General features: G+C 47.0%; 1 protein-coding gene across 1 annotated transcript; it reads left to right on the forward strand.

Moving 5' to 3' along the window:
• The first annotated feature begins 32318 nt into the window (after positions 1-32318).
• On the forward strand, positions 32319-49924 carry C1H5orf15 (chromosome 1 C5orf15 homolog). The gene is made up of 3 exons (XM_069954134.1): positions 32319-32520; positions 47463-48136; positions 49694-49924. The coding sequence occupies exons 1-3, from the start codon at positions 32409-32411 to the stop codon at positions 49823-49825; spliced, it is 918 nt and encodes a 305-aa protein (XP_069810235.1). The 5' UTR covers positions 32319-32408; the 3' UTR covers positions 49826-49924.
• Positions 49925-72089: the final 22165 nt, after the last annotated feature.

Consider the following 72089-nt stretch of genomic DNA (forward strand, 5'->3'; position numbering starts at 1 on the left):
AACTTCTCTTTGTGCAGATGAAAGGATGCATGCTGAAAGATTGTAGACATCGTGAGTTTCAGCGTGAGTTTCAGCGTCTAGACTCTGTGTTTCTTGTAGTGGGGGCCCCCTTGACTGGTGTTTCCTCCCGGCCCTCCTTGTACGTTTTTTGGCGGTTGGATATTGTAGCTGTGTGATGGGTCCTCTGTTCCTTGTTAAGATCTGGTATGTGGTCGTTGTCCCTTCCAGTTAGATTTCTTTGTTTTCTTCTTATATTTGGTGTTATTACGTACTATTGGTGTTTCCTGCTCTTCTAGCTCTGAGGCCTCTGTTTGGGTATCTGTAGTGTCCCCTTCTGTAACACTGAGGGTAACTGTTCTGTGTGACATGTCACCCTCCATATTTTTGTTTTTTAATATTGGATGGGGGGAACCGTTGTGTTCTGCGCTTTTCTTTCTATGTGTATATACTGTTTGATGCATAGTGCGATGCCCTGGCCCCTGGGGGCCACTTCCGCAGTGCTGGTGTTATAAGCGGGCAATGACCGGGGCAGCTGCAGGGGTTATACTTGTCACGGTATAGGCCTGAGGGCAGCACAGCTGTAGGGCCGGTCTGTGGAATCTGCGGGTGATGATGGGCATGCGATTCTTCGCTGCACTTAGTCAGGGCACCAGTTAGTGGACACCAATGCCAGGGTTCAGTAACAGCGGTTTTATTATAGATGAGGTAACTAGTAGCAACAGTTCTGTCCGGATGCAACCGGGTATATAGCAGGCTTTGACAAATAAAGCAGGAGTGGTGCTGCATAGGCTGTGAGAATACGTGCCGGATGATGGGAGTAGGAGTATGAGAGAAATAGCGTTGCTGGGTGGATTAGCTTGAGAATAATACTTGCTGTGAATCCTTGCAGCGATGAGGAGAGATAACGGAATGACACCCAGATGAGAGAGAAGACTCCGGACACTTGAGCAGGCAGATACAGCCGAAGACTTGAATACAGCAGAGCACTCGATCCACAACTCCTCTGAGGCAGGAGAGGGACGACACACACAACCTCCTTGCTCAGCAGCAAGGGGAAGACTAACTTGTTAGGAGGAAGTGGGAGGTCACATGGTTGCTCCTGGCCAGAGCTAGTCGGCCATTGGAGGAACCATGGTTACAGGTCACATGATCAACAGCCTTGCATACCACTGTACAATGCAATAATACACAGGAATACAGGAGTATACACATGAGAATGCACATTACTAGAGAATACTAGGGAAAAACCAGCAGCAGTTGCAGTGCAAACACTTACCAGAACAGGCATTGACACAGCAAGAGAAATGGCCATAATAGGAGTAGTAGTCTGCATGTTCTGGGACACTGCATACCTCCCTAGCAAATTTGAGCCGACCTCGGCGAATCTAGAAGGCAGCAAACATGAATAGACTGGACAATCAAACAACAGGAATGAATGATGAGAGTGAGTGTGATGAGGTGTGTGTTTCCCACGCCCAAGGCACAGGTGAGAAGAGAGAGAGAATGAGAAACCCTAGTGGCAGGACTTCACCTAGGGGTGCCTAACGTACTCTGGTTACAGGTAGTTAGTGCGTGGACCATCTGACATGTAAGCCAGGACAACTTAACTGCTGGCGGGTGACCCTCCATATTCCAGCCAGTTAGACAGTAGGTTTTCTGTTAAATGTATTACCCTACTGGAAAAGAGAACTGTGAAGACCTGTGTACTACCTTGGCGTGTCTGTGAAATGTCTTGGATACCTGAAAGAGAATAGAACAAAATAATAAAAGCAAGCATACATCTGGGCGCCCATGCATACGGGTCAATCATACAACACAATTACTCAATAGGCCAAACACACGAAAGGGTATCCAAGGTGCAATATGTATGGACCAGTGTGAATGTTAAGTAAGACTATGTGTGATTACTACTGTGTTGGGACAAGACAGAGGGAAACAAATACTGGAAACAAAAGGAAAGGAAACACAAGGGACAACAAATACTGCGAGGTCTTGAGGAGAACTGGCTCACATGAATCTGAATGAAACCTGAGAAAAATCTGAATGAAAATCTGTGGAAAATCTGCATACGAACTGGCTCAACTAAATCTTTCGAGCTATAGATATGATAATAATACACAATAATGAGACTGGATGAGAAAATACACTCCTACATAAACTGGACTTTCTCTGAGGTATATGTAACCTGACTTCTCTTACTCAGAGGAGGAGCTATCTGACTTAGACACTGGAAAATATACTGTTTTACAAAAGAGGCGCTCTACTCTGAGGCAATCTATGTAACCTTGTGCTTACTCAGAGGAGGAAATACAAAGACTTTGATAACACTGGAATGCAATAGTACAATAAGTGCAATAATCAAATAAGTGCAATAATACCCTGTGTGGAACACACAATCACAGGAAAGTGCATTAGGAAGGAATGGGTTAAGTGTCTCTGTTAGGTAAAGTCTCTTTTAGGCAATTAGAACATCGTCCATGTAAAAGACTCTGGGACAGGCACTAGAGAACCTTTTGTTATGGTAAGTGTCCATCAGCTCATGGCTGGTTAGTACAGGGAACTTGGTCAGGAGGACCAGGCACGAACCTTAAACGTTGCATAGCAGGAACCTGAAACAATTAAACAGTTAGACAACAGAAACAGTTTAAGGACTCTGGTCTCTATAGCGGATACTTAGCAGAAATGTCCTGGAGGACCCTGAGTAGGCTTCTTCTTTTTCTTCTTCCATGGATAGCAATAGCGTGAAGGGCCTGGAGCAGAAGCATCACTGAATGCCGTAGTGACTACAATGCTGGGCGTCACCGTGGTGATAGGAGAGATGATGGGGGCCACATGATAGGTGACGGTCGAGGTAGAAGAGGCAGCCTTAGCCAAAGCAGTGGGGGCAGTAGAGGGGACTGCGGTAGGAGACGGGCCCGCTGTAGTGGAAGCTGCAGGAGTAGCGCTAGGCATAGCGGTGGCAGCTGTAGTGGCAGGCGACAGGGCAGCAAGGGCCTGCTGAATGTCCTCGATCAGCTGCATAATCTTAGGCCCAGGCCCGAGCATCCATTGCGGCAGGGGCGGCGAATCACGCCCTGGAGGTTGCCACAGACCCGGGGATATGAAGGCCTTAGCAGAGTTCTCCCCTTTAGGGCCAGGGACTGAGGACAACAGAGTCGGTCCACTTACAATCTGTTCGCTGTCCGGTGATAAGGACCCTCTGGTACAAGAAGCGAGGTCAGCGGTGCTGGAGTGACCGAGTCCCGGAGAAATGCTGGTCTCAGGTATGGGCCCCTCATTCTGATCAGCAGAGGCCGGGATGAAGGCCCGGCGAAGACTTCCGTCATCCAATGGGGCAGCGGCCCAGCTGGTGTCGCTGTAGGATGGGAGCGGTGCTAGCAGGCAGGCAGGGTTGCTCCCCGGCAGCTCAGGTATCACTGGAGCTGCGGCTGCAGGCAAACGTTTCTCGGGGGCCGCCATCTTATCACGCTCCAGCGTGTCTTTGAGGAGGAGGAAGGAGGAGGAGCGAGAGGGCAGAAAGCTCGACTCCCCAATCTGCCCAGCAACTGTGACATCAGCGGCCTGAGATAGCCAATCAGGGGAGGCAGCAGCACAATCTATGGCGCCGGGCGATTCCCGCACTTTGGCAGCATGGCTGTTAACCCCTTCTGGCCCAGAGTATGGCGTAGCAAGGAATAAGAGGAAGCAGCGGCCATCTTGGATACAGTTTAGGGCCTGGGGCACTTCAATTACGCCCATGATGATTCGGGCACAGTCTCTGCAGATAATAAAATGTAAATCTTGCACACCGCGTGGAGTGTGTATCCTGTTCGTGACGCCAAAAATGCGATGCCCTGACCCCTGGGGGCCACTTCCGCAGTGCTGGTGTTATGAGCGGGAAATGACCGGGGCAGCTGCAGGGGTTATACTTGTCACGGTATAGGCCTGAGGGCAGCACAGCTGTAGGGCCGGTCTGTGGAATCTGCGGGTGATGATGGGCATGCGATTCTTCGCTGCACTTAGTCAGGGCACCAGTTAGTGGACACCAATGCCAGGGTTCAGTAACAGCGGTTTTATTATAGATGAGGTAACTAGTAGCAACAGTTCTGTCCGGATGCAACCGGGTATATAGCAGGCTTTGACAAATAAAGCAGGAGTGGTGCTGCATAGGCTGTGAGAATACGTGCCGGATGATGGGAGTAGGAGTATGAGAGAAATAGCGTTGCTGGGTGGATTAGCTTGAGAATAATACTTGCTGTGAATCCTTGCAGCGATGAGGAGAGATAACGGAATGACACCCAGATGAGAGAGAAGACTCCGGACACTTGAGCAGGCAGATACAGCAGAAGACTTGAATACAGCAGAGCACTCGATCCACAACTCCTCTGAGGCAGGAGAGGGACGACACACACAACCTCCTTGCTCAGCAGCAAGGGGAAGACTAACTTGTTAGGAGGAAGTGGGAGGTCACATGGTTGCTCCTGGCCAGAGCTAGTCGGCCATTGGAGGAACCATGGTTACAGGTCACGTGATCAACAGCCTTGCATACCACTGTACAATGCAATAATACACAGGAATACAGGAGTATACACATGAGAATGCACATTACTAGAGAATACTAGGGAAAAACCAGCAGCAGTTGCAGTGCAAACACTTACCAGAACAGGCATTGACACAGCAAGAGAAATGGCCATAATAGGAGTAGTAGTCTGCATGTTCTGGGACACTGCACATAGTCCTTCAGGTCAGGTTTTTATTCATTATTTCTAGTGTCTCTGTGTACTTTTCCAGTGTTTCATATTGGGTTAGAGTAGTTTGTAGCTCTGTTATTGTTGAATTTAGTTCTGATAGCTTTTTCTCTTGTTTAGCCGTATGGACATTAATTTCAGTGAGCAATCCGATAGTGCTTGGTTCCATTCCTGCACATACTCTTCCCCTTCTGTTGCATCTGGGTTATTTTTAGTCTCAGACCTCATAATCATATCCCACCAAATGCGTAGTTGCTTACTCTTCAGTTTTTCTAGTTCCCAAATGGTTTTTTGCATGTCCATATTTTGACTTTCATTATTAGCTCCTGAAAAGACATTAGCAACTTTTCAAAATCCTCATTTTCCATAGACATCTTGCAATAATAAAAATAAATCCAAGGCAAAATTATTTAGGAGTACCACCATAAAATATTTTCAATAGTAAATTCATAAATTGGCACCAACAATCCCTGGGAGCACGAGATGCAGGCAGACAAAATCTCAAGAACAAAGAAAAAAAAAAGAAAGTCAGCTCAACATAGTTAGTTTGTTGTGTGATGGTGGACATTCAGGCAGGATCTAAATGTTTGGCATATATACCTGTGATTCTGTGAAAGTCTGTACTGCCGTGATCAAGGGGGTGTGCTTCCCCGAAACATGTAGGCCTACGTTTTTATCCTTTGTAACTTTTTATATGCCTCATAATAAAGACAACAAACCTTTTTTTGGACGCTGTTAATCTTCTCCTATTTTTTACCATTATTAGCGGGTGTGGCCCGCTACTACTCCACTTGTTCCTGCCTGAATGTCCACCACCACACAACAAACCACCTATGGTGAGTTGAGTTGTTTTTTTTTTTGTCTTTGTTCATGAGATTTTGTCTGCCTGCATCTTGTGCTCCCAGGGATTGTTGGTGCCAATTTATGAATTTACTATTGAAAATATTTTATGGTGGTACTCCTAAATAATTTTGCCTTGGATTTATTTTTATTAATGCAAGATGTCTATGGAAAATGAGGATCGCCTTTTGAAAGTTGCTAACGTCTTTTCAGGAGCCAATAATGAAAGTCAGAATATGGACATGCAAAAAACCATATGGGAACTAGAAAAACTGAAGAGTAAGCAACTACGCATTTGGTGGGATATGACTACTTTAAAGCAATATTCAGACAAGAACATGATACCACGAGGTCTGAGACTAAAAAAAACCCCAGATGCAACAGAAGGGGAAGAGTATGCGCAGGAATGGAACCAAGCACCGGATTGCTCACTGAAATTAATGTCCATACGGCTAAACAAGAGAAAAAGCTATCAGAACTAAATTCAACAATAACAGAGCTACAAACTACTCTAACCCAATATGAAACACTGGAAAAGTACACAGAGACACTAGAAGTAATGAATAAAAACCTCGTAGACCTCGAAGAAGAAATTACTAACAACAAAAAAACTAAATTTATCCGGGACCTTAAGGACTATGCATCAAACAGTATATACACATGGAAAGAAAAGCGCAGAACACAACGTTCCCCCCATCCAATATTAAAAAACAAAAATATGGAGGGTGACATGTCACACAGAACAGTTACCTTCAGTGTTACAGAAGGGGACACTACAGATACCCAAACAGAGGCCTCAGAATTAGAAGAGCAGGAAACACCAATAGTACATAAAAACAACAAATATAAGAAGAAAACAAAGAAATCTAACTGGAAGGGACAACGACCACATACCAGATATCATCAAGGAACAGAGGACCCATCAAACAGCTACAATATCCAACCGCCAAAAAACGTACAAGGAGGTCCAGGAGGAAACACCGCCCAAGGGGGCCCCCATTACAAGAAACACAGAGTCTAGACTCCGCTGAAACTCACGATGTCTACAATCTTTCAGCATGCATCCTTTCATCTGCACAAAGAGAAGTTCTAGGACACGGTCTTTCATTTGTCCCGAATTGCAATTTTGACTTTTACCAGACTTTACAGGACGTCAACAAATTTGTAAGACTATTAACTGTTAAAAGACATTTCTTTGAGACCAATGATAATACCAATGTACCCATTGACCCATTGAAAGAGGTTGAAAAACTACTGGGGGACACTGTCACATACAAACCTCTCACCACAGATCCCTCAAATATATGCAAAAAGAAACTTACAGATATCCTAGACCTAGGGGTAAACATGGGTGTAATAGATACCAAAATGAAAGAATATTTATTGGTTGATCATCCTATGACTCCTTTTTTTCATGTGTTTCCCAAGACGCACAAGGGCGTCTTTCCTCCTCCCCTGCGTCCGAGGGCGTAGGTTCACTAGTTGAACGCACTTGTGCCTGGCTGGATAGCCTGCTACAGCCATTAGTCACTAGACTACCTGGATACATACGTGACAGTAAAGGTTTACTTGCCGAGATAAATAACCTACCTTGTGATCTTTCCAGCTCCTGGCTCTCTCTGGATGTGACCGCATTGTATACCTGCATTCCATTAAGTTTACATACCATTTTGAACCGTCACAAATTTCTTTTTTGGATATCTCTTTATGTTTCCAACATGGCAGAATTCAGACTGGTCTATATAGGAAACTGTCCGCTAGTAATGGACTGCTACATGCACGTAGTCACACGTCACACGTCGTTTGGCATATATACCTGTGATTCTGTGAAAATCTGTACTGCCGTGATCAAGGGGGTGTGCTTCCCCGAAACATGTAGGCCTACGTTTTTATCCTTTGTAACTTTTTATATGCCTCATAATAAAGACAACAAACGTTTTTTTGGAAGCTGTTAATCTTCTCCTCTTTTTTACCATTATTACCGGGTGTGGCCCGCTACTACTTCACTTGCTGATGGTTGTGTAGTTTCCTAGAGCGCTGTTATGTGGCCAGGTTCAAGATGGTCCCTGTTCTATTTTATGTAGAAGATTGTACTGTATATTGTACGTGTAATTTTTTGAACAATATTTCTCTGTACCAGTGTACCTTACAAACTGTTACAAGCTGTTTTATACTGTGATCAATTACTTTTGACTTGCTTGATGACATGTCAGACATTTCTATATAATGACAGTAACTCTTTAATAAAAAAAGTTACATGAACCCAAATGATAACTGACAAAGAAAAGGTATATAAACCCCACAATTTCACCAATAAAAAAGTAAGATTTGTCCTGCAAAAAACAAGCCATCATGTATCCATGTCCATGAAAAATGGCTCTTGATGATGATGATGATGATGCTGATGATGATGAAGAAAATTCCTTGGTCACAAGGGCCTAAAATAGGCTAGGGTTGAAGAAGGCCAATTCTTTGTAACCCCAATAATGGTAATGCCTATGAAGTTAAAGGAACCTCAATAATGGTAAGACCTATGCAGTTAAAGGTTGTTGTACATAATTTATCTTATTAAAATTCCTTGTGGGCTTTTATACATTGATGAAACAATCCATCATATAAAAGATCGGATCAGTAAGGACAAATCAACAATGTGCTGTGCGACCTGGCTGTTACCCTACCAGCCCTTTGTGAGAGACAAACGGCACAATATTAGAATTAAAGTATAATATTCAAATTAAGCATTCCTTATGACAGGGATTTGTCCCCAGAACTGGCACATAGCAAATGTCTTACCAATATTCAAGAAGGGATCAGAAGGTTATGCTGGAAACTTTAGCCTATAACTTTAAATGGGAGCTAACATTAATAAATATTTGCATATTTGGACAGACATTCAAGTTCTTTTCTCTGCATAATTAGAATATATAAAAGAGGCCACTAGGTGTCACTGTTCTATGGATTTTACGCTCCTCTGCCTGTTGTTAAAGGGATATTCTGGTGTTTAAAAATTATATTTAAAGTGTCACTGTCATTAAAAACATCTTTGCATAAATAGTACAAGTGGTTTTGAGAAACTCTGGAATAGGTTTCCCTGCTCCCTTACATGAGTGACGTAACTTGCACCAGCAGGGGGCAGGCTTCCCACGATGGGGATTCCCAGATGAGATTCCCAGATGAGATGCCCCCATAACAATGTGACTGATCTGTAGGACCCAGTAATAATGCTCAAGCAATGTCAAATATTAATGCCCCCCGTAGTCAGTAATAAAGCCCCCTTCCCTAATAATAACACCCCCGGTGGCCAACAATAATGTCCCTCCTGTAGCTAGATGCAAATCTTACTGTGGCCATATATGCCGACTGCAGCCACATACAACCCATACAGCCAAGTATGCTCACTGCACCCAGACACACCGCCTGCTGCAGCTAGATATGCCCCTTCTGTCACATATGGCTCCTGTAGCCCGGTATGCCTATTCCCCAATCAGCTAGGCATGCCTCTTGCAGCCAGGTATGTCCCATGGAGCTGGATATACCCAGTAGCGGTCTTTGGCACCAAGCACCCCAAGCGATCGCTTGGGGCCCCCAACATCCGGGGGGGCCCCCACGCCCTGCTCTTGTGCTCAAGACCGCTGGACAGGGCCACTGCCCCGCTCGCTGCTGCCATCTGAACTGTAACTATGAGTACTCGTAATGAGCGCTCATAGTTACATGCAGCAGCACTGACACTCTTGTGGCCGCAGGAAGGGTTTTCCCTGCGGTCAGAAGTGGCAGCTTTGCCCTTGTGGTGCCGGCGCTCCAGTGACATCACTGGAGCATTGGCGCCAGGACAAGGGGTGTGCGGCCTCTTGTGATTGCAGGGAAAACCCTTCCTGCAGCCACAAGAGTGAAGAGAAGAGGAGACGCCCGGACCCAGGTGAGTATAAGTGTTTGTTTTATTGTGTTATATACTATATGGGAGGGGGAGCACACAGGGGTCTGTTTAACTGGGGGAGCGCACATCGGGGGTCTATATAAATGGGGGGAGCACACAGGGGGGCTATATAACAGGGGGAGCACACAGGGGGGCTATAGACTACTGAGGCTTCACAGAGGGGACTATATACTACTGGGAACAGCACACAGGGGGTCTATATACTACTTGGGGCAGCAGAATGGGGTCTATATACAACTTGGAGAGCACACAGGAGGTCTATATCCAAGTGGGGGAGCACGCAGGGGGGCTATATACTACTGGGGGAGCACACAGGGGTCTATATACTACTTGTGGGGCACACAGGGGGTCTATATACTACTGGGCGAACATACAGGGGGTCTATATACTACTTGTGAGGCACACAGGTGGTCTATATATAACTGGGGAGCACACAGGGGTCTGTATACTACTGGGGCAGCACACAAGGGGTCTATATATTACTGGTGGGGCACACAGAGGGTCTATATACTACTGGGGGAACCACACAGGGGGTTTATATACTACTGGAGGAGCACACAGGGGTCTATATCCAAGTGGGGTAGCACACAGGAGGTCTATATCCAAGTGGGGGAGCACACAGGGGGGCTAAATACCCCTGAGGGAGCACACAGGGGGCCTATATACTAGTGGGGAAGCACACAGGGGGTCTATATACAACTGGGGCAGCACACAGGAGGTCTATATACTTCTGGGGGAGCATACGGGGGGGCTATATATAACTGGGGGAACCCACAGAGGTCTATATACTACTGGGGGAAGCAAACAAGGTCTATATACTACTGGGGGCAGGACACAAGGGGTATATACTATTGGGGGCAGCACACAAGGAGTATATATTACTGGCGGTAGCGCACAAGGGATATATACTACTGGGGGCAACACACAGCGGTCTATTGTTTTGGAATGCGTGTCGAGGGGGGGCCCCAGACATAACTTCGCTTGGGGCCCCAGAAATTCCAAGACCGCCCCTGGATATACCCCTAGCAAGGTATACCCCCTGGAGCCAGACATGACATCTGCGGCCAAAAACAATCCTTGCAACAACATATGCCCCTGCAACCAGATATGTCCAATGGAGCCAGATGTGCCCCTAGCCAGGTATTCCCTTAGCCCAATATATTCCTGGAGCAAGATACGATCCTTACAGCCAGATATGCCACCTGTAGCTAGCTATGATAGCCACCTGTAGCTAGCTAGCTTTCTGCTGGGTATGCCCCCTGCAGACAGATATATTTCTTAATGCCAGGTACAGTATGTCCCCTGTAGCCGGATATGCCCCTAGTCAGGTATGCATACCTCCCAAGTGTCCCTCTTTTGGAGGGACAGTCCCTACTTTTGACCCAAGTCCCTTTGTCCCTCTTTGCCCCTTACATGTCCCTCTTTTTGACCTAGGAATTAGATTTGCATTAATAAACCTTCAATGTTGTTCTAGAAAGTGTCTTATTATTGCATATTATTCTATCATATGGTGCAAGCTGGATCCTAAAAATTGTTATATTCACATGAATCATGTGGCATTATGGCCGCTGTCACACATGCAGACTCATTGAGTTCTATGGTGTTTCTGATCCATTTGGGGACATGATCCATGCTGCAACAAAACAATGAAGCCATTGTGCGTCTGTGTCACCTATATGACAGGGGTACCTGCAAATGCGGACAGGAACTGAAACACATTTGTAATCCTGTCCGCAGTGTTGGGTCCGCAATTATAGACAGTAGCCAGATACCTCCCCCCATCCATATATCCCTACCAATGAAGCCAGATAACTCCCCTGTGTAGCCAGTTACCTCCCACATGTAGTCAAATATTTCTTCATGTAGCCAGATATATTCCCCATGTAGCCAGATACCTCCTTTGCGATCAGACGCTGCATGCTGGGAATTGTTCCAGGAAGAATTAGGCTGGTGACGCTATCCTTCCTTCCCCTAGCCGCATCCTGGTAGGAAATCTGAGCAGAGTGGCAGGCTGGAGGCACAGATGTGGGACTTCCTGGGGCTGAAATTTCTCCTGTGCTGGACAGTTCCTGTCTTGGCCAGAGATGTCAGCATGGCCACAACGTCAGACTGAAAATAAAACAACATTTCCTGCAGGACATATAGCAGTTGATAAGTATGGGAAGACTTGAGATTTTTAAATAGAAGTAACACCAGTTGGTTTTAAAGACAACCCCTTTAAATTACATAGAAAGATGCTCCCGATTAAGGAGCCATGTGTCCAGTCTGAAGGTCCTTCTCATGCAATATCTTTAATATGTAGCTTACTTAATACTCTGGAGGAGTCGCATAGGACGCCTTTTCATCGTGGTTGTAGAGAGAGCTGAACCGCACTTTCTCAGGAGAGGACTGGGAAAAGTTATTCTTTCTTTGTCATAAATCCTCCATCTCCAGCAGAGCTCAGGAGACAAACTATAACGTTATGTCTTGGTCGTATAAAGTTCCATCACTGCTTTATACACTTTACCCTGCAGTGCCTGATACCTGCTTTAGATGTGGATCAGCAAGAGGCATAATGCCTCACATCTGGTGGGGATGCAAACGGCTACAGGGGTATTGGGAAGAGGTGATATCTATAATACTGAAAGTTACAGGGTTGACGGCTGGACCCACAGCTAAAACATGGCTTCCTTGGGTAGCTTTCATGGATACACCCATGCAGTGTCCCAGAACATGCAGACTACTACTCCTATTATGGCCATTTCTATTGCTGTGTCAATGCCTGTTCTGGTAAGTGTTTGCACTGCAACTGCTGCTTGTTTTCCCCTAGTATTCTCTGGTAATGTGCATTCTCACGTGTATTCTCATGTATTCCTGTGTATTATTGCATTGTACAGTGGTATGCAAGGCTGTTGATCACGTGACCTGTAACCCTGGTTCCTCCAATGGCCGATTAGCTCTGGCCAGGAACAACCATGTGACCTCCCACGTCCTGCTGACAAGTCAGTTCAGCCCCTGCTTTCAAGCAAGGAGGTTGTGTTGCTCTGTTCTCTCTCAGAAGGGGACAAAAGCATCTCTGCAGCCTCTTCACCATAAGAAGAGTGACTGATTCTGCTGCTGTATTCAAGTCTTAGGCTGTATCTGCCGGCTCAAGTGTCCGGAGTCTTCTCTCTCATCTGGGTGTCATTCCGTTATCTCTCCTCATCGCTGCAAGGATTCACAGCAAGTATTATTCTCAAGCTAATCCACCCAGCAACGCTATTTCTCTCATACTCCTACTCCCATCATCCGGCACGTATTCTCACAGCCTATGCAGCACCACTCCTGCTTTATTTGTCAAAGCCTGCTATATACCCGGTTGCATCCGGAGAGACTGTTGCTACTAGTTACCTCATCTATAATAAAACCGCTGTTAGTGAACCCTGGCATTGGTGTCCACTAACTGGTGCCCTGACTAAGTGCAGCGAAGAATCGCATGCCCATCATCACCCGCAGATTCCACAGACCGGCCCTACAGCTGTGCTGCCCTCAGGCCTATACCGTGACAAGTATAACCCCTGCAGCTGCCCCGGTCATTGCCCGCTCATAACACCAGCACTGCGGAAGTGGCCCCCAGGGGCCAGGGCATCGCATTTTTGGCGTCACGAACAGGATACAGACTGTGTTGTGCCAACTGTCAGTGTCCCCAGAACTGTACTGCTACCCCCCAGAGACTTTGCCGATTACTATGGGGGTGATTGAAGTGTTTCGGGCCCTAAACAGTACACAAGATGGCCGCCGTCTTCTTCAATTTCTGGCTGCGCCATACCCCGGAGAGGAGGGGGTTAACAGCCATGCTGCCAAAGCGCGGGAGTCGTCCGGCGCCATAGACTTTCCATTGGCTGCTCCTGATTGGCTGCCTGGGCCGGATGACGTCACTGTTGCTAGGCAGATTCTGGAACCTGATCCTCCAGCCTGGAGCTCCTCCCCTTCCTGCTACAAGTTCCGGCCAGAGCGTGACAAGATGGCGGCCCCCGAGAAACGTTTGCCTGCAGCCGCAGCACCAGTGATGCCGGAGCTGCCGGAGAGCAATCCTGCCTGCCTGCTAGCACCGCTCCCATCCTACAGCGACACCAGCTGGGCCGCTGCCCCGTCGGACGACGGAAGTCTTCGCCGGGCCTTCATCCCGGCCTCTGCTGATCAGAATCAGGGGCCCATACCTGAGACCAGCATTTCACCGGGACCCGGTCACTCCAGCACCGCTGACCTCGCTTCTTGTACCGGAGGGTCCTCATCACCGGACAGCGAACAGATTGTAAGTGGACCAACTCTGTTGTCCTCAGTCCCTGGCCCTAAAGGGGAGAACTCTGCTAAGGCCTTCATATCCCCGGGTCTGTGGCAACCTCCAGGGCGTGATTCGCCGCCCCTGCCGCAATGGATGCTCGGGCCGGGGCCTAAGATTATGCAGCTGATTGAGGACATTCAGCAGGCCCTCGCTGCCCTGTCGCCTGCCACTACAGCTGCCACCGCTATACCTAGCGCTACTTCTGCAGCTTCCACTACAGCGGGCCCGTCTACTACCGCAGTCCCCTCTACTGCCCCCACTGCTGTGGCTAAGGCTGCCTCTTCTACCTCGACCGTCACCTATCATGTGGCCCCCATCATCTCTCCTATCACCACGGTGACGCCCAGCATTGTAGTCACTACGGCATGCAGAGATGATTCTGCTCCAGGCCCTTCACGCTATCGCTATCTGTGGAAGAAGAAAAAGGAGAAGCCTACTCAGGGTCCTCCAGGACATTTCTGCTAAGTATCCTTACAGAGACCACAGCCCTTAAACTGTTTTTCTTTTGTGTGTTGTTTAATTGTTCCAGTTCCTGCAATGTTCAAGGTTCGTGCCTGGTCCTCCTGACCAAGTTCCCTGTACTAACCAGCCATGAGCTGATGGACACTTATCATAACAAAAGGTTCTCTAGTGCCTGTCCCAGAGCCTTTTACATGGACGATGTCTAATTGCCTAAAAGAGACTCTACCTAACAGAGACACTTAATCCCTTCCTTCCTAATGCACTTTCCTGTGATTGTGTGTTCCACACAGGGTATTATTGCACTTATTTCTAGTGTTACACTTATTCTACTATTGTATTTTAGGGTTGTCAAAGTCATTTGTATTTCCTCCTCTGGGTAAGCAAAAGGATTATTTGGATAGCCTCAGAGTAGAGTGCCTCTTTTGTAAAACAGTATAATTTTCCAGTGTCTGAGTCAGATAGCTCCTCCTCTGAGTAAGAGAAGTCAGTTTACATATACCTCAGAGAAAGTCCAGTTTATGTAGGAGTGTATTTTCTCATCCAGTCTCATTATTGTGTATTATTATCATATCTATAGCTGGAAAGATTTAGTTGAGCCAGTTTGTATGCAGATTTTTCACAGATTTTCATTCAGATTTCTCTCAGGTTTCATTCAGATTTATGTGAGCCAGTTCTCCTCAAGACCTCGCAGTATTTGTTGTCTTTTGTGTTTCCCTTCCTTTTGTTTCCAGTATTTGTTCGCCTCTGTCTTGTCCCAACACAGTAGTTATCACACATAGTCATACCTAACCTTCACACTTGTCCATACATATCGCACCTTGGATACCTTTTCGTGTGTTTGGCCTGTGGAGTGCTTGTGTGTGTGATTGAGTGGTATGAAAGGGAGCTCCCCATGTATGTTTGCTTTTATTATTTTGTTCTTTTTTCTTCCAGGTATCCAAGACACTACTCAGACACGCCAAGGTAGTACACAGGTCTTCACAGTTCTCTTCTCCAGTAGGGTAACACTTTGTATTGAAAACCTACTGTCTAACTGGCTGGAATATGGAGGGTCACCCGCCAGCAGTTAAGTTGTCCTGGCTTACACGTCAGATGGTTCACGCACTAGCTACCTGGTCGCCAGAGTACGTTAGGCACCCCTAGGTGAAGTCCTGCCACTAGGGTTTCTCATTCTCTCTCTCTTCACACCTGTGCCTTGGGCGTGGGAAACACACACCTCATCACACTCACTCTCATCATTCATTCCTGTTGTTTGATTGTTCAGTCTATTCATGTTTGCTGCCTTCTAGATTCGCCGTGGTCGGCTCAAATTTGCTAGGGAGGTATGCAGTGTCCCAGAACATGCAGACTACTACTCCTATTATGGCCATTTCTATTGCTGTGTCAATACCTGTTCTGGTAAGTGTTTGCACTGCAACTGCTGCTTGTTTTCCCCTAGTATTCTCTGGTAATTTGCATTCTCATGTGTATTCTCATGTATTCCTGTGTACTATTGCATTGTACAGTGGTATGCAAGGCTGTTGATCACGTGACCTGTAACCCTGGTTCCTCCAATGGCCGATTAGCTCTGGCCAGGAACAACCATGTGACCTCCCACGTCCTGCTGACAAGTCAGTTCAGCCCCTGCTTTCAAGCAAGGAGGTTGTGTTGCTCTGTTCTCTCCCTCAGAAGGGGGACAAAAGCATCTCTGCAGCCTCTTCACCATAAGATGAGTGACTGATTCTGCTGCTGTATTCAAGTCTTAGGCTGTATCTGCCGGCTCAAGTGTCCGGAGTATTCTCTCTCATCTGGGTGTCATTCCGTTATCTCTCCTCATCGCTGCAAGGATTCACAGCAAGTATTACTCTCAAGCTAATCCACCCAGCAACGCTACTTTCTCTCATGCTCCTACTCCCATCATCCGGCACGTATTCTGACAGCCTATGCAGCACCACTCCTGCTTTATTTGTCAAAGCTATATACCCGGTTGCATCCGGAGAGACTGTTGCTACTAGTTACCTCATCTATAATAAAACCGCTGTTACTGAACCCTGGCATTGGTGTCCACTAACTGGTGCCCTGACTAAGTGCAGCGAAGAATCGCATGCCCATCATCACCCGCAGATTCCACAGACCGGCCCTACAGCTGTGCTGCCCTCAGGCCTATACCGTGACAAGTATAACCCCTGCAGCTGCCCCGGTCATTGCCCGCTCATAACACCAGCACTGCGGAAGTGGCCCCCAGGGGCCAGGACATCGCACCCACATTTAAGAATCACACTGCCCTACAAGTATCTTAAAGATGCTCTTATGTTGTTTAATGATGATCTTTCTCATCCTTGGGACTGTGCTGGTGTCCTCTCTTCTCCTTCCCCCTTTTTTTCCCCTACTATTCTTTTAGTTGTGATTCGTCACTTATTGACCAGTGTTTAAAGAACAACTCCGGTCAAAACATATTTTTAATATGTTATTACAAAAGGAAAGTTTCTAATATACAATAATTATGGGAAATGCACATATAGTGCTATATTTCTTAATTTAGTAGATTAGGCAGGCTCCATTTTCTCTAAAAAAAACTGTGACATCACAAATCAGGTGTAATTCACATGAAGTGTCCAGCAGGGGGCTCAGTATATGTAGAAGTCTATGTAGTGTTGTGTTTAGTGAGATGATTTTTTTACGGTACAAAATCCTTTATTGATCTTTATGGATTAATTTGGGGAGAAAGGACACTTGCATCTCCCTCTATCACTCCCTGTACTGCTGATGATGAGTTCTCGCACTGGGAGAGAGGGAAATAGACGGCACCGAGCAGGGAGGGAGAGAGGTGCCCGTGCATCTACCTCCCCCCTCCCAGCATGGTCCCATGGGCCAGATAAGCGCTGTACTACGGCAGGTAGAGAGAGATAGAGGTGCCCATGCATCTAACTACCTTCCCCCCTCCCCATGCTTCCCGATGCTGTGAGGGCTGAGCACGGGTCAGGAGCACTTATAGTATGGGCAGATAATGGGGGGAGTAGTACAGCGAGTATCTGGCCCACAGCACCATGCAGGGAGGGAAGGGGAGGTAGTAAGATGCACGGGCACTTCTCTCCCTCCCTGCTCGGTGCCGTCCATCTCCCTCTCTCCCTGTGTAAGCGCTGGTCATCGTCAGCACAGGGAGGGAGAGCGGGAGATGCAAGTGTCCTTGCTTCCCAAATTAATCCATAAAAATCAATAAAAGATTTTGTACTGTAAAAAATCATCTCACTAAACACTACACTACATAGACTTACATAGACACTACAGAGACTTCTACATATACTGTGCCCCCTGCTGGACCCTTCATGTGAATTACACCTGATTTGTGACAGTTTTTTTTTTTTTTTTTTTTTGAGAAATTGAAGCTTGCCTGATGGGAAATAGCACTATATGTGCATTTCCCATAATTAGTGTATATTAGTGATTTGTCTAACTTTCCTTATGTAATAACATAAAAAAATATGTTTGGGCCAGAGTTCTCCTTTAAGTGCCATATCAATTGGGCTTCTGTGAGGCTTGTTATGTATTCCTACCATGTTTAAATGCTTTTATTTTGTATGACTTGATTGCACTGAGATTGAGATATATGTATCTCGCTTTCTTTTTTCCTGTTACGTTGCCATTATTGTTATTTGTTTTTCTCTTTCTCAATAAAAGCGTTGAATAGGGAAAAAAAAAATTTATTCATTATATATGCAGGTGGGAGGAAGGAGGGGTTTGGAGATTCAGATTCTGGCCTCTGTGCCATCTCTACCCATGTTAATAGGAGAGGTGTGCTGCTTTGTTAGCCCTAGTTTACATGGTCTGTGAATTGCAGTGTTGTGGTGAGCTCCGATTTTGTCTACACTCACATGGCGTTTGGCAAAGGATCATAATAGATTGACACTTGCTGTATTTAGTTACACCTTATGTATCTATCATTTCTCTAACATTGTATAATTCATTTATGTTTAGCAATAGTAGTAAGAGTATCCTCCCTGTTTAGTCCATGCATTCATACTTACCATTTACCGTGGCTGTGTCAGTACAGTAGCGTGAGGATTTAAAGGGAGTCTGTCAGCACCCGAGGCCCTACCTAAGGTGCTGACAGTGTGCTGTAGCTGGCAGTCCCCTAGTGAGCATGTTGCATTTTGGTAATTTGTCCGTGCAGTGGATTATGCACAATCCTACTGTAATGAAGGGTGAAACAGGAGTTTTTTGTGCCACACTCTGACACACTTCACCACTCCTCCCTCTTCTTGTCCTCCAGTATCTCAGTGCTCAGTGTGCTGCTTTGAGTGAAGGAGATGGTGTGTGCTGCCGCCACTCTCAGCTCAAAGAAATTACATGTCATTTCTTTCAGCGAAGAGGGGAGGAAGCATAGGTGGTCGCGTCCTCTCCATTCAAAGCAGCACACTGAGCACAGCGGGATTCCGTGGCGGAGAGGTACGCCGTGGAATTCCAACGTTCTTGCTCAGTTTGAACAAGGCCAATCACTCAGATACGGTTGGATCTCTGAACCCAAATGTGTTGGAGCTGTGGTCTAGGGGTAACTCACCTGTCTAGAGACGTGCCAGCAGTTCATTCTTTGGTTAAACGGGTACTGCGGCCTGGAGGCTTTTTTTTTTTTATATGGCTGGGGAGGAGGTAGCTGAGGGCAACGACGTCCACTCACCTCCCCGGTTCCAGCGTCGGGTCCCGTATCGCGGCGCTCCGGTCCCCGCTGCCCGGCCGCTTCCTGGTGTCTGACGCGAGCTTGAGACATGACGTTTCAAGTCTGCTCAGCCAGTCAGTGACGGAGGTGGGATCCCGCCTTTGTTACTGACAGGCTGAGCGAACTTGAAAAGTCACGTCTCAAGCCCGCATCAGACACCAGGAAGCGGTCAGGCAGCGGGGAACGGAGCGCCGCGACACGGGACCCGCCGCTGGAACCAGGGAGGTGAGTGGACGTCGTTGTCCTCTGCCACCTCCTCCCCAGCCATATAAAAAAAAGCCCCCAGGCCGGAGTACCCCTTTAAAATCCCCTGGAAATGAAATAAAGGTTTTTATTTTTTTCTTCTCATTATTCTATCATTTTTAAGGCTATGTTCACACACCGTATTTTTTCCTTACCAAAAGGTACCATGCTGACAGGGCCGGCCTTTGAGGTGTGCGCCCTGTTTGGCAAGCTGGGAGGCGCTCCGGCAGATAGACAGCACACCTAACTTAGAAATAGAAATTTCTAAGTTAGGTGTGCAGCTAAGTTTCTAAGTTAGGTGAGCGGGACGCCCTCCTCCCGCAGTGATTTGTACCCTCTCCTGCGTGATATGACGTCACCCGGCACCTGGACCCACTTCGCCTTCCCGATTGGCTTGACGTGTGGCCGGCATTCTAGCATAGCTCCCAACGGCACCCAGTATCCTGCATTATACTGGGGGTAAAAGAAAAACAACAAACCAGTAACTCACCTGTCCGCTGGTCCCAGCTAGAGATGAGGGAACTGCTCAGACTTTTGGTCCAAAAGCAGTTCGCTCTCTCATCATGCCTTTGATCCCGGCCGCTTACTTGCGCGCATGGGAATATGCGGCCAGGACATTCCAGGGAATCCCTGTTGAATTCCCTGGAATATCCTGGCCGCATATTCGGCGGGAGCGTAAGTATGCGGCTGGGATCAAAGGCATGATGAGAGAGCGCCGATGCCGTCAGACCAAAAGTCCGACAGTCCGCTCGTCTTTAGTCCCAGCAGCTCCTCTCCCGGCAGAGCACGCACTCCCGTCATCCTCCAGCGCAGGCAGCGGGGTATAGAGACAATGCCTGTGCCGGATGTGTTCTACAGCCACTATAATTTATGATAGAGGCTGCAGGACACATCCGGCACAGGCAGTGTCTCTATACCCTACTGCCAGCGTCGGAGCATGGCGGGAGTGCGTGCTCTGCGAGAAGCTGCTGGGTCGGCGGACAGGTGAGTTACTGATTTGTTGTTTTTCTGGTGGGGCCACACTATATGGGGGGATACTATGTGGGTCACTATATGGGGGATTGGATACTATGTGGGGCACTATATGGGGAATTGGATACTATGTGGGGCACTATATTGGGGGATTGGATACTATGTGGGCACTATATGGGGGGTTTGGATACTATGTGGGCACTATATGGGGGATTGATACTATGTGGGGCCACACTATATGGGGGGACTAAATACTATGTGGGGCACTATATTAGGGGGATTGGATACTATGTGGGGCACTATATGGGGGGATTGGCTACTATGTGGGCACAATATTAGGGGGATTGTATACTATGTGGGGCACTATAATGGGGGACTTGATACTATGTGGGCACTATATGGGGGCATTGGATACTATGTGGGGAACTATATTGAGGGATTGGATACAATGTGGGGCACAATATTAGGGGAATTGGATACTATGTGGGGCACTATATTAGGGTGATTGGATACTATGTGGGGCACTATGTTAGGGGGATTGGATACTATGTGGGGCACTATAATGGGAGATTGCATACTATGTGGGCACTATATGGGGGCATTGGATACTATGTCAGGCATTATATGGGGGGATTGGATACTATGTGGGGCACTATATGAAGGGAATAGATATAATGTGGGGCACTGTAATGGGGGATTGCATACTATGTAAGGCACTATAATGGGGGATTGGATACTATATGGGGGATTGGATACTATATAGTGCACTAATGGGTGGATTGGATATTGTATAAGGCACTATATTTGGGATTGGATACTATATGGGTACTATTCAATCAGCAGCATGTGGTGACTGTAGGGGAGTGGCTATGGAGAGTCGCTAAAGGGGCGTGGCTATGGGGACCGCGGCGCACATGTCCCTCTTTGCTTTTTGTAAAAGTTGGGAGGTATGCTCTAGTAAGAACTCGCGGTCTGGGGGCAGGTACTTTGAATGGCTAGGGGGCTGTAGTTGTGTGCATGGCTGGGGGGGGCTGTAGTTGTGTGTATGGATGGGGGTTGTAGTTTTGTGTATGGCTTGGGGAGTTGTAGTTTATGGCCGGGGGGTAGTAGTTGTGTGTATAGCTGGAGGGGTAGTAGTTGTGTTTATGGCTGGGGGTTGCAGTTGTGTACATGGCTGGGGGTGTAGTAGTTGTGTGCATGGCTGGGGGTGTAGTAGTTGTGTGTATGGCTAGGGGGTAGTAGTTGTGTGTATGGCTGGGGGGTAGTAGTTGTGTGTATGGCATGGGGGCTGTAGCTGTGTGTATGGCTGGGGGGCTGTAGCTGTGTGTATGGTTGGAGGGGCTGTAGTTACGTGTATGGCTGGGGGGCTGTAGTCGTGTGTATGGCTGGGGGGGTCGGGTGGTGGGTGTTGGATGTCGTCTGGAGGAGTGGGAGGCTGTAGGAGCTTTATGCCACCTTAAGGGGCTCTCAGCAGAGGCCCTGGAGTGGGGTTAGGGGCGCCGAAAAAAAAGTTTTGCACAGGGAGCCATCTACCTTAAGGCCGGCCCTCTCCACGCTCTTGCCCAGTGATTGAATAAGTGGCTTGTCACTGCAGAGGCAGACTGATGGTGGTCAATGATTGTTAGGTTGGAATAAACAACAACGATCAACTGATGACTGTTTCATCAGCTGATCATTGTCTTTATTAGACTGAGTATAAGATTAACACTTTTAAGTCCTCCTGACCTATTTGCAGATAATTCCATTCTCTTGCCTGTTGAGTGCCTCTTATGTTTACGTCTGGTCTGCCGTCTCCTTTTCACAATGTCTTATCCGTCACAGTGGGGGAGCAAGTATAAACAATAGATCAGATACTACCTTTATCTTATCCTGTATATACAATAAACCACAATTACTATCATCACATTTTTTTTAGGCCAACCTGTGTCTGCTTCACATTCACCCCAATACAGAAAGTCTGGAAATCAGTTACAAATCCACAACTAATGAAGTTTTTTTTGCAGCAAAATATTTTTATTGTATTTTATTGTAGTAGTCCGACTGGGAACCTTGTATGCAACACTGCTAAAACTGGTGCCAACCATCTGTTGTTTATAATTCCTGTCCTGTAATTATGGACATGATTCGTATGTGTAGCTTTTCCTGACCACATTTTTAAGGCCCTATTACACATAATGATTATCGGGTGTATTCGGCCGATAATTGTTCCGTGTCATAGAAGGCAACAATCAGCCGACATGAACGATGTCGGCTGATCGCTGCAGTCGTTTGTCTTTCAACATGCTCCTCAAGTTGCCCCATGTAATAGGGGCTTTACCAACCGATTAATATTGGTTTATCAATGACACCAAAACGACCCCTCTAATCGCTTTATTTTCTGGGGATATTAGGCTTCGTTCCCACTGAGCAAAACTAGCGGAATTAATGTTCATTCTTCAGCGCTGACAGAGCAGGAGCGCGCGCCCCCCATAGACCCCCATTATGAGAGGGAGGCTAACCGCATTCTGCGGCGGAATTGCAATTCCGCTAGTGTTGCTCAGTGGGAACGAAGCCTTAGGGCCAGTTTACAGATCCATAACAAATACAGATGTGTAAAATGGTAGTTTCAAATCAATGGGTACCATACTGCCAGAAATTTTGGATAGAATCAATAACTGAATAGCCTAATTTCACCTAATAAGCTACCCTGGTGGTTCTCCTGTCAGGCCTTAGAGTCGCCCACTGAACATACTTTTATGTCATTCTGAGAGTTTTGTGTCCAGTGACAGCCTGCTCAGTAACTTTCCATTGTTTAGTCCCAGTTCAAGACTTTGAGGACGGAGAAGTGTCAATGTGATTGTGAGGCTCAGTAGCATTGTAAAAATGTCATAATTTCAATATGTTTTTGAAATCTAGTTAGTAATGTGGAATATTAAAGGAGAAGCCTGATGGATTAGAAAATCCTACAGCCAGCAGGGGCATGGGGAAATTGTATACAAGTACAGTACTAACTTACCTCTTCCCGTGCCTGCGGTGAGTAGCGGGACCTGTCCCGGCTGTTGGACTCGCCGCTCAGCCAATCAGTGACTGGAGCAGCATCCCACCACAGCCACTGACTGCTGGGTTATGACACAGGGCGCATCACTCCTGGCCAGCTAGGGGGCACTCTGGCAGACAGAGAGCTGCACATCTAACTTAGACATAGGAATCTCTAGGTTAGATGTGCTGTGTGTATGCCGTAGCGCCCACTGGCGGAACTACCGCCGTAGCAGCCATAGCGGCTGCTACGGGGCCCCGCCGCATCAGGGGGCCCGTGACGCGGGTCCCGTGCTCCTCCTGACCCGGCGACTCCTTTCCCCAACCATAGGGAAACGGAGTCACTGGGCCAGGAGGAGCACGGGACCGACCGACAGCGCTCCTGTCAGTCCCCCGTCTGATGCGCGGCTGCCGCGGGTGTCGCGTCCTATCCCCGGCAGCGCGCGTATCATAGAGCTCTCTGTGTGCCGGAAGTCGCGGCCGCAGCACAAGCCCACAGAGGGCTCTATGATACGCGCGCTGTCGGGGATAGGACGCGACACCCCCGGCAGCCGCGCATCAGACGGGGGACTGACAGGAAAAAGGCTCGACGGGGGAGCGCGTTGTAAGGTGAGTTTGTTTGTTTTTTTTAAACCTGCTTTCCGGTGGGGGGGGGGGAGAGAGAAGGGGGCATCTATAAGGGGGATGGGGAGAAGAGGGCATATATAAGGGGGATGGGGAAAAGAGGGCATCTATAAGGAAGGGGGGGAGAGGGGGACATCTATAAGGAAGGGGGGGGGAGGAGGGCATCTATAAGGAAGGGGGGGATAGGAGGGCATCTATAAGGAAGGGGGGAGAGGGAGACATCTATAAGGAAGGGGGGGAGAGGAAGGCATCTATAAGGAAGGGGGGATAGGAGGGCATCTATAAGGAAGGGGGGGAGTGGGACATCTATAAGGAAGGGGGGGAGGAGGGCATCTATAAGGAAGGGGGGGATAGGAGGGCATCTATAAGGAAGGGGGGGAGAGGGGGACATCTATAAGGAAGGGGGGGGGGGGAGGGCATCTATAAGGAAGGGGGGGATAGGAGGGCATCTATAAGGAAGGGGGGAGAGGGAGACATCTATAAGGAAGGGGGGGAGAGGAAGGCATCTATAAGGAAGGGGGATAGGAGGGCATCTATAAGGAAGGGGGATAGGAGGGCATCTATAAGGAAGGGGGGAGAGGGAGACATCTATAAGGAAGGGGGGGAGAGGAAGGCATCTATAAGGAAGGGGGGGAGAGGGGGACATCTATAAGGAAGGGGGGGAGGAGGGCATTTATAAGGAAGGGGGGGATAGGAGGGCATCTATAAGGAAGGGGGGAGAGGGAGACATCTATAAGGAAGGGGGGAGAGGGAGACATCTATAAGGAAGGGGGATAGGAGGGCATCTATAAGGAAGGGGGGGAGGGGGGGAGAGAGAAGGGGGCATCTATAAGGGCGATGGGGAGAAGAGGGCATCTATAAGGGCGATGGGGAGAAGAGGGCATCTATAAGGAAGGGGGTGAGAGTGGGACAACTATAAGGAAGGGGGGGAGAGGAGGGCATCTATAAGGAAGGGGGTGATAGGAGGGCATCTATAAGGAAGGGGGGAGAGGGGGACATCTATAAGGAAGGGGGGAGAGGGGGACATCTATAAGGAAGGGGGGATAGGAGGGCATCTATAAGGAAGGGGGGAGAGGGGGACATCTATAAGGAAGGGGGGAGAGGGGGACATCTATAAGGAAGGGGGGAGAGGAGGGCATCTATAAGGAAGGGGGGGAGGGCATCTATAAGGAAGGGGGGAGAGGGAGACATCTATAAGGAAGGGGGGGAGAGGAGGGCATCTATAAGGAAGGGGGGGATAGGAGGGCATCTATAAGGAAGGGGGGAGAGGGAGACATCTATAAGGAAGGGGGGGAGAGGAGGGCATCTATAAGGAAGGGGGGAGAGGGGGACATCTATAAGGAAGGGGGGGGAGAGGAGGGCATCTATAAGGAAGGGGGGGAGAAGAGGGCATCTATAAGGAAGGGGGGATAGGAGGGCATCTATAAGGAAGGGGGGAGAGGGAGACATCTATAAGGAAGGGGGGGAGAGGGAGACATCTATAAGGAAGGGGGGATAGGAGGGCATCTATAAGCAAGGGGGGAGAGGGAGACATCTATAAGGAAGGGGGGAGAGGGGGACATCTATAAGGAAGGGGGGAGAGGAGGGCATCTATAAGGAAGGGGGGATAGGAGGGCATCTATAAGGAAGGGGGGAGAGAAGGACATCTATAAGGAAGGGGGGGAGAGGAGGGCATCTATAAGGAAGGGGGGAGAGGGAGACATCTATAAGGAAGGGGGGGGAGAGGGGAACATCTATAAGGAAGGGGGAGAGGGGGACATCTATAAGGAAGGGGGGGATAGGAGGGCATCTATAAGGAAGGGGGGAGAGGGGGACATCTATAAGGAAGGGGGGAGAGGGAGACATCTATAAGGAAGGGGGGAGAGGGGGACATCTATAAGGAAGGGGGGAGAGGGAGACATCTATAAGGAAGGGGGGAGAGGGGGACATCTATAAGGAAGGGGGGAGAGGGGGACATCTATAAGGAAGGGGGGGGAGAGGAGGGCATCTATAAGGAAGGGGGGAGAAGAGGGCATCTATAAGGAAGGGGGGATAGGAGGGCATCTATAAGGAAGGGGGGAGAGGGAGACATCTATAAGGAAGGGGGGAGAGGGAGACATCTATAAGGAAGGGGGGATAGGAGGGCATCTATAAGCAAGGGGGGAGAGGGAGACATCTATAAGGAAGGGGGGAGAGGGGGACATCTATAAGGAAGGGGGGAGAGGAGGGCATCTATAAGGAAGGGGGGATAGGAGGGCATCTATAAGGAAGGGGGGACAGAAGGACATCTATAAGGAAGGGGGGGAGAGGAGGGCATCTATAAGGAAGGGGGGAGAGGGAGACATCTATAAGGAAGGGGGGGGAGAGGGGAACATCTATAAGGAAGGGGGAGAGGGGGACATCTATAAGGAAGGGGGGGATAGGAGGGCATCTATAAGGAAGGGGGGAGAGGGGGACATCTATAAGGAAGGGGGGAGAGGGAGACATCTATAAGGAAGGGGGGAGAGGGGGACATCTATAAGGAAGGGGGGAGAGGGAGACATCTATAAGGAAGGGGGGAGAGGGGGACATCTATAAGGAAGGGGGGAGAGGGGGACATCTATAAGGGAGGGAGAAGGGGGCATCTATAAGGAAGGGGGGAGAGGGGGACATCTATAAGGAAGGGGGGAGAGGGGGACATCTATAAGGGAGGGAGAAGGGGGCATCTATAAGGAAGGGGGGAGAGGGGGACATCTATAAGGAAGGGGGGAGAGGGGGACATCTATAAGGGAGGGAGAAGGGGGCATCTATAAGGGAGGGGGGAGAGAGGGCCATCTATAAGGAAGGGGGGGAGAGGGGGACATCTATAAGGGAGGGAGAAGGGGGCATCTATAAGGGAGGGGGGAGAGGAGGGCATCTATAAGGGAGGGGGGAGAGAGGGCCATCTATAAGGAAGGGGGGAGAGGGGGACATCTATAAGGAAGGGGGGGAGAGGGACATCTATAAGGGGGGGGCAACATAGGGGGAGAGGGGGCCATCTATAAGGGGACAACATAGGGGAGAGGAGCACAACATAGGGGAGAGGGATATTATAAAGGGACAACATTGGGGGAGAGGGGAACATCTATAAAGGGACAATATAGGGGGAGAGGGGGCCATCTATAAGAGGACAACATAGGAGGGGCCATCTATAGGGGGGGCAACATAGGGGACCATCTATTAGGGGACAACATGGGGGGCATCTATAAGGGGGACAGCATGGGGGGCTTCTATAAGGGGGGCAACAAAAGGGGGCTATTTATAAGGAGGGGCGACAGAGAGGAGGGCCATATAATAAAATGGGATCACATAGAGTCAGCCTTCTCACTAAATGAGGGTGTAAAGGGGCCAATGCAGATGTGCAGTATAGAGAGATGAGGATGGTGCCAGTGTGAGGAGACTAATATGTTTTTCTGGCAGATTCTGTGGATTTGTGGCTCGGAGAAGGAGATGGAGAAGAAAATTAAAAGGGAAGAACTCCGATCAGAGAAGACGTCCCCTGTAAGTCACCTGATATAACTGTACTGTAATTGATATGGTGTACAGGACCTGTGTAGAGCTGAGTGTGTTGATGGCGTAGTGGTCGATCGAGAGGGGGCGGGCGGGGGGGGCCCCAATCAAAAGTTTGCTATGGGGCCCAGCCATTTCTAGTTACGCCCCTGGTAGCGCCCCTCCAGCTGGCCGCCTCCCCTCCTCCCATGCTGGTTGCTTTGGGGCACTTCTGCACACAGGCAGCACATCTAACTTAGAGATTCCTATGTCTAAGTTAGATGTGCAGCCAGCACTAGTGGATTATAATAGAGGCGTTTTGGGCAGCAGCCCGGGGCCCTGAGCTCCTGGGGGGCCCATGACCACCCAAAAAGACTTATACTTTCAGTGGTGTACTGTCTCCTGGCTACACTTCTGCCATGATTTGCAAAAAATCACTGTTTTTTTATGACAATTTTGCACAAATCAGGACGTCATGACATTATCTATCCTGTACTATGAACGCCAGGCTAGTGCTGCCATAGTTACAGTGGGGTGGGGGGGCCCAGGCTTGGTGAATAGCCCGGGGCCTATGGTAAAGTTAATCCGCCCCTGGCAGCCAGTAGGCAGGCGTTCCCGCTCACCGAGCATGCTGGGGACCTGGCAAATTACTGTTCCAGGTATGTCCTGGTAGGCTCCGCCCCCTGCCGACAAGCCCCTTTATTATCCTGCACAGAGCCTTCATTATCCTGCTGAGGGGCAGCAAGTAAGGGGGGGGGGGGGGGTAGATACAGCAGGGAGGAAGCAGTGAGAATAGCAAAGTGAGATAGCAGCGGCCAGGATATTGATGAGCAGCAGCCTGTACTCAGCACTCATACTACTGCACTATGCTGCTGGCTAGAAGGATTCTTTCCTAGGCTACTAACATTATATGGCATTTGTGATTGCCAATGATTTATTTAGCAATGATTTATCGTAGTTAGTATGATGGAGGTCACCAAGCTTTCCCAGCATCCTTTATGTCAGTGTAATGGAGGTCACCCAGCTCTCCCAGCATCCTGTATGTCAGTGTAATGGAGGCCACCCAGATTTCCCAGCATCCTGTATGTCAGTGTAATGGAGGTCACCCAGCTCTCCCAGCATCCTGGATGTCAGTATAATGGAGGTCACCCAGCTTTTCCAGCATCCTGTATGTCAGTGTAATGGAGGTCACCCAGCTCTCCCAGCAGTGTCAGTGTAATGGAGGTCACCCAGCTCTTCCAGCATCCTGGATGTCAGTATAATGGTGGTCAACCAGTTTCCCCCCCCCAGCATCCTGTATGTCAGTGTAATGGAGGTCACCCTGCTCTCCCAGCATCCTGTATGTCAGTGTATAATGGAGGTCACCATGCTTTCCCAGCATCTTTTATAGTAGTCAGTATAATGGAGATCACCCAGCTCTCCCAGCATCCTGTATAGTAGTCAGTATAATGGAGGTCACCCAGCTTTCCCAGCATCCTGTATAGTAGTCAGTATATGGAGGTCACCCAGCTTTCCTAGCATCTTGTATAGTAGTCAGTATATGGCGGTCACCCAGCTTTCCTAGCATCTTGTATAGTAGTCAGTATATGGAGGTCACCCAGCTTTCCTAGCATCTTGTATAGTAGTCAGTATATGGCGGTCACCCAGCTTTCCTAGCATCTTGTATAGTAGTCAGTATAATGGAGGTCACCCAGCTTTCCCAGCATCTTGTATAGTAGTCAGTATATGGAGGTCACCCAGCTTTCCTAGCATCTTGTATAGTAGTCAGTATATGGCGGTCACCCAGCTTTCCTAGCATCTTGTATAGTAGTCAGTATATGGAGGTTACCCAGCTTTCCTAGCATCTTGTGTAGTAGTCAGTATAATGGAAGTCACCCAGCTAGATAGAGAGATAGATAGGCATTGTAACCTGCTTATGTTCCCTATGGATAACATAATCGGTTTGGGGCCCACTCAGACTCCTCCTCAGACTCCTCCTCTAGACTGAACCCCTAGCTACACTCCTGTGTGCAATTGTCTGCAGGAGCGCCAATCAGGAAGGCCACGGACAGCCGCGAAGGCACCTGTCCCCGTGTGCTGGTAAGTACCTTTATCGGGAGTCGGGTGAATTAGGGGGCTGGGGTTTAGGGGTGGCGCTCATTGTAGCAGGATTTAGTCTATCATATCTAAATCCTTGAGCCTCAGCCTAGTTTGATTGCGGGGGTTGTCTGAAGGGGTGGGAGGCTGTGGGATTTAGTCTATGTCACTATTAGGGGGTATAAAGGGGGGAGGGAAAAGTTTCACACAGGGCGCCATATACCCTAAGGCCAGCCTTGGTTATGACGTGTCAGCTCTGGAGATCCTGAAGCCTGGCAGGGGTCCCACCGCTCACCGCAGACATGGGGAGAGGTGGGTTACTACTTGTAATCAATTTCCTCCCTGCCGGCTGAAGGATTTTATAGTCCAAAACGAATGTCCCAGCAGTACATTGGCTTTAAGATTTTCTCATGGACAGAATGGTGCCAGCACGTGGAAGCCGGTGCCATGGTCCTTTTTTTCAACTGTGGCCTGATTCCCACATATGGCGCTGTTCTATTTCCAGGCACCGGCTGTGGGTGATGCACTTGAAGCGGGCCGTCCGGCCACCAGAGGGAGAAAAACCCTGCCCCTCTATCACACGGCCAGGGGCGTAGCTAATGTCTCCTGGGCCCTGGTGTGAGAGGTCAACTTGCCCTCCCACCCCCTTCCTCGACCAAGTGATGCTATTGGTATATATAATCTCAAGACTGATATTACCAATAATACCAGTATATAGGAAATATTATCACCATACATATTACTGCCATACTGTCACTAACCAGATCCTGTATACTGAGACCAATATTACCAATAATACCAGTATACAAGGGGGAAATATTACCGCCACACCACAACCACTACCATCACCACCATATTGTTACTGACCAAATCCTGTACTAAATCCAATAAAACACAGTACCGGATAACAAGTAACAAATAATACCATCACATACTGACTAATACCACCACATACTGACTAACACCACCACATTCGGACTGTCACCACATACTGACTAACACCGCCACATACTAACACCACCGCTGCTACTGAATAATCCACTGTACACAGATCACTATCACCTGATACAGTCATATAGAGGTAGCCCCAGCCCGACACAGGTTCTGTACACCATATACATCACAGTGCAGTTACATCAGGTGACTCACAGGGGGTGTCTTCTCTGATCAGAGTTCTTCCCTTTTCATCATCTTCTTGTGGGCCATTATGAGAACTCCGAGCCACAAATTCACAGAATCTGCCAGACAGACATATTAGGCTCATCACTGGCACCATTCTCATTTCTATGCTAACTGCACATCTGTATTGGCTCCTTTACACCCTCGTTTAATGAGTAGGCCGACTCTATGTGACCCCCCTTACCCCCCTCTGTGTGGTCCACTAAAGTACATGCCCTATTGCATACCCTCCCCCTGTGTAGTCCCCTTTATTCATGCCCCCCGCATGTTATCCCCCTTATAGATGGCCCCCATGTTGTCCCCCTTATAGATGCCCCCATGTTATCTCCCTTATAGATGGCCCCCATGTTATCTCCCTTACAGATGGCCCCCCGTGTTAGTCCCCTTATAGATGGCCCCCATGTTATCCCCCTTATAGATGGCCCCCATATTATTCCCCTTATAGATGCCACCCATGTATCCCCCTTATAGATGGCCCCCCATGTATCCCCCTTATAGATGGCCCCCCATGTATCCCCCCTTATAGATGCCCCCCATGTATTCCCCTTATAGATGCCCCCATGCATTCCCCTTATAGATAGCCCCCCCATATTTCCGTGTTATCCCCGTTATAGATGCCCCCCATGTTATTCCCCTTATAGATGCCACCCATGCATCCCTCTTATAGATGGCCCCCCATGTATCCCCCTTATAGATGACTCCCATGTATCCCCCTTATAGATGCCCCCCATCTATCCCCCTTATAGATGCCCCCCCATGTATCCCCCTTATACATAGCCCCCCATATTTCCCCCTTATAGATGGCCCCAAGTCTGTGCAAAAAAACCCAATACCTGACAACTCGCTCCCCCACTGTGTCTCTCTCCTCCTGTCCTCCGGTCTGGCCCCCGTCTGACCCGGGGCTCCCGGCTCTGTCCTGTCCCTGGCAGCACACACACCAGTGAGCTCAGTGTGCGGCGGGGATGTTACTTCCGGCACAGCGAGCGCTTGTTATAGACGCTCCCTGCGCCGGAAGTACCATCCCTGGTGCACACTGACCTCACTGCTGTGTGTGTTGTCGGGGACGGGACCGGACAGAGCCGGGGAGACGCGCGTCAGCCTGGGGCCCATCCCAGTCTCCCTCTTATGATCGCAAGCAAAGCCCTGCTTGCGGTCACAAGAGGGAATGGGAGGGGGCAGTGCGGTGGCAAGGGGGGGGCCTCGCGGGCCCTCCCTTGGTAGAAGCCTGGCAAACGATGCGACCACAAACACAGGAGCCGTGTGCAGTGGCACACGGCTCCTGTGCTTCACACCTGGCCGGTGCTTGAGAATAAAACAGCGCCGTACGCGGGAATCGGGCCATTGTTCAAAAGAAGGACCGCGCCACCGGCTTCCCCGCACCTGCACCGTTCTTCGATTTAAGATAAAAAAACCAACAAAAAATACTCAATAGCCATTTAAGGCTAGGTTCACACTGCGCTTTTACTGTCCATTTAATATATCCATTTTATGGGGAAAAAAATAAATGCAAAAACGCAGTGTGAACCTAACCAAACATAAAAACCTTATATGACCAATAAAGTATTCCCTTTAAGAACTAATAGGCATGATGGACTGCTACTTTCTATCCTGGAGAGAAGTACATAGACCCCTGTATTACAGCGACCTGGGTACCACAGACTCCCCTGGGAAGGGCGGCAGCGCCGCTCGCGATCCCTGATTGGCAGAGAGTAATAAAGGGGCGGGGCCGAGGTAATAAATAACTTCAGCCGCACGCCGGCTTTCCACTTTACGTAGAAGCTGTCTCTCACAACGGCTGTTCTGTGTGACGTCATACATCCTGGTATCTGCCGACACGTCCCTTCCTAGTTCATCATGGCTGCCTTCAAGACATTGCGGAAGCTCCGGAGTTGGTGGTCGCTGCTTGTGGTAGCGCTGCTGTTTAGAGCGGACACAGTCACCGCGGAGACCACAGAGATAGACGAGAGTAAGTGTGACTGTTGTTTATTCTCTGCTCGGAGAACTTGGGGAGTTGACTATATTGAAGTGCTTTAGAAGTTCTGTAATGTTTGGGTTTGGTCGTTGAGGGTGTGAGATCTAGAACCCACCCGGTCACGGTCCTATCTTTTCTGGACTGCTTATTGGACTGTCCCGATCATGGAATGACGATGTCCGGGATCATCCTGTTGTTAGGTGTCAGTTCATACAGAGATTAGATGCGCTTTTTATTATAGTATCAGTGTGTGCCGGGCGGCTGTGCTTCGACTCTCATAGAACACGTACGAGTATCAGGGTAGCTGGAAAGCAAACCTCCAGTGCTGTGAAGCCAAGAGCAGCCCTCTTATCTGAAGCACATTAGTCCATGGTCAGGGACCTCTGTTCATTATAGAAACTTGGGACAACGCTTTAATTTGTTTTTTTTTCTAAAATCTTTATACTATTTTGATGTCGATATGTTGAATTTCTTGCTAGCAGATACATGGCACCATTGAAAAGACACTTCATCTGGGTGAAAAGACCATAGACCAAATGTCTGAATTTGTAGCTATTACCTACTGTTTTGCTCGAACAACTTGTCTAAAGGTGGCTGTGCACCGTTCAGGTGTCTGTTACCTCTCCCGGACGGCTCCCAGGAATGCGCAGCATGGCGGAGCGATCCTGTGTTCTCTATAGGAAGGGCTAAACTGCAGCCACAGAGCTCTTGCTCAGCTTATCTCTCCCAGAACAAAGGGGTCAGGTGGTAATTTTCTGTAATTCCAGACCTCTATTTCCACTGACATCTGTCTGTGGGCAGTTAAAGTTACTGTACCACCAGGCCCAGGCTGAAGCACTGGAGACAGGCCGACCCACCCTTAGTGTGAGGAAATCCCCGCCCCTCTATGATAGGGTTCCATTGATTCTAATGGAGTCACGTCATAGAGGGGCTAGGGTTTCCTCCCACTAAGGGTGGATCGGCCCGTCTCCAGTGCTTCAGCCTGGGCCTGGTGGTACAGTCACTTTAAGAAAGCCCCCTACACCTTATATCGATGGCAAAACACGCCAAAAGCAGCAGGTACGGCTATCAAAAGTATGAGATGTATAGGGACTAGAGATGAGCGCAACTCAAGCATGCTCGATACCGATTGTTTGGCATTTAATTACTGGTGGCCAGTAGTGGATTATAATAATTCGGGCGGCAGCCCTGAGCTCCTGGGGGGCCCATGACCACCCAAAAAGACTTATACTTTCAGTGGTGTACTGTCTCCTGGCTAAACTTCCGTCATGATTTGCAAAAAATCACTGTTTTTTTATGGCAATTTTGCACAAATCAGGACATCATGACATTATCTGTCCTGTACTATGAACGCCAGGCTAGTGCTGCCATAGTTACAGTGGGGTGGTAAAGTTAAAGGGGTAGTGCACCAAAAAAATTTTTCTTTCAAATCAACTGCTGCCATAAAGTGCCAGAGATTTGTAATTTACTTCTATTAAAAAATCTCAAGCCTTCCAGTACTTATCAGCTGCTGTATGCCCAGCAGGAAGTGGTATTATTTCCAGTCTGGAGAGCAGGAGAAGTTTTCTATGGGGATTTGCTCCTTCTCTGGACAGTTCCTGACATGGACAGAGGAGGCAACAGAGAGCACTGTGTCAGACAGGAAAGAAAACACCACTTCCTGCTGGAAACACAGCAGCTGATAAGTACTGGAAGGCTTGAGATTACAAATCTCTGGCACTTTATGGCAGCAGTTGATTTGAAAGAAAAAATTTTTTGGTGCACTACCCCTTTAATCCGCCCCTGCTGGTGGCTGAAGAAGTTGGATGCATCTGGAAAACATGGATATTGCCATAGGCCGCCATGTTTTTCTGGATTAGAGCTGCATCCAACTACTTCAGCCACCGGTAATCAAATGCCAAATAATCGGACTCGAGCATGCTTGAGATGTACTCATCTGCAATTGGGACCATTGGGCTCCACGCTTTTCCAGCACCCTCTTTACAATACTCTCCTATTCCCATCTCCCCCGCAGTTAGTGACAACTTCTTCTAGCCACAGGCAGCTTCATCCCTACAGCCACTAGCGGCCTGAAGTGCCCTCACATAGGATGAGCCATATTATCCTTTGTGAGTGTCTTAAAGGAAGAGGATGCTCTAGGCCTCTAGTGGCTGAAGCCATGAAGCTGTCCACAAGATGAATGCCACTTTTACCTGTAAGTACGTTACAATGCGCTTAGTCTAAAAGTACAGCACACCCAGTATTCAGCACAGGGCCTCAAACAGTCATCGCTCTCTGAGACTTTTATTTTTGTAGATCTCCTTGCAAAAAAGATAATTCCCTATTTAATGAATTTGTCTACCTTACTGAAGCCTCTGATGTGATCACTAGTTGTGTGGAGACAAGATGTCTTGCGGCTTTCAGGAGCCGAATATCTTACCTGTTAGACTGGTTTTTTTACTGTCTGTCTCTGCTGTTTGTCTCTCTTATGCTTGCATTTAATTTACATTTGAAATCAAATCACAACTCCGTTTGCCTGCTTTCTAATGTAAATTCAGCTAATGATCAGATAACAGGGACATGTTTGGAGTGTGTTGCCCCCTACTGCTCAATAAACCCACCAGAAGGTAGGGTAGAAGATACTGGATCACCCCTGCTCCACACAGAACCTTATACCTGAGGTTTCTAGATCATATATCCAGCTCTACATATGAATTTATTATGAAAGTTCTGTTACCCATATACGTAGGTTTGCCAAATATGTGCCACTCTGTGCCCCCAAATAGTATAATGGATGTTCTTTGTGCCTCCATCTAGGTAGGGTGTAGTAGTGGAAGTATAGTGGATGAGGGGTGTAGTAGTACAGGTATAGATGAGGGGGTGACTGGGGCAGGAGTGCACATACCCCTCCTCCTTCTTTCAACCCGGCATACATGTTTCCCTCCCGGCCACACATGGATGTTTCCAGTCTCTAAAGGAGACTGCAGGACAAGGTGATATCGTTGCTGTGATTACTGGAGCTGTACAGCGGGATCAGGGTTCTGCACTGCACCCCCCCCCCCCCTCCTCCAATCCTGCTGTACAGCTCCAGTACCAGCAGCGATGCTATCGCCCTATTCTGCAGTCACTCCAGAGACCGGGGACCCCCATGTGTGGCTAGAAGAGGACCTGGATAGTTGTTGGAGGTCCTGTAGAACTGAACTGTATAGTTTGTGGGTCCTGTATACCTGTAGTATATAGTCGGTGGAGGTGCTTGTTTACCTGTAGTGTATAGTTGAGGGGGTCCTGTATACCTGTAGTGTAGAGTTGTTTGGGGGGGGTGTCCTGAATACCTGTAGTTTATAGTTTGTGGGTTGTGTATAGTTGAGGGGTCCTGTATAACTGTAGTGTATAGTCGGTGGAGGTGTTTTATACCTGTAGTGTACAGTTTGGGGGGTCCTGTATACCTGTAGTATATATTTGGTGGCAAGGTCTACCTCTAGTGCAGTGTTTCTCAACTCCAGTCCTCAAGACCCACTAACGGGTCATGTTTTGCGGATATCCCATACAACGAACAGCTGTGGCAGTTACTGGTGCACTGACTATAATTATATCACCTGTGAAATTCTCAAAACATGACCTGTTGGTGGGTTTTGAGAACTTGAGTTGAAAAACACTGCTCTAGTGTAAAGTGCGGGGGTCCTGCATACCTGTAGTATATAGTTGGTGGAGGTCCTGTATACCTGTAGTGCAGAGTTGGGGGGGGGGGTCTGCCATTTATTTCTGTGGAGCTATTTTGAGGCAGCTGCCCCTAGCAACCAATCAGATTCCAGCTCCCTTTTAAAATGAAAGAAGTAATCCTATTGGTTGCTAAGGCTTCAGGATACCATACTGCTGGGGAGAGCTGCAGTGCTAATGTCCCTGCGTGTGCTTGTGTGGAGATTTTCCCATACATTTCTATAGAGCGCTCTTCCCCATCCCCCTCCCCTCCTGTACATCTGGCAAGGACAGGACCTTTATGCTAACCTTCCTGGGCACCAATGTGTCTGCGTGCCAAATTTGGGGGTCAAACGATTTGGAAGTCTATAGAGGATAGACACATTCATTTTTATTATATAGATATATTAATGAACGCTATGCAATCGTGGATCTGTGCATAGTCTACCTGAGAGCAGACTCTATGCACAGATCACCGATCCGCCAGGACGGAGGTAAGTGGCTTACCCCCCCCCCCGTCAGTAGAAGTGATCACCATGGTTGTGGGGGTCCCGATCAGTCAGTGACAGGTGCTTGTCCTGTCACTGACTACCTGAAACGCCGCGATGGCTGTGCATTGCACTGTTTAAGGGGGTTACTGACCGTACGCCGGTGCCGGTCACACTGATGTATGCGGCACCACTCGCATTAGATTGGTCCCGCGCACATTTAACTTTGGTCCAGAAACATATATATATACATTCCTACTGTACGGGGCAGGGCAGTGAAGTGTGATACAGTATACTTACAGAATCACCGTCGGCCTCGGCCGCTATCTTGGGATGATCAGGGGGCCGGCCTGACTGCTCCAGCCCTCCCTCATTCACTTAAAGAGCTAAAAAAATTAAATGCTCCCAAACCTAGCTGGTCTTACTCACCAAGTCCCCCTGAGTATTTTGAGCCGTCTCCAATCTTTCTAGCTGCTGCCGTTCCTGAGTTGCAAGTTTTTCTAAAAGCCAATCTATATCCAAGATAGGAAACTACATTTCCCATCATGCAATGCTTCTGCCTGATGATGGTGAAGTAGCAGAGCTGAGACAATGAAGGAGATGATGACAGTGTAGCAGAGCTGAGATGTTGGTGTCGGTGTAGCAAAGCTGAGTTGGAAGAGGCGTTGTAGCAGAGCTGAGTTGGGGATGACAGTGTAGCAGAGCTGAGTTGGGGATGACAGTGTAGCAGAGCTGAGTTGGGGATGACAGTGTAGCAGAGCTGAGTTGGGGATGACAGTGTAGCAGAGCTGAGTTGGGGATGACAGTGTAGCAGAGCTGAGTTGGGGATGACAGTGTAGCAGAGCTGAGTTGGGGATGACAGTGTAGCAGAGCTGAGTTGGGGATGACAGTGTAGCAGAGCTGAGTTGGGGATGACAGTGTAGCAGAGCTGAGTTGGGGATGACAGTGTAGCAGAGCTGAGTTGGGGATGACGGCGTAGCAGAGCTGAGTTGGCTGTGACGGCATAGCGGTGCTGAGATGGCAATGTAGCAGAGCTGAGTTGGGGGGTGACTGTGTAGCAGAGCTGAGTTGGGGGGTGACTGTGTAGCAGAGCTGAGTTGGGGGGTGACTGTGTAGCAGAGCTGAGTTGGGGGGTGACTGTGTAGCAGAGCTGAGTTGGGGGGTGACTGTGTAGCAGAGCTGAGTTGGGGGGTGACTGTGTAGCAGAGCCGTGGATGATGGGGGCGGGGCAGAGCTTGATGGGGGCGGGGCAGAGCTTGCTGCAGGCGATGGGGGCGGGGCAGAGCTTGCTGCAGGCGATGGGGGCGGGGCAGAGCTTGATGGGGGCGGGGCAGAGCTTGCTGCGGGCGATGGGGGCGGGGCAGAGCTTGCTGCGGGCGATGGGGGCGGAGCTGCCGCAGGCGATCACGGGGGGCGGAGCTTGCCGCGGGCGATCGCTGAGGGGGGGGGGTGCTGCGGGTGAGTGCAGCGACTATGCCTCGGGTGAGTAAGGGATGCCACGGGTGATGGGGGGGCGGTTGGTTGTGGGCCAGGGGGCTGTGTGCTGCGGGTGAGTGCTGCCGGGAGGCTCTGGACACAGGGTGTGAGCTCTGGGCTGGGGGTGACCGGGTGGCTGCTGTTAGCTGCGCTGATCACTGTCTCCCTCTGTAACAGCAGCCACCCCATCAGTGTTCTCAGTCACTTCACTGTGCTGGGACTGAGGACACGTGATGCTGACAAGGAGGGTCGGGGCCAGGAGCAGGGAGTGTGTCGGTGTGGATTGAGGTCTGATGATTCTATGCAATCCGTGGAGGTGAATGCAGCTAGATAACAGCAAAACTGTGCAGAATCCATAATAACTTTATATTGGAAAGATGGAAAGCTACGGGTGGGAAACGTATTAATGCAAAAATTATTTTGGGGTGAATACCCCTTTAAATAACACACATTACAATGTTGTATAACTTATATGATAAAGAGATGGTATATTGCTAGAACATTATAAGAAAACCCCCATGGATACATGCTACCTGCTCTGTGCTAAAGTCGTTTTTATCCATGACAAGTGTCTGTGATAAAGATCTGCTGCTATGGTGCGGTCACTCACCCTTTAAGTGTTAGTGTGAATATAAAAGCTGACCTTTGTACATAGGAGTGTAGGGTTTGTGTGTTTCTCATAACCAAACACAGTATTATAGCTGGAGCACCAGGTTCAGAGGTGCCATGTCATTTATGTAAACAGGTTATGATGGAAACAGGGTGGTTGTCAGCAGATACTCGCTTGTTCCAGGTTTTCTTGTCTGTTATTTGTTGTTGGATGTGTGTGGCAGATACAGGGTTTCAGGCTGGACAAAAAAAAATAAACCTGATGGGGAACATTCCTCTACTTATTGTATACATATATATGATACATTCAGACTTCCTGCTTGTAGCATTCTCTGGCAAAACATAAGTTTATATGTTCCTGCATCACAGTAGAATACTGAGATTAGACTTATACTCCCTTTACTGCTCATGATAGAACATAAAGGGGGGTGTAAACTATATAATGCATGGTGTAAACTGCCCACAGCAAGTGATTGGTTGCTGTGTGCAGTTTACTCCCTTTGTGTATGGCCTAGATTTATCAATGCTGCACCATTTTGTCCATATCAGCTGGTGTAAGAAAGTTGCACTGCTGAAAAAAAATAAAAATAAAACACTTAACCCCTTCAGGACCGGACTAATTTTTATTTTTGCGCTTTTGCTTTTTCCTCCTCGTGTTTAAATGGCCATTGCGCTTAAATTTTTTCACCTACAGACCCACATGAGCCCTTATTATTTGGCGCCACTAATTGTACTTTGCAATGGCAGGCTTAATTATTGCATAAATTACACTTTAAAACCAGAAAAAAATTTAGTGTTTTGTGGATTTGATGCAACCAAAAATGCGCAATTTTGCACTTTGGAAATGTTTTTGCGCTTACGGCATTTACCGTGCGAGATCAAGAATGTGGTAATTTAATAGTTCTGGCGATTATGCATGCGGCGATACCAAATATGCTTTGTTTATTTTTATTTATAAAATGGGGAAAAGGGGGGTGATTCAAACTTTTATTAGGGGAGGGAATTATTTATTAATAAAAAAAACATTTATTTACTTACTGTCAGCTTTGACAGCTGCATTTAAAATGCTAATTAGCAGGCATGGCGATCGGACCTTGCCCGCTAATAGCCGCAGTCCCGGGCTGCAGATAGTACCCGGGACCGCTGCGGTTCTGAGCAGGGTCACCGCACGACCCCTCTCTGAACGCCCCCTCCCGCATGAGGACGTACAGTTACGCCCTCATGTGGGAAGGGATTAAACAACACAATATAACTCACACAGCGATCTGCTGCCTGCAACATCTTTCAGCATGACCAGTTTGGCAGTGTCAGTAATGGTGTGCGGTGGAATTTCTTTGGAGGACCGCACAGCCCTCCATGTGCTGGCCAGAGGTAGCCTGACTGCCATTAGGTACAGAGATCTCTTCTACATCATCTCTCTCTCCATTGCACCACAGACTATCCAGGTCTGGGAGGAGATCCATCAGGAGACCATCCGCAACCTCATCAAGAGCATGCCCAGGTGTTGTAGGGAGGTCATACAGGCCACACACATTAATGAGCCTTATTTTCACTTCTTTTAAGGACATTACATCAAAGATGAATCAGCCTGTAGTGTGTTCTTCCACTTTTTTTTTATTAGTATATATAGATTTGTAAGTTTTGTCTTTATAAAAAAAAAAGCAAAACTCAACAGTACTTATCAGCTCCTGTATGTCCTGCAGGGAGTGGTGTATTCTTTCCAATCTGATACAGTGCTCTCTGCTGCCACCTTTGTCCTGGTCAAAAACTGTACAGAGCAAGATACCTTTTCTATGAATCAGTTCCTGATATTGACAGAGGTGGCGGCAGAGAGTGCTGTCAGACTGGAAAGAGTGTGCCACTTCTTGACATACAGTAGCTGATAAGTGCTTTTTTGAACAGGGGGAATTTAGTGCACACTTACATACTTATAACCCTATAGTGGTCGCATGACTTTTTCTGACTGCTAGTATGCGATCAAGCCACATTGATTTACACGTTTAAAGTCTTGGCAAGCAGGACATGTGACTTATGGTGCATAAAAAGCGTGTGGCATGCTCCAAACTTGATGTGGAACAATCGACGCATAGTATATGACACATTGATGCTTGTATTAAAACGAATGCACCATCAAGTACATTTGCTTTAAGGGTTGCATGTAAATAGAATGGCGCCGATGTGGGGAAACTGGTGCCGCAGTCTTTTATTTTAATTTTTTTTAACCATGGCCCGGTTCCCGAGCACCGGGCCATGAAGCACTGGAGGCGGCCCGGCCCACCCCCAGTGGGAGGAAACCCCCACCCCTTCTATGATGCAGCTCCATTGATTTTAATTGAGCCGCATCACCATTGATTTTAATTGAGCCCTCCTTCAATGTTTCAGCCCGGGTCAGGGCTCAATTACAGACCGGCGCAGGTACCGGGCTGCGGGCAGCGCCAATCTAATACTGAGCCCCGGCTTGTACTGAAGCACTGGAGGCGACCCGGCCCGCCCCAAGTCGGAGGAAACCCCCCCTCCCCTCTGTGATGCGGCTCCGTTAGAACCAATGGAGTCACATCATAGAGGGGCTGGGGGGTTCCTCCCACTGGGGGGCCCAAGCCAGTGTTCTGTATTAGACTGGTGCCGTGTGTGGGAACCGGGCCGCGGCAGCAGCTTCCCCATGCCATTCTATTTATATGCAACACTAAAAGTGTATTTCGCACACTGTTGATGGCCGTAATTTATTGGATGGCCGTTATTTCAAAATGACGGCAATACACTAAATTTCAATATATTATTTCAGATTATATTTTACAATATTTTAAATCTTTTAAGCATATTTGACACTTTATTTTTTTTCCATATTTCTATTTTATAATTTAGATGGAAAATTTTTTAAAAACCTCACCAAAATTCTTTAAAAATGTTTAACATAAAAACTGGAATTAAACAATAGGTCATAGCACATTGCCTTAAAGCGACTCTGTACCCACAATCTGACCCCCCAAACCGCTTGTACCTTTAAATAGCTGCTTTTAATCCAAGATCTGTCCTGCAGTCCGTTTGGCAGGTGATGCAGTTATTGTCATAAAAAATTACTTTTAAAATTGCAGCTCCGTACCCTACGGGCGTATCTGTGCCCTAACTTTGCACTACCCCTCTGTCCCTCCTCCCCACCCTCCTCATCATTAGGAATGCTCCAGGCAGATTGCCTATTATTTACCACCTGTGTTACTACAGCCAGGGGCTGAATCATTAAGACACCTGTGCAATGTTTAAACAGAATAAATGTTCCAGTGGCATTCCTAATGATGAATAGGAGGGACGGAGGGGGTGGTGCAAAGTTAGGGCGCAGATATGCCCATACAGCACGGGGCTGCAATTTTAAAATTATTTTTTTATGACAATAACTGCATCACCTGCCAAACGGACCACAGGACAGATCTTGGGTACAGAGTCGCTTTAAGGTTGATTCTCGATTTTCCTGTTTTTATTTTATAAACAAGCTAAAAGAATGACAAAACACATTTTTACACTAGGGAATCATAGTCAGCAGAAGTGTAATGGACAATTCTGGTTCATATACTGTATATTAACAGGGGGGTCCCACACAGTTGAATAACTAAAATAAAGATACAAAAGGAGCGAGGGGCCTGTTCACATGAGCTTACAGACTAAGAGGACTGAGGGTGACCCAAGAGGCAACAAGTGCCGATGGTCCAGCTGAAGTACCTATAGGTATCTGATGAGCCAGTCATCCGCCAGTGTCCATCGGAGATATAGAGGTATAGGTTAGGGGGAAGCAAAATGTAGGGAATGTTTTAAGTATGCCTAAAGAGATGAGTCTTTAGGGCACGCTTGAAACTGGGAATGAGTCTAGTGCGTTCCAGAGAACTGGTGCTGCATGTGAGAAGTCTTGGAGGCGAGGGTGAGAGGTTATGATTATGGAAGATGTTCATGTAAGATCATTAGCAGAATGTAGAGCACGCATAGGTTGGTAGGTGTGTTGAGGGGCAGAATTGTGGAGACCTTTATGGGTGAGGATGTAGAGTTTGAACTGAAACCTGGATTTAATGGGCAACCAGCCCAGTGACTGGCACAGGGGGGAGACTTCCGTGTACAGAAAGAGGAGTCTGGCTTCTGCATTTAGAATAGACTGGGGAGAGTTTAGAGAGAGAGAGTGATTAGTCGGGAACGAAGTATGAATAGGATGCGGCTGCTGGGTGAGGGGAGGAAAAAATAGTGACTACCATCCTGGCAAAGTTGAGGTTGGTTATCCAGCACTACAAAAACATGGCCACTTTCCCCTACTGTTTCCAGTTTGGGTGGGGTTTTGAAACTCGGTTCCATTGAAGTAAATGGAGCTTAATTGCAAACCACACCTAAACTGGAGACAACAGTAGGGGGAAAAGTGGCCATATTTTTGTATCGCTGGATAACCCCTTTAACCGACCCCAGAGACAGTATCGGTATTTTCGTGGTATATCGCTCATTGCTAATGCTGTATACTCGTAGAGATCAGAGAAACTGTTACAATACACTGTGCACTGACCAGGGCAGTGGTTACCGTAACTTTTGTCACATGTAGGTACACTTAGTGGGGTGGATGGTGGAGGATTTGTGATTAATGGTTTTGCCGCCTCCCACCCTCTTCAGACGAGTAGGGCGTACCTTGGCAAAACAGTGATTTGCACAAAATTCAGATTTTTTTTTTCCACATACACCATCCTCGCCAAACTATTTCCAGGCAGAAATTATCACCAAGTGGCTTGATGGATTTGGTACTGCAAGTCGCAGCATGCATAGCAAACAGACAGGACCTGCTAGCACTAAAAGGTTTAGACTGCTGTTTCTACTATATCTATAATATAAATCATAATCATAAAAATTAAAGTCTGTCTGTCCTGTATAGACTTCCAAACGCCTCCAAATTTGTCAGGCAGATACATTGGGTTCCCGGGAAAGTTAAAGCTAAGGTCCCATCCCCGCCAGATGTATGGGGGAGAGGGGGATGGGGAAAAGCGCCCCATAGAAAGGAATTGGAGAATCTCCACACTGCACACACAGGTGACATAATTAGTGCTGCAGCTGCCCAGTGGAAATGGCAGTTGGAAGCCTTAGCAACCAATAGGATTACTACTTTCATTTTCATAGGGAGCTGGAATCTGATTGGTTGCTAGGGCCAGCTGCCTCACAACAGATCCACAGAAATAAATGGTAGACCCCCTAACCAGATATACAGTCAGGGCAGGCTCCAGGGTTTGTGGGCCCTTAAGCGACAAAGCCTCACTGGTCCCCTTTGTGGAGCAAATCTCGTGGTGACAGTAAAACAGTAGGTCCCCCTCTGTGTAGCCCCCTTATAGATGTCCCGCTCTGCCAGACAAACATCTAAGGCACTTCAGCACCTTCCTCTATACAAGCTCCCAACAGTAATAGGACACTCTTGGTGCCCCTAAAGTTGTCCTTTCTTTATGCCTTATTCTGTAGTTGTGCCCCCTCTCTTCACCCCTATCTGTAGCTGTGCCCCCTCTTAGTGCGCATATCAGTAGTCAGGCCTCCTTTTTGCCCCTTATCTGTAGGTGAGCCTTTTGGGCTTCAATCTGTAGTAAGGCGCTCTCTTTGTGCAAAAAGACAACCTAGGGATGCTGTGGGCCCCGGCACTTGCTCAGGTAAGCCAGGTGCTGAAGCCGGCCCTGCCTATACACTACAGGTATACAGCACCCCCCCCCCCTCAACTATACACTACAGGTATACAGGACCCCTAAAAACTATACACTTTAGGTATACAGGACCCCTCCAACTGTACACTACAGGTATACACGAATTCCACTGATTAACTCAGATGAAACAATATCTTTTACACGATTGCAGTTTCCTGCCCAAGACCTGCAATCACTGCAGGTGGCGGCATAAATCTGGATTTTGCATGTTTTCTGCATGGACAATTGTGTGTTGCTGCTCCAGAGTTGTCAGGTAAAAATCTTTGTCTATGTACCTGGCCAATGTCTATGTAACACTGCCAATGTTGTATACAACCAGGCTCTGTATAACACTGCCAATGTTGTATATTACCAGGCTGTATATTGTATAACACTGCCAATGTTGTATATAACCAGGCTCTGTATATAACACTGCCAATGTTGTATATACCAAGCTCTGTATATAACCAGGCTCTGTATACATTCTGATCACATGACATCTCAGTTTGGCTATTAGGTATTTAGAAATAAACTAAATACTTTAAATATCCTAATGTGCATAAGCTTCAATTTACGTAAACAGTGCAAAACTGTCGGGGTATATAATGTATATAGGGCTCCTGCCGATTTCCCCTTAGGGTACAAACTCACCAGGCAGATTCGCAGCAAGTTAATCGCTGCGGATCCATACCCTGTACCCCCTATGGGCGGACAAACTCGCAGCAGGATACACATCCCGCTGCGAGTTTGTCCGCAGCCCGCCCCATTAACCCCCCCCGGCCGCTGGAGCCTATACGTCACCTAGTCTCGCTCCTGCTTGCTTCAGGGCTCCCGGTGTCTTTACGTCCCGCTCAGCCAATCAGTGCGCTGCGGCGGGGCAGTGCACTGATTGGCTGAGCAGGACCTGCTGGGAACCCCCGAAGCAAGCTGGAGCGGGGACCAGGTGACATATAGGCTCTGGCGGCCAGGGTGTTAACAGGGCGGGCTGCGGACAAACTCGCAGCGGGATGTGTATCCTGCTGTGAGTTTGTCTGCCCATAGGGGCAAGAAGCTCGCTGCGGATCCACCCAGTGAGTTTCTACCCTTAAACAACAACAACAAAAAAACAAGGGCATAGATTAGCCTCCTAGGTGACATGGAAACAAATCTAATTAACACAATAACACTTTATACCCGGGCAGCGCTGGGTACGTTTTCTAGTCTATATCATAAAAATGAATGTCTGTCCTGTATAGACTTCAAAACTCCTGAACCGTTTGACCCCAAATTTGGCCCACAGATACATTGGGTGCCTAGGAAGGTTAGAGCGAAGGTCCAGTCCCCCGCCAGATGTACAGGAGGGGGAGGGGGAAGAGCGCCCCATAGAAATGAATGGGAAAATCTCCACCCTGCACACACAGGTGATATAATTAGTGCTTCAGGTCTCCAGCAAAAACGGCAGTTGGAAGCCTTAGCAACCAATAGGATTACTACTTTCATTTTCACAGGGAGCTGAAATCTGATTGGTGGCTAGGGCAGCTGCTTCACAACAGATCCACAGAAATAAATACAGAAAGGGTGCCTTCACACCTACCGGATCCGCAGCGGATTTCACGCTGCGAATTCGCATCGAAATCCGCTACGGATCCAGTGTCATTCAACCCTATGACACTACATACTCGCAGCGAGATTGACATCCCGCTGCGCGTATGTAAATTAGTCCCCTTGACGTCCGGAGTGTAACTTACACTGACAGAGACACCCATCATCCCGCCCGCACAGACCGCTGTTAGATCATGCAGGCTCCCCTCCAGTGTGTTCAGCGCTGTGCTGCTGCTGCCGGGCACAGCTCTCTAAATACCAGGCTCTGTATACAGTGTGATCACATGATGACATCTCAGTTTGGCTATTAGGTATTTAGGATGTTTAAAATTTTTAGTTTATTTCTAACCTACAATATAGGGTATATAGCATATAAAGGGATATATAGGGCTTCTGGCGATTTCCCCTTAAACAAAAAAAACAGAGGCATAGATTTGCCTCCTGGGAGACCTTGGAACAAATCTAATTAAAACACTGACACTTTATACCTGGACAGCGCCGGGTACATTTTCTAGTATCTACTATATAATAGTGGTGACTGGGCAGCGCTGCACTGCACCCCAGCCGCCCAGCTGTATGCTGACTGCTTCCTGTGTTTTTTACTGCTGCCCTTTGAGCCTTAACAACATAACGGTCCATTTACACAGAAAGATTATCTGATGGATTATCTGCCAAAGATTTAAAGCCAAAGCCAGGAGTGGATTTGAAAAGAGGAAAAAAATCTCAGGCTTTCCTTTATGACCTGATCTCTGTTTATAGTCTGTTTCTGGCTTTGGCTTCAAATCTTTGGCAGATGATCTGTCAGATAATCTTTTTGTGTAAATGGACCCTAGTGGTGCATTTACACAGAGAGATTTATCTGACAGATCTTTAAAGCCAAAGCCAAAAACAGACTATAAACAGAGATCAGGTCATAAAGGAAAAACCGATATTTCTTCTCTTTTCAAATCCATTCCTTGCTGTGGCTTCAATAATCTGTCAGATAAATCTGTCTGTGTAAACGCACCCTGAGGGCCCTATTACACCAGCAGATTATCTGACAAATTTTTTTGAGCCAAAGCAAGAAATGGACTATAAACAAAGAACATGTAATAAATGAAAGACTGAGATTTCTCCTCTTTTCAAATCCATTCCTTGCTGTGGCTTAAAAAAATGTAATAGGGCCCTAACCCTAATAGGGGGAGCCATAACCTTGTTTGTCTTCCAAGGTAGGATGCTGCCTTGAGCCACAGCCTGTGTCAGAACATTACATGTTCAAAGCCCCTTACAAAGCTTAGAAGACAGGTCTGTGATGTCACACCCTGAAAGTCCGTGAAGGAGGCAGAATTTTTAATACAAGCAAATTTGCAAGTAACAGCAAGTTAGGTTCATTAGGCATAAAAAAATAAGGGTTTTTCCCATTTTAACTTATTTTTTCTTTCTTTTAAAGGTGTAACAGCAACACCCACAGACTCTCAAAGCATGCTGGATACCAATTTCAATAATAGCACATCTACAAACCTCACAAATTTGACCATTTTACCTAAAAACGAAAGTGAAAATGAAGTCAATAAAACTATCAATGTAACTGCTGCTGTTACTACTACAACTACCATACTACCTTCTAAAAGGGTTACATCAACACCTGCAAAAAGTGCAACACAATTTCCAGAGGTCAGGACACAAGTGGTGAGCAAGAAAGTGGCATCTGTTACTAAAGCCTCCATCACCAAGCTTCTAAAAATCAAGACTACTACTGAAGACGAGCTGACTGAAGAAACTTCCATAGAGGAAAACCTATTGTTTGACAACAAAGAGACTGTTATTACCACTTTTCAATCTGCCAAAGGGTCAGACAGTGAGGATGAAGACTATTTAATTGAAACTAATGAATATGAGGGAACAGTAAGGAATGATGAGAACTTGCCAAGAAACAACATTCTGAAGACAGGAATTGATGACAAAGAACCCATCGATCCTGATTATGAAGAAAATTCCAATGACTATGAGCTGAAACCTAATGGAGACTCGGACGCTGATGAAGATAGTCACTTCTTCTTGCACTTGGTTATAATAGCAACAATTATTGCAACAGTGTACATTGCCTACCATAACAAACGAAAGGTACGTGGTTTTTTGTTTGTTTTTTTGACAACTTTCATAGTTGCAGTGAAACCCTGTTATCTGTTGTTTTTGAACATATTACGAGTACGTTGCATTGCTTAGGTTTAGGAATACATCATTAGGCTATGTTCCCACACAGTATTTTTGCTCAGTATTTTCTTCAGTATTTTGCACCCAAAACCAGGAGTAGATTAAAAACAGAGAGGCAATGTTCACACACTGTTGAAATTGAGTGGACAGCCGCCATGTAATGGTAAATAACAGATGTTTTAAAATACTACAAATTATTTGCCATTAAATGGCTGCCATCCACTGAATTTCAACAGTGTGTGAACATAGCCTTTCTGTGTTTTTAATCCACTCATGGTTTTTGTTGCAAAATACTGACCAAAATACTGTGTAGGAACAAAGCCTTGAAGGGGAATATGATGAATGTAATAGCTCATACCACCACCATTCCAGTAGAAAAGCTCCTGTGATCCCCCAGCGGACCTACCGGGGGTGGGCTGAATTGGTGCTCTGGGGGCAGTAGCTCTGCCACCAGTGCACCGAACCACCTGATTAGCATAAGGGATCTAACACTTAACTACACAGGAACAAAGCCAAGGATTAGGGTACGAGACTTGGCTTCATCCTCCGTGCCCCATGCACAATAGGGACATATCAGGTTAGATACATCTAACATGCGGACAGTTTACCTTTAAATAGAAGCCGTTAAGTGAATTTACATGAATTTGCTTCTCTGTGAAATCCAGAGGCTATAGAAGCCAAAGTCTGATCATACTTTTCATCAGGTGAATGGCCAACCATGTAATGTAATTAGACAGACCTGCCAGAGTTAATACCCTTTTACACAGGTGTAAAGGGGTGAACTTATTAATAATATGCCTAGCTTATTAAAACAACTCTGTACCCACAATTTGACCCTCCAAACGGCTTGTACCTTTAGATAGCTGCTTTTAATCCAAGATCTGTCCTGGGGGCCGTTTGGCAGGTGGTGCAGTTAATGTCCTAAAAAAACAACTTTAAAATTGGCAGCCCTGTGTCAAACTGGCGTGGCCTAGAGTGTGTATGCATTAGGCTGGCACAATCTCTGTCCCTCCTCCCCGCCCTACTTATCATTAGGAATGCTCCAGGCAGATTTTCTTCTATTCATCTCCTGTGTCAGCACAGCACATGTGCTGGATCATTAAGGCACCTGTGCAATGTTCAGACAGGAGAAAATGTTCTAGGGGCATTCCTAACAGGGTGGGGAGGAGGGTTGGAGGGGTGGTGCAAAGTTAGGGCATAGATATTCTAGGCCACGGCCGTTTGACACAGGGCTGCCAGTTTGAAAGTTATCTGAAGGTACAAGTGGTTTGGGGGTGGGGGATGATAGATTGTGGGTACAGAGTCGCTTTAATAGGTGGGCAGGGGAGCGCTGCCTCCTCTTGTGCCTAATTTATCATGATTTAGCAGACTATGGAGCAAGTGTAGGTTTCTGCACCTGTTTGATGACAATATTATAATGTATGAAAAATTACATAAAAATTCGGTTTCTCATTCCCCTCGTTCCAGATATATCTTTTAATACAGAGAAGAAGATGGAGAGATGGACTTTGCTCCAAGAACACAGGTTACCGTCGCTTGGACCAGAATGTGAATGAAGCTATGCCCTCTCTAAGAAACTCCCAAAATTATGTATTTTAAAAGACTTCAAGCAACTTTGTGCCTTTTTTTTTAGGCCCCATTGCCATGAATCTTTTACTTGATTGTATAGTTAAGATTAAAGTTTTTTTTTAAATACTTTTTCAGTCTATGAAGTTAATCCAGAGGGGCTCTGTGACAATTGGAGATGAGCAAAAATACAGTAAGGACGAAGTGAAGCGCTTCGTCCGTATCTGTATTCCTATCATCAGGCTGCACCGCTTTGAAGTGCACTCCGCTCCGTGCCGCTCCTTCCCAGGTGCTGGGAAAAGATGGATCCTGTCCTGGGAATCTTCTCCCAGTTTCCCAGGATGAGATACATCTTTTTTCCAGCACCTGGGAAGGAGCGGCACAGAGCGGAGCACACTTCAAAGCGCCGCAGCCGGATGAGCGGAATACCGATGGGGACGAAGCGCTTTGCTTCGTCCTTACTGTATATTCTCTCATCTCTAGTGACTATCATTTATTTTTCATTGTTAAAAGTGTGATTTAAAAATACGATATATATGTGTGTATATATATGTGTGTGTGTGTGTGTGTGTGTGTGTATATATATATATATATATATATATATATATATATATATATATATATATATATAATATGTATGTAGTATTTTTTTTTTACATTCTTGCCCTGCCGTTAACATTTTATAGCTGAAGAATTTGCACAAAGCTTAGCCCTTCAATGGATTGTATGCTTCAGCTGCACTGTCTTAAGAGATCAAACAAAACATTTACCTCACAGTTACCCAGATTTCTCTCACTTTATGAATAAAATTGTCTGATTATACCTATAGCAACTGATCACAGCACAACTTTTGTTTTACCAGAGCAGTAAAGAAAAGTTAAGCTGTGATTAGATGCTTTGAAGAAATCAGGAAGTTTTTGCTTTGGACAGTGTCTGGGTCAGTGCCAAATCTGGTGATCTTCAGTGATTGGTTATTAGAACTTTTATAGCGAAGGGAGTGACCTTCTTACAGTGGATTTATGTGTAGCAGACTATTGCAGAAAGTCATCTGATCAATGTGCTTGTCACCAAACCAACAACTTATGAATGAATGAATTAAATGAATGTAACAGATTTTAAGTTGCAAAAATTCATGCAACACAATCTGCCATGGGCATATCCACCCTTATGGCATAGAGGAGCAAACGAGCGCTCTCAGCGCTCATTTGCTCCTCGTTCCCCGCTCGCTGGCGCCGTTATTCAACGTGGCAGCAGCGAGCGGATAAGTGCGGGAGGGGCGGCGGGGAGCTATGGGGGGGGCTGTCTTGGTGATCGCTGATCGTCCGAACAGCCCATAGCATACAGCAGCGTCTGCTGCCGACGGTCCTATTCAACGGAGCGACTGCAGCAGATCGCTGCTATATCAGTCGCTTGTTTTTCAACATGTTGAAAAACAAGCGACTGCACTGATCAGCCGACATAAACGATGTCTGCTGATCGTTGCACTCTATTCCAAGGGACGATTATCGTCCATATCGGACGAATACGGACGATAATCATTCCGTTGAATAGGGCCTTTAGGCTGTGTCACATTTTGTTTTGTTTTAATGTATGTGAACATAGTCTTATAGTTTTGTCAGTACTTTGTATTCATAAATCGGCCAGTCACAAAATCATGTAGAGGTGGGAAACAAGTAACATCTTGTTTATCTATGGCAGCCCTGAGCTGCAAAAGGAGGATTGTCACTTTTTCTACCAGGACAATTTTCACTTTATGTACACAAATAAAACGTGAATTCTAAAACAAAAAACATTCTGACATCTTGGATATTGTGTACTTGTCGCTCAGCACTTTACAGTCATGAGCATCATTTTAAGATTTTGCAGAAAATGCATAAAAATTGTGGCTAGACGCCTGGCCTACTGAAAATGCAGGTCCTCCAAAAGTGGCTGTATAAGTGACTTTACTTTATCCTCTCTTTCACTTGTAATTATTATTAGTAGGTATTTCATTTACTATGCAAGTGATTACATAATCTTACACTAAAGCTGCAGAACAGTTCATCTGTAGCCTAGTCTGCCACAAATGCTTCTGTCAAAATAGACCAAACAGGAAAGAGGCATTCTGGTAGCACCTATTATACACATGTTTGGGGTATTGCTTATAGACTTAAAACAACTTAAGACTTACAAAAACATGGCCACTTTTTCCCTACTGTTGTCTCCAGTTCAGGTGCAGTTTGCAATTAAGCTCTATTTACTTCAATGGAACTGCGTTTTAAAACCCCACCCAAACTGGAGACAACAGTAGGGGGAAAGTGGCCATGTTTTTGTAGCGCTGAATAAACCCTTTAACAGTAGGAAAAGCATATAGCTGCTGGGGTGAACAAGGACATAATTACAAAAAGCCATGTAAATTAGTGATGAGCGAGTACTAAAATGCTCGGGTGCTCGTTACTTGAGACTAATATCTCACGATAATAAAGTGCTCGTTTCAAGTAACAAACCCCATTAAAACAAGCATTTTTGCAGGAGACTCAAGTTCGGTAGAGGTAAGGTCGTGTGAAAACCTGTCAACCTCAGAAATTGATGGAAACACAACAGAAATTGACAGAAAACAGCAGGGGCAGCATGTATGCATGCCTCCTGAGGCTGCCTAATGGCACCATTATGCCTAATTCTGTGCAACAACCTGGTTAAAAGAGAGGTAGGCATATGGATCACCCAAAAACTCAGCCTGACACAGCATGGTGGTGAGGACAGAGTGAACAAGGTAGAAGTGGTAGCCAGTCAGCCTTCCAAAAATTATACCAGACCTAGCATGGCAGTGAGCACACATAGAACTCCTGGGAGCAGCAGTAGCCAACATGGAGGTCAGGCAGGATCAGCAGTAGCCAACATGGATGCCAGTTAAGGCCCAGCAGTAGCCAACATGGAGGCAAGGGCAGTTACAGCAGTAGTCATCATGGATGCCACTTAAGGCCCAGCAGTAGCCATCATGGAGATAAGGGCAGGCACACCAATAGTCAACATGGACGCAAGGACAGGCACAGCAGTAGTCAACATGGATGTCCATTACTGCTCTGGTCAATCCTGCCTTAAAAACTGCTACAACATCGAAAAAAGGTAGAAGGTACTGGTGAAAGAATGGCAGAGGACACCTGTAAGATAAGATGAGATCTACAGATAATATGGTTTGAAATGGACAAGACAAGGAAGTTAAATTGAATTTGACTTTGAATTTGACAGTAGCAGTTGGGGTTAGTTTAACTGGTTGACTTGCGGAAATGCGCACAAATGTGGTGCACCTTGTTGAGCAAGTCAGCCACATTGGGGTAAGTCTTAAAGTGTCACTGTTAAAATTTTTATTGCAGAAATCAATAAACCAGGCGATTTTAAGAAACTTTGTAATTAGGTTTATTAGCCGAAGCTCTCCCCCCTGTCTTTATGGTTTTCCTATGGAGAGAGAAAGTAAAGGCAGCAAAAACAGGACAACAAAGATTTAATTTACATTCACATCACAGGCTCTCTCCTGTGACAGTCACCACTGACCTCTCTGACCACTAATTAGGGCTCTGAATAGCTCCCCCACTGTGCAATCCTTTCTCGGCTCTCAGCTGCGCGCTAATCTCACTCTTTCCCCCTCCCCTCTTCATAGACCAGACAGATCCATCTGATGAAAAAACTGTCGAGATTTCCTGATTCTGAGGAGTGGATGGCAGAAAGGAGAGGAGGGGGGGACCTGGGAAAGGGCTTTCTACATGCAGATTTGGCTAATAAACCCAATTACAAAGTTTCTTAAAATCGCCTGGACTATTGATTTCTGCAAAAAAAAAAAAAAATTAACGACAGTGACACTTTAACCCCTTAAGGACCGGGCCTGAAATGGCCTTAAAAGGGTTATCCAGCGCTACAAAAACATGGCCACTTTCCCCCTACTGTTGTCTCCGGGTTTGGGTGGGGTTTTGAAACTCAGTTCCATTGAAGTAAATGGAGCTTAATTGCAAACTGCACCTGAGCTGGAGACAACAGTAGGGAAAAAGTGGCCATGTTTTTGTAGCGCTGGATAACCCCTTTAACCCCTTAAGGTCAAAGCCAATTTTCGTTTTTGCGCTTTTGCTTTTTCCATTTTATGTTTAAAAGTCCATAGCGCTTGCATTTTTTTACCTAGAGACTTATGAGTGCTTATTTTTTGCGAAACCAATTGTACTTTGTAATGACAGCCATTATTTTTTGAATAAAATATGCTGCGAAACCGGAAAAAAAATCATTTGCGCTGTCAAATTGAAAAAAAAAAACGAATTTGTTTTGATTTCGGGGAGTTTTGCATTTACGCTGTTCGCCCTATGGTAAAACTGACTTATTATGCATGTTCCTCAAGTTGTTACGATTACTATGATATATAACATGTATAACTTTTATATTATCTGATGGCCTGTAAAAAAATTCAAACCATTGTTAACAAATATATGTTCCTTAAAATCGCTCTATTCCCAGGCTTATAACGCTTTTATCCTTTGGTCTATGGGGCTGGGTGAGGTGTCATTATTTGTGCCATGATGCGTTCTTTCTATTGGTACCTTGATTGCGCAAATACGGCTTTTTGATCGCTTTTTATAAAAAAAATTTCGGGATTTGATGCGACCAAAAATGCGCAATTTTGCACTTTGGAATTTTTTTGCGCTGACGCCGTTTACCGTGCGAAATCAGGAATGTGATTAATTAATAGTTCGGGCGATTACGTGCGCGGCGATACCAAATATGTTTATTTATTTGTTTATTTATTAATTTATATTTATAAAATGGGAGAAAGGGGGGTGATTTGGACTTTTATTAGGGGAGGGGATTTTTTATTAATTAAAACACATTTTTACTTTTTTTTTTTTACATAAACTAGAAGCCCCCCTGGGGGACTTGTATATAGACAGCACTGATCTCTCATAGAGATCAATGCTGTGTATATACACAGCAAAGATCATTGTAATCGGTGATAGATTGCTATGGCCTGCTGCAGGCCATAAGCAATCTATTGCCGAGCAGGGATCAGCGTCATTCCGACGCTGAGTCCCGGGCCGGCCAGAAGAACGGATCTCCCCCCGCGATCGCATCGCGGGTGGGAGATCCGTGCCACTAGACACCAGGGATGTGCAGTACAAAGCACTTCAATGCAGCTGTCAGGTTTGACAGCTGCATTGAAGTGCTTAATTAGCCGGCGCGGCAACGGGACCCGCGCCAGCTAATAGAGGAACTGCCCGGTGGGACCCCGCTCTGAACACCCCCCGCGGCACCATGACGTACCAGGTACATTATGGGACGCTAAGGGGTTAAGGACCGGTGCAAAGTTTATGAATTTGACCAGTGTCACTTTATTCATTAATAACTTTGGGATGCATTTACCTATCCGGCTGATTCTGATTGTTTTCTCGTGACATATTGTACTTCACATTTCTTGTAAATTGGAGTCGATACTTATAACGAATCTTTATGAAACAAACCAAAATAGCGTGAAAAATTGTGAAAAAATGCATTTTTCCAACTTTAAAACTTTTCTGCTTATACAGAAAATGGTTATACCACATAAATTATATATTAAATAGCATTAGCAACATGTCTACTTTATGTTGGCAGCATTTATTAAACTATATTTCATTTATTTTTAGACAAAAGAAAGCTTAAAACATTAGCAGCAAATTTCCAAATTTTCAGTAAAATTTCAAAATCAGATATTTTTAGGGACCTGTTCAGGTTTAAAGTGTATTTGAGGGGACTGTATGTTAGAAAGCCCCACAAAGCACCCCATTTCAGAAAATGCACCCCCTAAACTCTGCAAAAGCACATCCAGAAATTTTTTTAACCCTTTAGGGGAGTCACAGAAATAAAAGCTAATTGTGTAAGAAATTTTGAAAAATTAAATTTTCTGTGCAGAGATTTTATTGTAATCCAATATTTTTCATAATTATAAACTTATTACCAGAGAAATGCACCCCAATAATTATTGCCCTGTTTCTGCAGTTTATAGAAATACCCCATATGTGGCCCTATTGCGCTATTTGACGCAACCACAAGCCTCAGATATAAAGAAGTGCCTAGTGAATTTCAATAGCTCCGTTATATTTGGTCATTTCTGACTGTACCACTTCAGGTTGGCAGAGGCTCTGGGGTGCCAAAACCTAAACACCCCTAAAGGGACACCGTTTAGAAAACTACACCCCTCAAGGAATGTAACAAGGGGTGCAGTGAGCATCTGGACCCCACAGGTGCTTCACAGATTTTCCGAACAATATGGCGTGAAAAAAGACAAAAGTATTTTTTACACTAAAACGTTCTAGCCTTCAATTTTTCATTTTCACAAAGGGATAAAAGGAAAAAAAAACACAAAACATGTAGCGCAGTTTCTCCCGAGTACAGAAATACCCCACATGTGGACTTAAAGCGCCATGTAGGCGCAGGATGAGCCTCCGAAGGGAAGGAGCGCCAATTGGCTTTTGGAAGCTGGATTTCACTGGAATGGATTTCAACGGCCATGTCGCATTTACAGAGCCCTCGTGCTGCCAAGACACTGGAAACCCCCCCACAAGTGACCCCATTCTGGAAACTACACCCCTCAAGGACTCTAACAAGGGGTGCAGTGAGCATATGGACCCCACTGGTGATGGGCAAAAATGTGGAAAAATGTGACGTGAAAGTGAAAATTTTCATTTTTTTCACTTTCACGGCACAAATGTGCCCGTCATCAAGGGGTCCTCATTGCACCCCTTTTTAGATTACTTGAGGGGTGTAGTTTTCAGAATGGGGTCACTTGGGGGGGGTTTCCAGTGTTTTGGCAGCACGAGGGCTCTGTAAATGCGACATGGCGTTCATCATCCATTCTAGCCAAATCCAACCTCTAAAATCCAAATGGCGCTCCTTACCTTCGGAGGCTTGCCCTGCACCCACATGGCGCTTTATGTCCACATGTGGGGTATTTACGGACTCGGGGGAAATTGCTCTACACATTTTATGTTTTTTTTTTTCTCTTTTAACCCCTTGTGAAAATGAAAAATTCAAGGCTAGACCAACGTTATAGTGTAAAAAATGTAATATTTCATTTTCACGCCACATTGTTCCACATTTGTGCCCGTCACCAGTGGGGTCCATATGCTCACTACACCCCTTGTTACATTCCTTGAGGGGTGTAGTTTCCATAATGGGTCACTTGTGGGGGGTTTCAACTGTCTTTGCAACACAGGGGCCTTTTAAATGCAACATGGCCCCTCGAAATCAATTCCAGCTGAATCCAGCCACAAAAAACCAAATGGCGCACCTTCCTTTTGGAGGCTTACCCTGCACCCGCATGGCGCTTTATGTCCACATGTGGGGTATTTCTGTACTCAGGGGAAATTGCTCTACACATTGTGTTTTTTTTTTTTATCTTTTAGCCCCTTGTGAAAATGAAAAAATCAAGACAAGATCAATGATTTAGAGTAAAAATTTAACAAAAAATTACACTAAATGTTGGTCTAGCCTTGATTTTTTTTCCATTTCCACAAGGGGTTAAAAAAGAAAATAAAAGCAAAATGTGTAGGGTAATTTCCCCTGAGTACGAAAATACCCCACATTTGGACATAATGTGCCATATGGGACAGAGCGCCATTTAGAGGCTGGAATGGAGGATGGAGGCCATGTCGCAATTACAAAGCTCCTGTGCTGCCAGGACAGTAGAAACCCCCCACGAGTGACCCCATTCTAGAAACTACACCCCATAAGGAATCTAAAAGGGGGTGCCGTGAGCATATGGACCCCACTGGTAACAGGCACATATGTAGAACATGTGCCGTGAAAATAAAAAATACTATTTTTTTTCATTTTCATGTCCCAAATGTGGCCGTCACCAGGGGGCCATATACCCGATGCCCTACTTGTTAGATTCCAGAATGGGGTCACTTGTGGGGGGTTTCTACTGTCCTGGACGCACAGAGGCTTTGTAATTGCATCATGGCATCCTCTAATGGGAATGGCGGCCATACCTATTTAGCTGGGGAAAAGGGACAATTCTAATTTATTTGGGGGTATTAGGCCAATTATTAGTTTATAAGGTTGGAAATGACAGGTGTCCATCAAATTCAATCTGTGTTGATCCAGAGGAAGGCAAAAAACCCTCGTAAGGCAGACGACAGTAGCCTCATCACTGGGAAAAAAATTCCTTCCCGACTCCATAATGGCGATCAGAATAATCCCTGGATCAACGTGACCCCTGAAATAGGAATAAGGGCCAGAATTTAGAAAATGTAGAACTCCGATGACGTATGGTACGCCTTGAAGCGATCCAGTATGCAGTGGCCGCGGTGATCAGGACAGGTGTCACACTGGAAAATGGCGTCCTTCCTGATCCCCCTGTTATGCCACACTCTGCACTTCTTCTGGGGTCTCCTGTTTTCCAGTGTGGGGGACGTCACCTGGAAAATGTTGCCCTGGTGCGATACGGGGTCCTTCATATCCAGAAGCGCTGGGTCCACTTCATGGCTGCTAAATATTAGGGCTTTATTACGGCTTCTGATATTTTCGGATCGTGCCGCAAGCTACAGTACCTCGGGCAGCGAGGGACCGGAAGAGGGGGTGCTGGTATAAAAGTTATCCCCGTACAGGTGGTAACCTTTATCCAGACCAGTTCCGGAACGATCTTCCCACTAACTCCGAGGATGGGGGGGCATCTGGTGGCTGGATTTGGGTGTCCCTTCCTTCATACACTCTAAGGGTACGTGCACACTGCGGAATCGCGACAGATAACCCTTCGTGCATTCCGCAGTTGGCACCCATCGGCGGACTGATGCAGGCGCGCGTCTCCGTCCGTGTCATAGACTCCATTCTATGCACGGGCGGATTCCGCTCTCCGTCCAATGTGTTCATTCTTTGGACGGACGGTGAAATCCGCCCGTGCGTAGAATGGAGTTTATGACACGGGCGGAGACACGCGCCCGCATCAGTCGGCCGGCAGGTGCCAGCTGCGGAATGCACAAAGGGTAATCCTTCGCCATTCTGCAGTGTGCACGTACCCTAAAAAGTGTACCCTGAGGTACTCTCACAGAGTTTGTAGAATTTCACGCCATACCGTCATCTCTTATTGGGACGGTACTGGCGGAAAAGACGTGTCTGGGGGCCAGCGTACGCTACGCTACCCCCAGATACGTTATTGGATGATGAGGATGAGGATGAGGATGAATGGAGGAACGAAGGATCCCCCCATTCATCCTCACTGGCTGTTTCGGTGTCGGAGGCAATAATAACGTATGCGTCCGATACCGAAAACACGCCGGGGGCCACTTTTATATAGGGATTGGTATATGGGGTATGTAGTGGTGTAGTGTCAAACTTTATTCAATGTAGTGTAGTGTGGTTTAATGTAGTGTTTTTTACATGTTTTTTTACAGTATGTATAAAAAAAAAAAAACCTACGCCAAAAATGGTGTTGCTGATAGATGCCGCACTTATGTGCGGCACTTATCAGCAAACCGTGGCAGTAGGATATAGAAAAAAAACACCCTACGCCAAAAAGGAGGAGTTGCTGATTAGCAGCGCACTTTCGTGCGATGCTGATCAACACTCAGAAGCGATAGGGTGCGGAAAATAGAAAAAAAAAAAAAAAAAAACTTTTACTACATGCTGAACATCCCTATAGTGGCTGATACGTGTATTACACTTATCAGCCGCTAGAGGGCAGCAGAGCGCAAGATCCGAAAAAAGACAACGCTGGAGCCGAAAAAATCCTAAAAAAGGCAATGCTGGAGCCGAAAAAAGCCGAACGGGGACCGCACGGAAGAAGCCGAAGACCCCACGAGAAGAAGAGGATGCCGCAAACCCGGAAGACGCCGATCAGGACCCCGGGACAGGTGAGTAATATACAAATACCTGCTCTGGACCCCTCAGCTACCTAGCATGGGGGGGGGTTAACAACCCCCCATGCCGACAGGGAGAGATGGCCTGCTATGTATTATAGCAGGCTATCTCCCCCGATCGGGACCCGGCCGTCCGCGGCGCCCTCTTAAAGGACCCGCGAACCGGTACGTCATGGATCCGTAAGTGACAGTGATCCATGACGTACCGGTACGTCATGGGTCCTTAAGAGGTTAAGGACGGGGCCAATTTTCGTTTTTTGTGTTTTCGTTTTTTCCTCCTTGTGTTTAACCCTTTAACCCCTTGAGGACCCAGCCCAAAATGACCCAGTGGACCAGGCCAAATTTTGTGATTTTGACCTGTTTCACTTTATCCATTAATAATGTCTAGATGCTTTTACATATCCTAATGATTCTGAGACTGTTTTCTCGTGACATATTCTACTTTAAATTACTGGTAAATTTGAGTGGATATTTATAGCGAATACTTATGAAAAATCACAAAATAATGTGAAAAATTGTGAAAATTTTCATTTTTCTAACTTTGAAATATTCTGCCTGTAAGGAAAATAGTTATACCACATAAATTAGACACTAAATAACATTAGCAATATGTCTACTTTATGTTGGCAGCATTTTTTAAACTTGCTTTCAATTTTTTAAAACACTGGAAAGCTTAAAAGTTTAGCAACAATTTTCCAGATTTTCGAGAAAATTTCAAAATCAGCTTTTGTTAGGGACCAGTTGAGGTTTGAAGTGAATTTAAGGGGATTGTATGTAATAACCCCCCCACAAATCACCCCATTTCAGAAACTGCACCCCCTAAACTGTTCAAAATCACTCCCAAAAAGTTTTTTAACTCTTTAGTTGAGTCACAGAAATAAAAGCTAAATGTGTAAGAAAATCGAAAATTTCAATTTTCTGTGCACAAATTATATTGTAATCCAATTTCTCTCATAGTAGAAAACCTATTACCAGAGAAATGCACCACAAAATGTATTGCCCTGTTTCTGCAGTTTAGAGAAATACCCCATATGTGGACATAAACTGCCAAGTGGGCGCTAGGAGAGCCTCCAAAGGGAAGGAGCGCCGTTTGGATTTTGGAAGCTGGATTTGGCCAGATTGGAGGACGGAGGCCATGTTGCCTTTACAAAGGCCCAGTGCTGCCAAAACAGTAGAAACCCCCCACAAGTGACACCATTATGGAAACTACACCCCTCAAGGAACGTAACAAGGGGTGTAGTGAGCATATAGACCCTATTGGTGGCAGGCACAATCTGCTAAGAAAATGAAAAATTACTTTTTTTTGACCAAAAAGTTAGTCTAGCCTCAAATTTTTCATTTTCACAAGTGGTTGAAAAAGAAAAAAACCTGCTAGACATGTAGAGCAATTCCCCCTGAGTACGGAAATACCCCACATGTGGACGTGAAATGCCAAGTGGGCGCTAGGAAAGCCTCCAAAGGGAAGGAGCGCTGTTTGGATTTTGGAAGCTGGATTTGGCCAGATTGGAGGACGGAGGCCATGTTGCCTTTACAAAGGCCCAGTGCTGCCAAAACAGTAGAAACCCCCCCACAAGTGACACCATTATGGAAACTACACCCCTCAAGGAACGTAACAAGGGGTATAGTGAGCTTATGGACCCCACTGGTGACCGGTACAAATGTGGAACAATGTGCCGTGAAAATGAAAAATTTTATATTTTTAACTAAATTGTTAGTCTAGCCTCACATTTTTCATTTTCACAAGGGGTTAAAAAAGAAAAAAACCTGCTAGACATGTAGAGCAATTCCCCCCGAGTACGGAAATACCCCACATGTGGACGTGAAATGCCAAGTGGGCGCTAGGAAAGCCTCCAAAGGGAAGGAGCGCTGTTTGGATTTTGGATGCTGGATTTGGCCAGATTGGAGGACGGAGGCCATGTTGCCTTTACAAAGGCCCAGTGCTGCCAAAACAGTAGAAACCCCCCACAAGTGACACCATTATGGAAACTACACCCCTCAAGGAACGTAACAAGAAGTGTAGTGAGCATATAGACCCTATTGGTGGCAGGCACAATCTGCTAAGAAAATGAAAAATTACTTTTTTTTGACCAAAAAGTTAGTCTAGCCTCACATTTTTCATTTTCACAAGGGGTTAAAAAAGAAAAAAACCTGCTAGACATGTAGAGCAATTCCCCCCGAGTACGGAAATACCCCACATGTGGACGTGAAATGCCAAGTGGGCGCTAGGAAAGCCTCCAAAGGGAAGGAGCGCCGTTTGGATTTTGGAAGCTGGATTTGGCCAGATTAGAGGACGGAGGCCATGTTGCCTTTACAAAGGCCCAGTGCTGCCAAAACAGTAGAAACCCCCCACAAGTGACACCATTATGGAAACTACACCCCTCAAGGAACGCAACAAGGGGTATAGTGAGCTTATGGACCCCACTGGTGACCGGTACAAATGTGGAAAATGTGCCGTGAAAATGAAAAATTTTATATTTTTAACTAAAATGTTAGTCTAGCCTCACATTTTTCATTTTCACAAGGGGTTAAAACAGAAAAAAACCTGCTAGACATGTAGAGCAATTCCCCCCGAGTACGGAAATACCCCACATGTGGACGTGAAATGCCAAGTGGGCGCTAGGAAAGCCTCCAAAGGGAAGGAGCGCTGTTTGGATTTTGGAAGCTGGATTTGGCCAGATTGGAGGACGGAGGCCATGTTGCCTTTACAAAGGCCCAGTGCTGCCAAAACAGTAGAAACCCCCCACAAGTGACACCATTATGGAAACTACACCCCTCAAGGAACGCAACAAGGGGTATAGTGAGCTTATGGACCCCACTGGTGACCGGTACAAATGTGGAACAATGTGCCGTGAAAATGAAAAATTTTATATTTTTAACTAAAATGTTAGTCTAGCCTCACATTTTTCATTTTCACAAGGGGTTAAAACAGAAAAAAACCTGCTAGACATGTAGAGCAATTCCCCCCCGAGTACGGAAATACCCCACATGTGGACGTGAAATGCCAAGTGGGCGCTAGGAAAGCCTCCAAAGGGAAGGAGCGCCGTTTGGATTTTGGAAGCTGGATTTGGCCAGATTGGAGGACGGAGGCCATGTTGCCTTTACAAAGGCCCAGTGCTGCCAAAACAGTAGAAACCCCCCACAAGTGACACCATTATGGAAACTACACCCCTCAAGGAACGTAACAAGGGGTGTAGTGAGCATATGGACCCTATTGGTGGCAGGCACAATCTAAGAAAATGAAAAATTACTTTTTTTTGACCAAAAAGTTAGTCTAGCCTCAAATTTTTCATTTTCACAAGGGGTTAAAACAGAAAAAAACCTGCTAGACATGTAGAGCAATTCCCCCCGAGTACGGAAATACCCCACATGTGGACGTGAAATGCCAAGTGGGCGCTAGGAAAGCCTCCAAAGGGAAGGAGCGCCGTTTGGATTTTGGAAGCTGGATTTGGCCAGATTGGAGGACGGAGGCCATGTTGCCTTTACAAAGGCCCAGTGCTGCCAAAACAGTAGAAACCCCCCACAAGTGACACCATTATGGAAACTACACCCCTCAAGGAACGTAACAAGGGGTATAGTTAGTATATGGACCCCACTGGTGGCAGGCACAATATGGGACAATGGGTTGTAAAAATTAAAAAATGAATTTTTTCATTTTCACAGCACATTGTTCCACCTATGTGCCTTCCACCAGTGGGGTCCATATGCTCACTACACCCCTTTTTAGATTCCTTGAGGGGTGTACTTTCCATAATGGGTATTTTCACTGTTTTGGCAGCACAGGCGCTTTGTAAAGTCAACATGGTGTCCGTCCTTTATTTTCGCCAAATCAAGCTTCCAAAACGGTGCTCCTTCCCTTTGGAGGCTTTCCTTGCGCCCGCTTGGCACTTTAAGTCCACATGTGAGGTATTTCCATACTCGGGGGCAAATTCTCTACATGTTTAGGGGGTATTTTTTTCTTCTAACCCCTTGTGAAAATGAAAGATTCTAAGCTTGACCAATATTTTAGTATAAAAAATTAAATTTTTTAGACTAAAAGGTTGGTCTAGCCTGGAATCTTCCATTTTCTCAAGGGGTTAAAAGTGGGGTGGATGGGGAATGAGCAGAGCAATTTCCGCCGAAGGGGGAAATACCCCACAAGTGGACATACATTACTAAGTGGACACAGGACAAGCCTCCAAAAGGACAGAGTGCCCTCTTGAGGCCGGAAAGGATCATTGAAGCCATGTTAAATTAACAAAGCCCCCAGGTTACCAAGACAGTAGATATGCCCCACAAGTGACCCCATTATGGAAACTACACCCCTCAAGGAATTTAACAAGGGGTGTAGTGAGCATATGGACCCCACTTGTGGGGGGTATCCACTTTGCATATAGGTGTGGAAATGAATTGCTATGTGGGCACAGGACAAGCCTCCAAAAGGACAGAGTGCCCTTTTGAGGCCGGAATGCCCTTTTGAGCCCTCATGCTACACGGACCTCACTGGTGACCGGCACATAGGTAGGGTTAAAAGAGAAAAATAAATTAGACATGCACGGAGTTGGCTGACAGTTGCAGACATTCTCAGGAAAATAAATAGAAAAATGCCCAAGCAAAAGGACGCCATTACAGAAACTACACCACCCAAGAAATGTATTTAGGAGGTGTAGGGTGCAAAAGCATTTCAAAAATTTATTTTCCTGGACTGAATGTGCTGCAGTAGTTGAAAATTAGAAATGCCAATTTTCACACTGCTCAACTGTAAGGCCAGTATGACTCTCCACGTCGGCATTTGATGCCGTCATGGAAAGTCTGCCCTCCACTAAAGGGCCAGTTCACACTGAGTAAACACGGCGTTATTCCGTGGCGGACCTCTCCGCCGTGCTCAGTGTGCTGCTGTAAGTGATTGAGAGGGTGCTCGCTGGTCCGCTCCCTGTCCTCTCCGCTCAAACGAGCGTGCGTCCTCTCATTCACTTACAGCAGCACACTGAGCACAGTGGGATTTACACCGTGTTTACTCATTGTGAACTGGCCCTAAGGGTGCGTTCACACCGAGCAAAAACGTTGGAATTCCACCTGCCCCAGTGTAAACCAGTGTGTCTATGGGAGGGCTTGCACGCCTCCGCTCAAAGAACTGACATGTAAATTCTTTGAGCGGAGACGCGCGAGCCCTCCCATACTAACACTGTTTGAGACTGAGACAAGTGGAGCTCTGCTTTGGAATTCCCCTGATTTTGCTCAGTGTGATCATGCCCTAATTATGCCGTGTATGTTCCTTCTAGAAAAAAAAAATCTAAATCTGGCTCTAATTATAAGCCTGCAAATACAATGGGCCTTGGGAGCCCATGTGTATTTGAGGTCTAAATTAGGAGATAGGCACGGCATTGGCTGACAGTTGAAACATAGAAGCTCAACTGTCAGGCCAGTATGACTTTCCACATCGGCATGTGATGCCGACCTGGAAAGTCTGCCCTCCACTAATTATGCCGTGTATGGGTCTATTTACACAGAAAGATTATCTGACAGATTATGTGCCAAAGATTTGAAGCCAAAGCCAGGAATGGATTTGAAAGTGGAGAAATCTCAGACTTTCCTTTACGACCTGATCTCTGTTTATAGTCTGTTTCCAAAGCTGGATCAGAGATCAGGTCATAAAGGAAAGCCTGAGATTTCTCCTCTTTCAAATCCATTCCTGGCGTTGGCTTCAAATCTTTGGCAGATAATCTTTCCGTGTAAATGGACCCTATGTACCCTATATAAAAATAAAATAAAATAAAAATAAACCCTACATGTGGCCAGTAGAGATGAGCGAACTGTTCGGACTTTTGGTCCGATGGCATCGGCGCTCTCTCGTAATGCCTGTGTTCCTGGCTGCATATTTGCGCTCCCGGGAATATGTGGCCAGTATATTCCAGGGAATCCATGTTGAATTCCCTGGAATATCCTGCCCGCATATTCGCGGGAGCGCAACTATGCAGCCGGGATCACAGGCATTACGAGAGAGCGACCAAAAGTCCAACGGTCCGCTCATCTCTAGTGACCAGTGACCAGAAGTAGAAAGGACAAATTTGGGAATTTTGAAGATTGGCAATTAATACTCCATGGACGTATGGTACGTCTTGAAGCATTCTTTTATACAGAGGCCAGGTTTATCAGGACATGTATCACACTGAAAACACGTGTCCTTTCTAAACCCCCTTTTGTAGCACACGCGACACCTTTTCTGGCTTTTGCCCTTCTTGCCAGTGTGAGGGACTTCGCCAGGAAAGTGCTGCCCTGGCACGATACGGGGACCTCCAGTTGCAGCTGCAGAAGTACTAGGCCCTCCTCCTTCTCCTCCACAAAAAATCAGGGCCTTGACAATTGCCTCCTGAAACTGGAGGTATTTCCCAGGGTGGCCGGCACAACGGTAAAGTACAAACGCGTTGTACATTGCCGTTTGGACCATGTGCACGGCTAACTTTTTGTACCAGATGTTTGTTTTCCGCAGAGCACTATATGGCTTTAGGACTTGATCTGAAAGATCAACTCCTCCCATATACCGATTGTAGTCCAAAATACAATCGGGTTTGAGTGCTACTGCGGTGGTACCGCGGACAGGGACAGGGGTCGTGCCAGGACCATGGATAGTAGTCAAAATAAGGACATCGCGTTTGTCCTTATATTTGACTAATACCAGGTTGTCGCTACAATGGGCCTTGAAGACACCCCGTCGCAGTACTTCTGCCACAGGAGATCTTGGGAGGCCTCTCTGATTTTTCCTCACAGTGCCGCAAGCTACAGTAGCTCGGGTACTGAGGGATTTGAAAAGAGGGAGACTGGTATAAAAGTTATCCACGTAGAGGTGGTAACCTTTATCCAGTAGTGGGAACATCAGTTCCCACACAAGCTTCCCACTAACTCCCAGAGTGGGGGGACATTCTGGAGGTTGGATGTGGGTGTCCCTCCCTTCATAAACTCTAAATCTGTGAGTGTACCCTGAGGTACTCTCACAGAGTTTGTAGAGTTTGATGCCGTACCTTGCCCTCTTACTTGGAAGGTACTGGCGAAATTGGACTCTCCCCTTGAAGCTGACAAGGGATTCGTCAATGGAGATATATTTCCCTGGGATATATACCTCCGAAAATTTGGCCGCAAGATGATCAATGACCGGCCTAATTTTGTATAGGCGGTCGTAAGAGGGATCATCTCGGGGGGGGGCACCTTGCATTATCGTTGTAATGCAGGAATTTGAGGATGGCCTCAAAGCGATGCCTTGTCATGGCCATCCGGTGTATTGGAGTGTTATATAAAATATCCACACTCCAATACTGCCTAATTCGGGGTTTTTTAACTAGCCCCATGTGCAGCAGAAGACCCCAAAACGTGGTCATTTCTGCTGCATCAACTGGGGTCCAGCTGTGGGATCCCGAAAAAAAAGAGGAGACGGGGTGCTGAGCCAGAAACTGCTGGGCGTACAAATTAGTTTGCACGACCATCAGACTTATCAGTTCATCACTGAAAAAGAGCTTAAAAAAGTCTATTTCAGTGAAGCCTGAGGGGTCAAATTGGATTCCCGATTGTCCCACAAAATCGGGAATCTGTGGCTCAAAATTGGGGGGGACTGGGGTCCAGATGGGCTCACTTGTATGGGGGGCTGGGGTGGAGATGGGGTCACTGGGGTGGAGATCGGGGGAGGCTGCCCGAGGCGTTCGCCTTGGACACCTTCGGCGCCTTGGGGGTTCATCATCGCTACATGATGAAGAGGAGGAGGAGGAGGTCGAAACGGGGAAAGTAGGATCTTCCTCTTCTCCCTCACTGGCTGTATCGGTGTCAGAGGCAATAAGAGCATATGCCTCTTCAGCCGAATACAGACGATGGGACATTTTTGTAAGATTTAGATATGGGGGGTTATGTAAATCAGTAAAATTTATTTATGTGTAGTGTGTGTGTTTTTTACACTTACACTTTTCAAGGGAAAAAAAAACTGTGCCCACTTGTTGCTGATCAGTGAATAGTCACTGATCAGAACAAGAGAGACAGGGGGGATGGCAGAGGGGTGGGCAGGTGAGGGGGTGGGTGGCGGAGGAACTGTCTGAGTGGGCAAAGAGAGTCAGGGGGGAGAAGCTGGCACAGGGGTGGGCAGGTGAGGTGGCCAGGTGAGGGGGAGGGTGGCAGAGGAACGGTCTGAGTGGGCAAAGTGACTCAGGGGGGAGAGGCTGGTACAGGGGTGGGTCGGTGAGGTGGGCAGGTGAGGTCTGAGGGGGCAAAGAGAGGCAGAGGGACTGGGCAGCACGGACGCAAAAAAAAGGGGAAAAAAGTATTTGTTAGAGAAAAAAAGGGGCACACTTGTTGCTGATCAGTGATTAGTCACTGATCAGAACAAGAGAAACGGGGCGGTGGGTAGGGGTTGGAGGAACAAAGAGGCAAGGGTGGAGGCAGGTGAGGTGGGGGGGAACTGTCTGAGGAGGCAAAGAGGGGCAGAGAGGATGGCACAGGGGTGGGCAGGTGGAGGATGGCACAGGGGTGGGCAGGTGGAGGATGGCACAGGGGTGGGCAGGTGAGGCTGGTGGAGGAACGGTCTGAGGGGTCAAAAAGAGGCAGGGGGAGGCTGGCACAGGGGTGGGAAAGTGAGGTGGGCAGATGAGGGGGCGGTGCGGAGGAACGGTCTGAGGGGGGCAAAGAGAGGCAGGGGGACCGCTAGCAGCACAGAGGATGCTGCTAGCAGGATCTCCCTGCACACACTATGCCACCGACGGATGCGACAGCACGGGCAGCACGGAGTGGCGCAGGGGAAAACAAAAAAAAAAAACTTGTGCCCACTTGTTGCTGATCAGTGATGAGTCACTGATCAGAACAAGAGAGACAGGAGCAGCAGCAGCAGTAGAACTACTGCTGCTGCACAGTCACAAATTTCAGGAGATCAGCCAGGCAGCACACAGTGGGCACTGCTGGCTGATCACCCTGCACTATGCCACCAACGAGGCTGGCACAGATGGGGGGGGAGCACAAGAACAGTGGGAGGGCACAGGGGAGAAGGAGAGGATGACAGGGGGGGAGAAGAGGATGACAGGGGGGGGAGAAGAGGAGGAAGACAAGGGGGAGAAGAGGAGGAAGACAAGGGGGAGAAGAGGGGGAAGACAGAGGAGGAAGGGGGGCAGTAGCTGATGGGAAGAGGGGGGGAAGATGGCACAGGGGGGAATGGGACAGGGGGGCAGATGGCACAGGGGCGGATCTCACAGGGGGCGGATGGCACAGGGGCGGATCTCACAGGGGGGCGGATGGCACAGGGGAGCGATGGTACAGGGGGGCGATGGCACAGGGGGTAATGGGACAGGGGGGCGGATCTCACAGGGGGGCGGATGGCACAGGGGCGGATCTCACAGGGGGGCGGATGGCACAGGGGCGGATCTCACAGGGGGGCGGATGGCACAGGGGAGTGATGGCACAGGGGGGCGATGGCACAGGGGAGGGCGATGGCACAGGGGGGGGGCGATGGCACAGGGGGGGGGGGGGCGATGACGGGGCACAACGGGGCAGCAGCGGGCAACTCACAAACACCCTCTCTGCTCGGCGATCCTGACGAAAAGGAGGGCGAGCAGGGAGGGATCAATATTTTGAAACGCCCGCCTCGCCCGTGATTGGCCAGTTACTGGCAAACGGCCAATCCGGGTGATCGGGGGGCGGGGGTCACGTGGTACACGCGGGGGTCACGTGGTCCGGCATAACCGTGATTGGTGCTGTCTCTGACAGCACCAATCACGGTGTTCTAACGTCATACCGGCCCACAATGCACCGGTATTGCTGTGATTGGCTGCCCTTAATTGGCCAGCCAATCACAGCGATCGTGATGGCGTGGGGGACGCGATTCCGCGGCTGCAGGTGAGTAAAAGGTCGCTGCTGAAAGGATCAGCAGCGATCTTTACTTTATATGTTTTTATTAACCCCCTGCAGCGCGGAATGCCCATGACGTAACGTTACGTCATGGGTCGTCTGGGGACAGACTTCCATGACGTAACGTTACGTCCAGGGTCGTCTAGGGGTTAAGGACAGAGCCAATTTCGATTTTTGCGTTTTCGGTTTTTCCTCCTTGTGCTTAAAAGGCCATAGCAGTTGCATTTTTCCACCTAGCGACCCACATGAGCCCTTATTTTTTGCATCACTAATTGTACTTTGCAATGACAGGCTGAATTTTTGCATAAAGTACACTGCGAAACCAGAAAAAAATTCAAAGTGTGGGGAAATTGAAAAAAAAAAACGCATTTTGTTTATTTGGGGGAAATGTGTTTTTACGCCATTCGCCCTGGGGTAAAACTGACTTGTTATATATGTTCCTCAAGTCGTTACGATTAAAACGATATGTAACATGTATAACTTTTATTGTATCGGATGGCCTGTAAAAAATTTAAACCATTGTCAACAAATATACGTCACTTAAAACCGCTCCATTCCCAGGCTTATAGCGCTTTTATCCTTTGGTCTATGGGGCTGTGTGAGGTGTCATTTTTTGCGCCATGATGTTTACTTTCTATCGGTACCTTGATTGCGCATATACGACTTTTTGATCGCTTTTTATTATAATTTTTCTGGATTTGATGCAACCAAAAATGCGCAATTTTGCACTTTGGGATTTTTTGGCGCTGACGCCGTTTACCGTGCGAGATCAGGAATGTAATTAATTAATAGTTCGGGCGATTACACACGCGACGATAGCAAACATGTTTGTTTATGTATTTATTTATTTACTTTTATTTATAACCTGGGAAAAGGGGGGTGATTCAGACTTTTATTAGGGGAGGGGGCTTTTTACTATTAACAACACTTTTTTTTTTACTTTTACACTTATACTACAAGCCCCCCTGGGGGACTTCTAGTATAAGTGCTTTGATCTCTCATTGAGATCTCTGCAGCATAGATATGCTGCAGAGATCCATGAGATAGGCACTCGTTTGCTTTCGGCTGCTGCAGCCGGAAACAAACGAGTGCCGAGCCGAGGACGGCGCCATCTTGGACGCGTCCCTGGCCGGCTTCAGTTACGGAGATCGCTCCTCCGGGATAACATCCCGGAGGAGCGATCTCCTCCACTAGACCCCAGGGAACGGCTGAATCCGGTAATCGGATGCAGCTGTCATGTTTGACAGCTGCATCTGATTACTGTATTAGCGGGCACGGCGATCGGACCGTGCCCGCTAATACCTACGGTCCCGGGCTACTCGCGGCACCCGGGACCGGCGCGGTTCAGAGCGGGGTCGCCGCGCGGCCCCGCTCTGAACTTCCTTACCGGCATCAGGGCGTAAATTTACGCCCGATGTCGTTAAGGGGTTAAAAGGCCATAGCACTTGCATTTTTCCACCTAGAAACCCACATGAGCCCTTATTTTTTGCATCACTAATTGTACTTTGCAATGACTGAATTTTGAGTTTTTGCATAAAGTATACTGCAAAACCAGAAAAAAATTCAGTGTGGTGAAATTGAAAGTAAAAAAACGCATTTTTTTTATTTGAGGGTAATGTGTTTTTACGCCATTCGCCCTGGGGTAAAACTGACTTGTTATGCATGTTCCTCAAGTCCTTTCGATTAAAATGATATATAACATGTATAACTTTTCTTTTATCTGATGGCCTGTAAAAAATTCAAACCATTGTTAACAAATATACGTTCCTTAAAATCGCTCTATTCCCAGGCTTATAGCGCTTTTATCCTTTGGTCTATGGGGCTATATGAGGTGTCATTTTTTGCGCCATGATGTTTACTTTCTATCGGTACCTTGATTGCGCATATACGACTTTTTGATCGCTTTTTATTACATTTTTTTCTGGATTTGATGCGACCAAAAATGCACAATTTTGCACTTTGGTTTTTTTTTGCGCTGACGCCGCTTACCGTGCGAGATCAGGAATGTGATTAATTAGTAGTTCGGGCGATTACGCACTAATCATGTTTATTTATTAATTTATTTACTTTTATTTAAAACCTGGGAAAAGGGGGGTGATTCAAACTTTTATTAGGGGAGGGGGCTTTTTACTGATAGCAGCACTTTTTTATTTTTTTATTTACACATATACTAGAAGCCCCCCTGGGGGACTTCTAGTATATACACTTTGATCTCTCATTGAGATCTTTGCTGTATAGTTATACAGCAAAGATCAATGAGATCGGCACCCGTTTGCTTTCGGCTGCTGCAGTCGAAAACAAACGAGCGCCGAGCCGGGGGCGGCAGCAGTAACGGAGATTGCTCCTCCGGGACAACGTCGCGGAGGAGCAATCTCCTCCACTAGACACCAGGGAAGTGCTGCATCTGGTAATCGGATGCAGCTGTCATGTTTGACAGCTGCATCTGATTACTGTATTAGCGGGCACGGCGAACGGACCGTTCCCACTAATACACGCGGTCACGCTCGGAACACCTCTTACAGGCGCATGACGTACAGATACGTAATGTGTCCTTAAGATGTTAAGGAACCGCAGCAACACTAGGTTGAAGACGTGGG

This window comes from Dendropsophus ebraccatus, chromosome 1, assembly GCF_027789765.1.
Source record: "Dendropsophus ebraccatus isolate aDenEbr1 chromosome 1, aDenEbr1.pat, whole genome shotgun sequence".
In the NCBI taxonomy this organism is placed as follows: domain Eukaryota; kingdom Metazoa; phylum Chordata; class Amphibia; order Anura; family Hylidae; genus Dendropsophus; species Dendropsophus ebraccatus.

Bases quoted from the DNA above. Each gene is read 5' to 3' on its own strand.
- C1H5orf15 (XM_069954134.1), top strand. From the start codon at position 32,409: ATGGCTGCCTTCAAGACATTGCGGAAGCTCCGGAGTTGGTGGTCGCTG. The intron at 32,521-47,462 runs GTAAGTGTGACT...TTTCTTTTAAAG, and splicing joins GACCACAGAGATAGACGAGA to GTGTAACAGCAACACCCACA. The intron at 48,137-49,693 runs GTACGTGGTTTT...CCCTCGTTCCAG, and splicing joins CCTACCATAACAAACGAAAG to ATATATCTTTTAATACAGAG.